The 56,459-nt window shown below is 51.3% G+C and overlaps 7 protein-coding genes across 7 annotated transcripts; 3 read left to right on the forward strand and 4 right to left on the reverse strand.

Annotated features, from left to right (window-relative positions):
• Positions 1 to 411: 411 nt before the first annotated feature.
• On the reverse strand, positions 412 to 3,136 carry TGME49_249240 (calmodulin, putative). The gene is made up of 3 exons (XM_002367217.1): positions 2,356 to 3,136; positions 1,387 to 1,491; positions 412 to 1,053 (listed from the first exon to the last, which is right to left on the reverse strand). Exons 1-3 carry the CDS (start codon positions 2,432 to 2,434, stop codon positions 788 to 790), a joined length of 450 nt encoding a protein of 149 aa, XP_002367258.1. The 5' UTR covers positions 2,435 to 3,136; the 3' UTR covers positions 412 to 787.
• Positions 3,137 to 5,478: 2,342 nt separating this feature from the next.
• RPL35A (ribosomal protein RPL35A) lies at positions 5,479 to 7,644 on the forward strand. Its single transcript, XM_002367218.2, has 3 exons — positions 5,479 to 5,661; positions 6,674 to 6,815; positions 7,192 to 7,644. Exons 1-3 carry the CDS (start codon positions 5,594 to 5,596, stop codon positions 7,318 to 7,320), a joined length of 339 nt encoding a protein of 112 aa, XP_002367259.1. The 5' UTR covers positions 5,479 to 5,593; the 3' UTR covers positions 7,321 to 7,644.
• A 1,401-nt stretch (positions 7,645 to 9,045) lies between these two features.
• TGME49_249260 (cell-cycle-associated protein kinase CDK, putative) lies at positions 9,046 to 22,995 on the reverse strand. Its single transcript, XM_018780888.1, has 14 exons — positions 20,995 to 22,995; positions 20,538 to 20,885; positions 19,942 to 19,986; positions 19,094 to 19,227; positions 18,846 to 18,942; positions 17,841 to 18,310; positions 17,079 to 17,248; positions 16,502 to 16,554; positions 15,995 to 16,061; positions 15,433 to 15,585; positions 14,884 to 14,957; positions 13,803 to 14,288; positions 10,675 to 13,081; positions 9,046 to 10,217 (listed from the first exon to the last, which is right to left on the reverse strand). Exons 1-14 carry the CDS (start codon positions 22,190 to 22,192, stop codon positions 10,193 to 10,195), a joined length of 5,727 nt encoding a protein of 1,908 aa, XP_018635026.1. The 5' UTR covers positions 22,193 to 22,995; the 3' UTR covers positions 9,046 to 10,192.
• Positions 22,996 to 25,437: 2,442 nt separating this feature from the next.
• Positions 25,438 to 31,648, forward strand: TGME49_249270 (protein disulfide isomerase-related protein (provisional), putative; the record flags this gene model as incomplete). Its single annotated transcript, XM_002367220.2, has 9 exons — positions 25,438 to 25,973; positions 26,585 to 26,736; positions 27,568 to 27,675; positions 28,043 to 28,175; positions 28,585 to 28,735; positions 29,025 to 29,140; positions 29,493 to 29,686; positions 30,037 to 30,152; positions 30,701 to 31,648. 9 exons carry the CDS (start codon positions 25,438 to 25,440, stop codon positions 30,836 to 30,838), a joined length of 1,644 nt encoding a protein of 547 aa, XP_002367261.2. The 3' UTR covers positions 30,839 to 31,648.
• Positions 31,649 to 31,853: 205 nt separating this feature from the next.
• On the reverse strand, positions 31,854 to 33,529 carry TGME49_249280 (hypothetical protein). The gene has a single exon (XM_002367221.2). The coding sequence runs from the start codon at positions 33,231 to 33,233 to the stop codon at positions 32,418 to 32,420; it is 816 nt and encodes a 271-aa protein (XP_002367262.1). The 5' UTR covers positions 33,234 to 33,529; the 3' UTR covers positions 31,854 to 32,417.
• A 2,008-nt stretch (positions 33,530 to 35,537) lies between these two features.
• On the reverse strand, positions 35,538 to 42,116 carry TGME49_249290 (hypothetical protein). Its single transcript, XM_018780889.1, has 6 exons — positions 41,143 to 42,116; positions 40,344 to 40,505; positions 39,250 to 39,548; positions 38,642 to 38,704; positions 37,997 to 38,080; positions 35,538 to 37,147 (listed from the first exon to the last, which is right to left on the reverse strand). Exons 2-6 carry the CDS (start codon positions 40,483 to 40,485, stop codon positions 35,657 to 35,659), a joined length of 2,079 nt encoding a protein of 692 aa, XP_018635027.1. The 5' UTR covers positions 40,486 to 40,505; positions 41,143 to 42,116; the 3' UTR covers positions 35,538 to 35,656.
• A 3,341-nt stretch (positions 42,117 to 45,457) lies between these two features.
• TGME49_249300 (hypothetical protein) lies at positions 45,458 to 51,377 on the forward strand. Its single transcript, XM_002367223.2, has 7 exons — positions 45,458 to 46,357; positions 46,730 to 46,885; positions 47,228 to 47,282; positions 47,764 to 47,940; positions 48,314 to 48,497; positions 48,782 to 48,824; positions 49,199 to 51,377. Exons 1-7 carry the CDS (start codon positions 46,308 to 46,310, stop codon positions 49,467 to 49,469), a joined length of 936 nt encoding a protein of 311 aa, XP_002367264.1. The 5' UTR covers positions 45,458 to 46,307; the 3' UTR covers positions 49,470 to 51,377.
• The last annotated feature ends 5,082 nt before the right edge of the window (positions 51,378 to 56,459 follow it).

Here is a 56,459-nt window from a genome sequence, read left to right on the forward strand (position 1 = left end):
GAGATGCGGCGGAACAGCATGTTTTCCATTCACGTGGAGAGCAGTTGTGAGAAGCGTATCCACCAGCGTTGTGTGATGTCTTAGTCATTCAGTTACATCTTCGACGTTTGATGGCATTAACCGGGAAGTCAGCTCGTTTTTTCTAGGCAGCGACCGCCAATGCCTCGATCGCTGGAGGCTATGTAGAGGGTCAAGTAAAATTCCCTGTGATGTGGTCCGGGGAACCATGTTACGACACTGCCGAAGTGGAGCAAACTGCACTCATCCGAAGGGGACCCCTACGGAATTTGCAATATCTTTGTGGCTGGCAACATATATCTCTTCTTAGCAACGCCACACTGTCTGTGTTTGCTAAGACGAAGCGGTACATCCTGGCAGTAACGCGCACGGAAGATTCGCGGCTCTTCCTCCTATCTTCAGGTGTTGTCGTTTGATGGAAGCTGTGCTTGAGAAGTCTCCTATGCGCCCAGCACATCTGGACACTTGTTCCCCAAAAAAAGTCGCGCAGTCGCTCCGAAAAATCAAATGTTCAAACCATTGTGATCTCTTAAGAACAGAGGAGATTAAAAATGAACAGTTAAGGTCTAATCAGTATCTCGAAGAAACTGGGGAATCCGATTCTGGCGGGGCCAGAGCTGTGTGGGAAACAGAAATTCTGGGGGACAGAAACAAAACCGAGCGGCATATCAGTCGGCTGTCCAGCTTCTCATCAACAATCAAGAACATAGTTTCGTGATTGCACACAGCGCAAAGACAGGAAAAAATCAAAACGAAGAAAAGTATCCTTTTACTTTGCCATCATCATTTTAACGAACTCCTCGTAGTTGATCTGGCCATCCCCATCCACATCTGCTTCGCGGATCATCTCGTCCACTTCTTCATCTGTAAGCTTTTCTCCCAAGTTTGTCATAACGTGTCGCAGCTCGGCCGCGCTAATGAAGCCGTTACCATCTCGATCGAAGACCTTGAATGCTTCAATCAACTCTTCTTCCGTGTCAGTGTCCTTCATCTTCCGGGCCATAAGAGTAAGGAACTCCGGGAAGTCGATTGTGCCTGTAGATTTTGCGAACAGAATGCATAAGCGACAATGAAACTGTCGCAGAACTGCAGCTGCACCCGATTCATGCTACTGTGTGCTTTTCGTAAGTAAAAAAGGTTCTTGTTTTAACAGGACTGCCGACTGCGTTACACATCACATGGCTCCCACATGAATACACACTTTAGACGACTGAAATGCGCTGAAAATAACGAGCTACAAAAAGACTCACAGAGGTCATACATGGCGTAAGACAACGCACAATCTCCAGAGCAGTTGCAGAGGCGCCGCACCGTTGGTATACGCGGTGGAAAATTACTTGCAGATTTTTATTGCCGTGAAAAACTTACCATTTCCATCAGCATCGACCTCATTGATCATATCCTGAAGTTCTGCCTCTGTCGGGTTTTGGCCCAAGGACCGCATGACGGTGCCGAGTTCCTTAGTGGTAATGGCTGCATCACATCACAACACCCCACACAGTTATTAAACAAAGCCAAGCTTTTGCGGTTGTTTCATTGTAAATTTTAATAGCCCTACTGTGGCCAGAAAATGCATTTCTCATGCGCTGTCCTTTGGCATCCTCGTTGCCACTGTGGCTGCACAACGTGTCTGATGTGTTGGGTGAATGAACCCGGAGTACACCGTTTTCCCCTTCGGCGGAAGCTGTGATGTCCTTCCTGGCAAAGCGATAGCACAAACTCCACTGTTCGGCATTGGACCAGAAACACACAAAACACTTAACTTTCCACTTTCCAAAAGTCGGGAGCGCTAGAACAAGAGTGGTTCTGTGGCGCCAACGGACACCCTTGCCTCTGTGAAAAGTAGAGGCATGGCTCTTCTCACGGCCTTTAAAGCTTTGCTAACAAGCTGCCTACGTCTATGTTGTCTTCAGTTAAACTTCCAATGACTTCACAGACGTTCCCACGAAAGGTGCTGCACCTCTACTCTCGGAGGAGCCTAAAATCTGCAGAAATCGGTAACCCCAAGGAGAGAAGTCAAATACATCGCCAAAATAAATGTGTGAGCCACGCACGACGCACAATGACAAATACTCCAGGTGATTCAGAAGATTTTCCGCCGGAGTCCACTGTATTATCTGAGTTCACCGTCGCAGCGCAGAGCCACACATTCCCAAATTTAAAAATGAAAACGACCTCCACCGTCCCGTCTTCGAAGAACAGGCAAACTTCTTCATGAGTGTGAGTAGCGTGAAGCAAAGATGAAACACACTGGTCGGCAAGTGTTCGGAGTGGCAGAAGAAGAGATAGATGTGCCAAGTTTACACGAGTCTTCTAGGAAAGAGAGCCTGTACTCACTCCCATCGCCGTCTTTGTCGAACAGGCTGAAAGCCTCCTTGAACTCGGCAATTTGTTCCTCCGTCAGCTGGTCTGCCATTTTGTTTGTAAAAAAAGAGGAGTTTTCTGGAACGGAAATGTGAGAAGTGTATGTGTACGCTAACCACCACCACTATCGGGGCCAGGAGAACACCCCCGGACAAGAAACACCGAATGTGAAAATCCGAAAGCTTTCCGAGCCCAGAATCCGCGCGCGCTCACAGAAAAAGGGATTTCCAGTTCATGTGAATTTTTCAGAAAAGAGCCGCACGCACGCACAGTGGGTATACCGCTGCACTCCGGGGTGGACAGAGAAGAGCGGATTTTGAATGAGCCGTCACCAAAACCACCACAGTTTTCGCGAGCAGCGTAGCTGACAGCAGCAGCCTGTATGTAACGCCACATTCTCGACGCGCCCTCCCTCTGGCGCGCAGCTTACCACCGGCAAGCACTAGCGGTTTGTGTGTTACAACAATAAACGAGCGCGGGAAATGGCAAGAACCCGGTCAACGCGGGGACTGAGGAGAGCAATTTAACTTCATTTACCCTGAAGCCCAAAGCATGCTCATGTGCGCGTTAGACAGGAACAGCCTTTCTATTCTAGCGATAAATAAACGCCATCATTAATCAAGCCGCCAATAGCACAGGTTGGGATCAAAACCAAGTTGTCTGCCATCGCAGCAACGACGGACTAGGTGCCGTAACAAATAAACACGTTTTCCAGTGTCCGAGATCTTTGGTATCCGACACAGATGGCAGAAATGGAGTCCATGAATTGACATTTCTCCCACTCACCAAGCCAAATGCTCCAGAATTTGCACTTTGAACCGGCCAGGCCGGCTGCTGTGTTGTGGCTTGCCTCGCCGGATCTACAAAGTTTTCCGGGCGAGTGGCGCAGTTTCTTTCGTCGGCATCAACAAAGACTTACCCATAATTGACTATGAAACGGAGAAACAGGGACACGCTTTATTGCTCACCTTGTAGCTCACAAGTATATGCGGCTTTCTAGTGGGCGTGCTCGTATGCGACGGTGCTGGCTGCCCGTCGGACGAAGAGACCCTACGGACACACACTGTACTGTTTCGTTTCACCCACATGATTTTTTTGTATGGTAGATGGCATTTAGAAATGGGTGCACAAATAACCGATCTTGTCATGCTTGTAGGACAGACTGTTGGCTATTTGACTCTGCATACGGGGGACCGGAGGTGAGGGATTGAGAGCGGACGGTCACACGACCCGTTGCCGGTAAACAAAACTGCAAGACGAAATGAGGTGCAGCTCGCTCTCTGTGAGACGACTGTTGCTTTGGCTGAGGCGAGAAACTGGTCGAGTGGGCAACTTCTGTCCGTATCCCCGTCGTGGGAACGCACTTGCCAGCACTACAGGATCTGTACCTTCACTCACTGGGAGATACCCACAGATGAGAGGGAAGACTACGAACCATCTGGAGTTGATCCATGCAGATAGAGTGACTTTGTAGACATCGGCAGCCCCCTTTATCTGGAATGGCACATACTGTGAACTTTCTGAAGTGGGGAGAACGACATCCTAGGCGACCCGACTCAGCAGGCCACTTCATAATGTGAACAGGTTACGGGGCGGATAGTACCAGCACAGGGGCACTCCCGTAAGTCGTACAGGGGGTCGAGAGTGCTTGCCAACCTGTAAAATATCTGTCTTGAGAAGCAAGACCTTGCAGCCATTACCGGAACGAGTGTCGGAAGGCTGATTCAGTGGTATCCGATGCGCAGTGCCCTTTTGTTTTTCGCTGCGAGAAGCGTCCGATCCTTCCAAAGAAAATCAAGTTGTTACATGATTTTTGAGGATGGACAGTCGGTAAGCACAATAACCCGAGGGTTTCACGACGGAGTCCGAGATACCCCGTAGAATGTTACAGGCAAGGCGCTGAGTGGGTATGCTCCCGAATCAGGCCACACTCGTACGAGTACTGACGCGTATGGCAAACCGATAGGCAGCACAAGTCTATCGACGTTACGAGCGGACACAGCAGCATATCTTTCACTCTGGCTGCTATTCGCGCCGGCAACAAATCTAGAGACACAAACCAATGGGCAGACGCTGAGGTTGCCTCTCACAACAATACGTGCGACCGAATGTTGAATGACGCATCGTCGCCACGGCTTGTTCCGATGTCGCGCACTTTATGCACTGCGCCATAATTGTGAAGAGACTCGCGCTCGCCGTAAGCCTCTTGACTGATGGCGCAGAGTAATTCACGAACTGAGCTCAGTTCGTGTTTAGAGGTTTCGGTGTGCGTGAATCGACGCGTGCGTTTTCGTTCCTGTTAAGCCGGCGACTCGCTCCCTTGAGCACGAGATCTGCCACCAGTACGCGGAATCCAGATAAAGGGGGCTACCAATGCCTACAGAGTCAAATCTCGTCATGAAGCAACTCCAGCTCTTGCAGACTCTTCCCGCTCATCTGTGGGTAACTCCCAGTTAGTGAAGGTATAGATCCCGGAGTGTCGGCAACTGAAGCTTAGAGCCCGCCCGCCCATGTCTGCTTTCAACGTTCCCTCAGGCTCGATTTTCCTGCGGTTCCCTAGGTGAGAGGATCAAATATACCACCGTTCCCACGGAAATAGCGAAATTACCGGAGGATTCCCCGGGAATTGGCTGATGGGCCGGTTCGAGGAACTATGATTAAGCCGACAGGGAATGTCTCGGCAATGTCCCGTTAGCAACCCTGGTCGCAGCTTCACCGTCCCTACACTTCCATACAAGCAATTCTTTGGAAGAAAGATCAAAATCAAGTGGCCTAAACAGTGGGGGAACAGGGGCTTTGTAAGATGTGGAAGCAGCTGGTGGACGTCTCTCGCTTTGTCCCACACAAATGCGATGCTCATTTTTTCTCGTTTTTCGGATGTGCAGTGCGAGGCTGACTTCTGCGAAACTCGCACGCACCCGGGCTGCACGTTTTCTCCAATTTTGTTCAATTACGCCACTTTCTGTTCGGACGAAGACATGCGCCCGTCGATAAGGCGATCCAGTGGGATGACTGTGGCGGCCTCTCAGGGGGGGGGGACTCGTCTGTTGCAGCGGAGCGAAGTAGACCCGTTTTCGATCGACACGTGGCATTTGCTGAAGCGGAGACTGGTCTGGCCTGCGAGGAGACGGGAAGTCCCGCGATTCAGGCTCTTGTTACATTTTTCCTTCTTTTTTCCTTGTGGTTAAGTGTGCCATCTCTTGTCGCGAGGATGAAGAAGTCAGGAACGAAGCAGCCCGTGCGGCTGTATGTGCGGGGGATTGTGCTCGGATACAAAAGGTACGTTTTTCTTGCTCCACAAGTTTTTACGGTGAACGCGGCATGCGAATTTGCTTGTTGACACGGACGAAGGTCCTCGTTTTCTCTTCTCTGACATGTGGGAGGCCACAAACTCGTCTGTCGGACCTGCTTTGTGGGCCTGCGGCAACGCGGTCGGATAGTGAATTTCCTTGATTTTCTTGAGGCTGTGGGGGCGAGCGGCTGACTTGCCCAGAGCGCAGTCTCCTGCAGAAACGAACTACGAGTGTCTTTCGACTTTTTCTTGTAATGCGGGGGACGGAGGTTTCTGTCCATGTTCCCTCGGAAAACAGCAGGCGACGTCAATGGCCGTTCGAACCTGGAATCTATACATGCCATACCTTCAGGGTCCACGAACCTAGCATATCTGTCTGTGCCTGACTGCCCTCTCTCCTCGTGTACCTTCGTCTCTGTTTCCTGAGTATCCACCCGTCAGAAGGCTGACTGCAGCTCCCGCCCTGTATGCTTTTCAAGCTACCTGCCGCAATCGCGGTGGAATAATGTCCTGGCCTGACAAAGTAGTGGTAGCCTATACACTCGCGTCGCGGGGTGTCAGGACCTCCACAGTAATCTGTGTTCACCCCATTCAAGATCCACTGTCAAAGAAAAGTTCAACGCTGACGAATCTCTCTAGTTTGGAAGTTGGCGGACCTGCAGGTGTATTGGGGCATCATGGCGTGTGACGCGCTTCGATGTGTCTCAAGCGAGGCGGCAACAAGTCCCGTCGTTCACGTGACTCATTTTCGTCGACAGCGACGCCTTTCCTGGTCAAATAGGAAACAGCCTAAGGATCCAAGCACTAGAGACTTTGCATCACTTGAAGCCGTCTGCTGGAGAGCACTGGCCTCTGGGCCGCTGTCGACATGCGGCGGCCGATGACGTTGTGTCGAGGGAACACCCTCACTTTGTTCTGAGCTGTGAATTTCCATCCGAGACTCAGAGATGCTTGCAGCCGTCTCAGGTGGTGTGGTCCCGCTGTGTGGTGTCTCTGCAGATCCAAGGTCAACCAGTACCCGTCCTGCTCTTTGCTGCAGTTGGAGGGCGTGAACGACCGCAAAGACACCCAGTTTTACCTTGGCAAGCGTGTTGCCTACGTGTACAAGGCCAAGACTGAGAAGCAGGGCTCCAAGTACAGAGTGAGTTGCGCTGTGTCTGGCCGCCAGCTCACAGTGTGGATGTCCCTTTGTTGCGTTGTGGGGAGAGGCAGTCACCCGTGAGAAACGTTGTGACCGCAGCTGAATATGCATGCTAATTCTTTGTCTTCGCTTATGGAAGTTTGAAGGTGGACTACGTTACCCGAGAGTTGCCCTCGTTTCCTGTCAGATCACAAGTGCCAAGTCGTCTGGGACAGCCGAGGGCGTAGCTCTCGCTGGGGTTATCTTTTGCAGGCTCCTCGAGCTGGTTCGAGACCGCCTCCGGTGTTCATCTCTTCATCACCATGTGAAGACGCAAAAAACGTTTCCGTTTGAATGTGCCAAACACGCTCTTGTTGCGCTGTGTCTTTCTCTGTAGGTCATTTGGGGCCGCATTCGCCGCCCTCACGGAAACGGCGGCATTGTGCGCGCGAAGTTCCGCAGTAACCTGCCTCCCAGCTCGATTGCCGGCCGCGTGCGCGTGTTCCTGTACCCCTCGAACATCTAAGGGAGAGCTGAAGGCCTTTTCTCACTGTATTGTTGAAAGACGAAGGAAGGTGTTGTGTCCTCGTGGGTGTTCCAGCGTGTCTCGAAATAGTCGCGTAGGCTGTGGAACGTTTGCCGTGGTCGACCTTCCGTCATGTCCTCTACCTCTTCTGTGTTCAAAACAGAAGTTGCGTCTCACCATGGACTAGCCGTAAACTTCTAATTCACGTTTCCCCTCCTTTCTGGGTGCGTTGGCGACCCACAACCTTTGACGGAAAACCCCAAAGTCCACGGGACGCCGTCGGGTTGCTAGCGAAGAAGTAATTCCGGACCTCCAGTCAGTTGTGGCTAGCTGCGATACAGTGCAGTAGTTCGCAGTGGCCCTTGTTCAGCGGTAAACTGCAGGGTGCGATGGCGATGTTTGATCGAGTTGGTGCAGCACCTAAGACCCTGTCACACAAGAAGAGATGTCGTGTGTCCATGGGTATGCAGCGTGCTGGTGCGAGTAGGACCATTGCTTCGACGTTTCCGCATGTCCACTAGAGCTTCTGTGTCCGTTTTTTACGTGGTGTGTCGTTTGTGGGTGAGACAGTCCCGTGTACTCTGCAGCTCAACAGACGGATGCCACGATGATGAAACAAACATAACCATGGATCAACCATCGGATAGCAGTGCTCTGGCGAGACCTAAGAAATCTGATCCCAAGTGGCAATCGTTGAGCTCGGTGGACTCGTGCTGTGCTGTGCAGACGTCCCATGGCTGTGTGCAACCCCTCGATTCGTGCTGTCCTTTGCGTGTTTAGTCGTGTCGCAGTCCACGGGCTTGGGAGGATGAAAAACACGTCGACATGGATCAACCATCGGACATCGCTTCTGGCGAGACTTGGAAGAGCCTGACAGCCCGAGTTCCAGTGGACTGCGCTTCGTTTCTCCATCTGTGTTGGTGTTTGTTACAAGACTGAAACAGTGGCTGTGACCGTATTGTTCGCAGAAGCTTCAGTGTGTCCATGTAACTAGCGTATTCTTCGTAGAAGTTCCTAGTACGTTTCCGGGGAGAAGCTGGGCCATCGATTTCGTCTGCGCTGAGCACTGTCGGGGTTGAAATCACAACGGCTCCACATCGCCACCTGGTTCACTGTTGACGATCCACCGAGGAAATGCTTTTTCTACCCTCAAGAGCAGTAGTCGGGGCGCGATGGACACCCTCGCTGCCAGGATCCGGGAAGTACCTTTTCCCCTCTTGTAGTTTGCCCGAAGGCACATTGACCACCTTTACTACCGTTCCAGAAGATTCAGCAGAGCGCATCTCTTCCGGCATGCAGAACCTCTCGTGCTGCCTGCCTTTTCTGCGCTCGTGCTATACTTCACTTTCAGGTGGTGGCTTCACTCACCAGAGGACGACAAAGGACTGAATGGCGTCTTACTGGCCTCTCAGAGCCGCAGATCTTCCTGGGGTTCCAGGCTTCTCTTGTGATGGTGCTGCAGTGCTATCTAGTCAGATTCGTCGAGACGCTGGACTTGATGCACGCCCTATTCGCTATAAATACCGTAAAATAGTCACTGTATGGGGTCACTGTACCGTTATCTACTGATTGGGACGACTGAATGCCACTTCACCCGAGCCCATGATATGCACTTGCTGAGTTGGAGCACCACGACAAATGTACATTCATAGGTAAGACAACCGCTACGCACCGTTTCACGAAATAACATCCCCTTTTCCCCGTCAGTTTCCTGTGTCCGGGAGAGTGAACGAGTAAAGAAAAATGTGTTTTGTTATGGAAACAGGCGGCGGATACCCAGTGCTGGTCGTTTCGAATGAGCAGTCACTGCCGGTGACGGAACTTTCACGGAGTTGTCTCCTTTCTGAAAAAGTGTAGGAAAACGCGGTTATTGCCAGCGGGAGACTGTCGTGCCGCTATAGTCTACTCGGCGTTTGCGTGAAAGAACTTTTCCTCCAGTGTGCGTTGTCTACAGTTCCCTAGCCACATGAACACATCGCGGTTTATGTGAAGACATCTTAGCTTGATCGTTGAACGCAGCTTCCGTCGTCACAAAGACAAGAGCAGACAAAGGAACGCCTACGTCGGTTTCGGCAAAAAGGCCGTTTGGAGTTCCTGACTCGTCAACGAGACACTTGACTTCATGTCAGGTGTTTCTGTTTTCCTTTCAACAGCCAACCACCACCGAGAACGAAGTATCCGTCTCACTGCAGCCTTCAGCGAGACGATTCGTCGTCCCATCCCCTAAAATTTGCACCTGCTGGACTTTTTGTGGGACTTTGCTCTTTTCCTCCTTTCCTCTGTGCGTCGGTTGTTTCTTCCTTTTCCCTCCGCCGCGCCCCCACTCACTTTGGTGCCACAGCGTCTCGATATGTTCTTTTGAAATCGAGAGGAGAAAATCTGTCCGCGCACTGGAATGACCCTACACGTGAGGGGCGCTATCGGTGTCGGTCCTGTTTATGCGCTCCCTCCAATGCTTCTTTCTTCTCTCTTCCTGCTTGCTCTGACGTTAGAAAAAAGATTCCGGCGGTGGAACGCCGGGTCTCTCGCAGCTGGTAAAGACTCTTCTCGACGCGCGACAACGACACGGTGCTTTCGCTTTCTTTCCTGTTGTCTTTCCGGCTTCGCCGTGGCCACACGTTGTGGCATCCGTCTTACTTTTAGACTCTTTGTTCTCTTTTCTCACGAGAATGCTACCCCCGAACCTGTTCCTGCTGCTTCTGTTTCCCCTCGGCCGCGGCTGACCAGGCAAACGCTGTCTTTCAGACAGAGCGGACTTCACTCTCTGCCGCATGTTTTCGATTTCCAGATCTCTTCTTTGACCGCAGCTGGGGGCTTGCAGGCGCTTCCCAGTTGCTCCTTACCGGAGGAAGACTACAAAGATGGAAGAGACTCACGAGCGCCGGGAGACTGGCCTGCTGCACACACAGGAGAGGAGACCGGAGACAAGCAGTGGACGTTCTTTTTCGTGTGACCTCTTCGAGCACTCTACGTACTGACACTTGAGTTTCTCCACGTGAAACTCTGTCTCAAAATTAGATAACGCTCGGAGCAAACGCAGACGCTAAAGATGGAAACGAGACGTTTGAACAAACAACTCGACGCTGACACATCTTCGGTGTATTCGTCGTCTCTTCTCCAGTTATACCATCCTCGAGACATTGAAGTGAAATACACAACACTACGAAAGAGGCAGGTTGAAAAAATCTCCAGATCACTCGTTTCTAGAGAAGACCACTCCACATCTAGTTGCGGAGATTCCTTCAAGAAACGTGCATCCGTGTTGCCTCCCGTCTGCTTGTGCGAAAGACTGCCTGGCAAATTTGCAGCGCGCGTCGCGGCTCTCGCCTTTGAAAACTTCTCTTTTTCACACACCTGTCTCCACCTTTGTCATCGGATACGCGTCTGCGCTTCCCGTCGCGCGCCTTCCTTCTCCCCTTCTCGTCGTCGCCTCTGCGCCTGTGCGTGTCGACGTTGTACGTGCTCCGCACAGAGGTTCGCTCTCGAAACTGGTCGCAGGACTCTCTCCCTTCGCCACCTTCTTCGTGTCTCCTCCGCTGGCCTTCCCCGTCTCGTCTCCGATCCTTCGGTCGATGCGCAGCGCGGTCTTCCCGGCCTAGACTGGCTCTCTCTGACCTGCACAAGTCACTCGCCCTCTCACATCCGCGCGGTTCCTTCTCACCGGGGTACCAGGTCCGAGCCTTGCCGTTGCCTCGGCTCTCCACTGCACTTGTTGTCTCTCCTCGGTCTCCCCGTCTGCGTCGCTCTGCTTCGTCCTGGAGAGCGAGGCGACTTTGAGGCTCGGAGCGCGAGAAGACGGGTGACGGGGAGGACATCGCGCGACTCTCGCCGAGGACTGGAGAACCCAAAGATACGCCGAAGAGCAAGGAGCGCCCTTCCTTCGAGAGACAAGGAGCCCCCAGGGACGGGTACCTCCGCTTGCGGTCGCGGCCGCGGATGTCGTCGTCGTGGCGAGGCGAGAACGGCGACACTGAGTGAGATGAATGCGCGCTCGACCGGTTTAAAAACAACGGCTCTTCTTTTCGCTCGCGTTCGTGGCGCGAGCTCAGACTCGCCTCCTGGGGCCGACGCCTTCGTCTCTCCCCGCTCTCGGCGTCTCTCTCCCGGGTGTACAGACCGCTGCCGCGGTCTCGCCTGCGATACGCATTCGAGCCGAGCATCCCGCGTTCGCCCTCCTCGACAGTGTCGCATCCCCGGTGTCTCCTCGCTTCTTCCTCTCGACGGCCGACGCCAGGAGTGCCTCCGTCGGGACTAGACAGCTGACTGTCGACAGACGGCAGCGACAAACGCTTCGGATCTTCCTGGTTGACCGGAGATCGGTGCTCCACACAAGGATCTCTGAGGAGACAGGAGAAAGGTTTTTCTTCCTCGACATCGCGTTCCTCCATTCTCTCTCTGTCAAGCTCCTCTGCGTCTCGCCACCCCGCTCGGCGGCGCCCGTGGCGATACCCAACTTGACTCTCCATTTCTTCCCCCGGCGGTGTCTCCTCCGTCTCCCTGTCTCTTGCGTCTCTTGTCTCCTCGCGAGTTCCCTTCAAACTGCTGCTCCTCTTCTCGCCACGGACCCGGCCGTCGTCCGACCCCCCAAGGACCTCCCCCGCGTCGTCGTGGTTTCTCCCTTTTGCAAGTTTTTCTTTTTCGGCACTCCCTGCATGCGTCGACTCGCCTCGAGAGGCGGCACCCGACTTGCTTTCAGCTGCGCGCTTGAAGAGGTCGAACGCCTTTCGTCTTCGCTCTTCTTGTTTCTTCGCGACTGCAGACGAGTTTGCCTCCGCCTCGCCGGTCTTCTCGCTTCTCTTCTTGTCTTCACATCCTTCCGCGTGCGTCGGAAAAAACAACGCCAGCGACACCGGCGACAGCGCTTCGACGCCGAACTCGCAGGCCTCTCTTCCCACCGCGCCTTGCTTCTCCTTGCCGCCGTCCTTGCCGCTCAAACTCTGCGCGCCGCATCTCTCTGTCTCTTCGCTGGCGCGCTTCCTCATTCGCCGAGAGTCTCCGACGCCCGCGTCCTCTCCGCGTCGGTAGTCCCCACAGCTCCCCGGGGGGTCTGGAGACACCGAGAAGGACGGCGACTGGCTCTTCTCTTCTGCCCAGTGCCGCTCTGCATGCACGCTCTCGCCTTGGCAGCGTGCGTAGTCGCGCTCTGCAGCCCGGTCGCGGATCTTCGCCTTCTTATCCCACTCGGGCCATCTCGCGTGCCGCCACTTGCCCGAGTCCCCTTCGCTCTTCTCGCCGCCATGGATAGCCTGATAACTCTCTGCACCTGCCCGCGCAGAATCGGGACCCCTCCGTCTCTTTGTCTCCTCGTCGCTGCTGTTCGTCATGTCGCTCACAGAGCCGCCAGGCGACGCATGCACCGGCGAGGCCTCGAGACTCGCCCGGCCGTCTTCTTTCAGAGCGCCCCCAGAAGCGAAGGCCGAATGGAGAGAGAGACGTTCGCGTCCCCGGCGCCGGCTCTCGTCGAACGCCGGACGCTCTGGACTGAACGCCGGTCTATTTTCCCCTCTCCTCCCTTCTTCTCTTCTTCCGCGGTTGCTTCTCTCTGTCTCTCTTCCTCGCTTCTTGTCGCCTGAACGACTCGCAGGGTGACTCTCGCGCTCCTCAGAGTCCAGGGATCTGCGCCGGCCACTGGACCCCCGCAGCTGCTCTCTCCGCTTCTCTTCCTCGCGGAGACACCGACCATAAACACCCTCTTTGGTTGCATGCAGACTGTCGAAGGCGCCCTCGCGACCCCGACGCCCTTCTCTGTCTTCGCGGCCGTCTACACACACACAGACACAAAACGCCCCCACACACGCACACAGACAGACCCAGACATCCAGTGAGATACAAACAAGGAAACAGAGACACAGACAGGGACACCACCGGATTCAACTCGGAGAGACAGACATAACCTGACTGAGGTCGAAACAGAGACAGATGGCAACGGACTTCGACAGAAACGGGTCAAGAGAGAGAGAAAAAAAGAGACACCGAGGTCGCAACAGACAGTGATAGAAACGAAACAGATAGAGATCGAAGCAGAGATATAGACGAATAGAAAAAGAGGCACAGATCGAGACAGAATCACAGAGAGGTAGAAGGTGAGAAAAACGGCGACAGACAGAAGGCCGAGAAGACAACAAGTGCATCCTAATTGCGAAGCAGACTCTCTCGCGCACACTCATCTCAGTGCACCCACCGCGCCCCGCGCAGACACTACTTTTTCATGTAGATTTCAGCGCATGCGTTTTTAGAAGAAACAAGAGACATAAAGGTACGGAGCGGGATTGCAGTGCATGACGCCTGTGAGTTTCCTCGACTGTTGTGTGTCCCCCTTCCGCTTCGACATGCTGTCTCCTGTCTCCTCACACACATCCTAGTCTCTGCATCCACGCGGGCGTTTGATCTTTCCACCGCAACCCTCCTCGATTATGTGTATGCCAACGAGGCGAGTAACGCGAAGTCGGCTCCTCCTCAAGAGTTTTCTGTTGCCCGCTTACAGTGTCTCCTGTCAGACCTCCCGTCGGTCTGCTCTGCGTGGTCGTTCCAGCTTCCCGGAGAAAAGTGAGTGGAGACAGGAGGCGGCGAGACGAGAGAAGCCGGCAGGGAATCGTGTTTCTCTTCTTCTCGCCGCACTTCACCCTTCTCTCGCTCTTCGCCGCGGTCGTCGGCTGTCTGCCAAGGAAGATCCTTCAGATCGGAGCCGCTCTCGCGAGGCAGCTGCACGAAGGCTTCTCGTTTTTTCCTCGGAAAGAGGTCGGCGGAGACGAAGGAAGCCTGAGAGCCCCCTCCAGAGACCTGTGAAAGCGAAGGTCTCCCAGGAATGGGGTGGACCAGCGACGAGGAGAGCGACGGCAGAATCGACTCCGAAGACTCGCGCTCGTGCGTGGACACACCCGAGACCGTCGACGCGGGGAGAGAGTGAGGGAGAGACCTCCGGGAACTCTCGTCCTGTTTCTGTCGCTCGGAGTAAAGTTGACGAAGAGCTAAGCACAACAGAGAAGACGCACACAGGTGGACACAGCCAAGCCTTGTGCGGTTCGTACACACCTGCCCCCTCAGTTTTTTTTTGAGTGCTGGGGCGTCCTTTGTCAAGAGCTTCTGCCGTTCCATTCAGGAGAGGCCATGCAGTCAGCCAAAGACAAAAGGACGTTTACAGGTGACCACGGAAAAAGGCCATGAAACGCGAATCTGAGATCCTTCCTCCCGGAAAGGGAGCAAAGAGTTCTGCGGTCAGAACGTCTGCCCTCCCGCGCCTCCTGTGTCGGTCCAGGGACATCACGAGAGTGCTGACAACTGGTAAAAAAAGAACATTAGGGTCTGTCAAAAATGTTGCTGAGTCCACGTTTTTCTCCTGAACCCACCGTCGGAAGCACAGACATGTTTGGAGAGACGCTACAGCTCTTGCCTTTTCCCAGCTGGGGCCTGTACATCACCTGTAGAACGGCTTTGCAGGTCGATCTACTACGTCAAAGCATCCAACTCATGTCATACGAACACTGAGTTCAGACAACACACACAGTCCTTCCAAGACGTTTCATGTGGGGAATCTGGCTGGAAAATCGAAGAAAAAATCCTCACCTTCAAGTCGCGCTGCCTTCCTCTCCACACTTCGAGCCCAAGCAGCGAGGCGAACTTCGCCCACCGAGACGCGCCTGTTAAAAGAGAAAAACGCATGCAAGAGTTTTTGCGCTGGCAGGCTTCGCACAAAATCGCCTTGGTCTATCCATTGCTTCTCCACTCGAAAGAGAAGTCGAGCTGAACAAAAGGTTCCGCTCGATCTTCGAAGAACAAGATTTATCCACCGACCAGAGAAGCCGTGCTCCTCAGACCGCATCCACACTCTCTCTCCTCGCTTCGAAAACTCTCGGGGCCGACCCACACACACACACACACACAGAGAAACAAGAGGTACATTTAAATCTCCCTCATACTTCCACGTTCACCCCATACATCCACATCCACATATATATATCTAGGTAGATGGATAGAGACTTTCATACTGTTTCTGCAGATGCGTCTACACAAACTGCAGCTGTACACGCATCACGGTGTCTCTGTTGACACCAGAGAGCGGCTTCGGAGATCGACGTTTCCGTGGCGCTGAATATTTGTCGGACTCAGCCTTACTCGGACCGCGTTTCGTCTGCTGAACCCTCCCTTCCAGGTCCTTTCCTTGCATGCGAAGTTCCTCCCATCTGACGCTGGTCGCGTCCACCGCGTCGCTGTGCATGCTTGGAGACGTAGCTGTGGGCCGCATGGAGATTTGCTCGTTTTTCGACTCTGAAAAGGGATCGCACGAACGAGACACACGAAGCAGGCTCGAGAGAGTCGAGGATGCGTCAGCCGCGCCGGGACTCCGCGACCCAGCAGGAGCAGACGGAAGCTTTTTTCCAAACAAACGACTCCAACAAAAGCGAGAAACTGCTCAGACGAGACACCAGAGAGAAGGAGCCAGAAGAAGGGCAGCCAACGGAAGACCCACCGGTCCGCTACACACAAGAGACGAAAAGGAAAAGGCGTGGAGAGGCGACAAACACCCACATAGAGCGCAAACGACGAAGAGGACGTTGCACGCACCGATGGACGCAACAGAAACCGGGGAAGAGACTCCTGGTAAGGAGGAAGAGAAGAAAGGAACACGAGTCGCCTGGGCGTCAGACAGAGTCACAGAAGCGCCGATATGTCTCACCTCTTTGGAAGAGGATGTGTGGAGAACCACCGATGTTGGAGAGCAGCTCTGGCTGTAATTCGCGTAGCTGCAAAGTGTGGAGGCACATGCAGTGAATACGGTCCTTAGACGCTGAGACCGGGATCGAAAGACACCTCAACGGTCACTCCTTTTCCTGTGGTGGAAGTTATCCTGTTCTTGGAATCATCTGCTGCACCACTAAACCCTCTCTCGCCTTCATCGTGAGCAGACAGCTCGAAACATTTAGTGCATCGTCCCGGAAAAAAAAATCTCCACGACACACGCACGGCCTCCGCGTGTCTCGCTCCAGTCCACCCTCCTGCGCGGAGATCAAAGGTCCCCTATATCTACGAATTGGAGAAAGTCTGTGAAGAGACGTCCGCAGCTCTCGATACGTGGATCGACACCAAAAAATGAGGTAAACGAGGCTGCAGAAACATCCGCGAACGCGTCTGTGCGCTTCCTCATTCTCCTCGTTCAAAGGGCACAGTCCGGGAAGCCTCCTACCAGGATTCCACGCGAGGAGCTGTCTCAGGAGGTCCCAGCCTTCGTCGCCGATTCTGCCGAAGGAGACAAGCAGAGAGAAACAAACGCCGACGCATTTGCCGAAGAAGCCGGAAGACGCTCGCTGGCTTCGGCGCCACACGAAAAAACAAGAAAGACAAAAGAAACCCAGTGCGTCTCACACGTAACGCTCCACATGTCCCCACAAGACATCGACGCGCCACCAAGAAACACTCGATGCTCAAACGCAACAAAGTCTCCACATGCATATAGCTGCCTACGTGTGCAGATACATACACGCATATCTACACAAATATATATATATATATATATACAGATACATATGTATTTGCGTGTCTTATCTATTTGTTTGTATCTACAAACATGCGTTCAGTATATCTACGCACGCACAGATATAAATACGTAACTATCTACCTATTTAGATGTAACTGTTTAGACGTGGCTATGCCTCGTCTACAAGGCCGAAGTGCATGTTTTGCTTCGCGTTTTTTCCATGTTGTTTCGCGCGAGGAAGACATGAGGGCCAACGACGCGGGACCAGAGAGAGCCCAGCGCTTACTGGTTACGGTACTTGAAGAGTCTCTGGATTTCCAGCGACCTGTCCACTCCGCTTCCATCGAAAACCGGGTCTCGCGCAAAGCCGTCGCCTCGTCCTGACAGATTTCGAAAGTGCTGCGGACAGAGGGCTCTCAGACTCGCCAGGTCGCTTTCCGACGGAGGGCCGATTTTCTGAAAAAACAAACGCATTTCTCTTCGTCACACCTCCGTCGGTGGGTTCAGCGGTTCCGAACGGATCAAAAACTTTTCCTCGTCTCTTGCGACACACGCAGCGGCCACACATCTCCTCCCAAAGTGCTCATGTACACAAACATCTACTCGCCGTACAAAAAACACACATTCATACATTTATACATACATATACATATATATATATATACGTATATATATATATACATATATATATATATATCCCTAGACGCACTCAGGTCACACCCACACGCATACACATACGTGTAAACACACATATATATGCATATATATATACATATATATATATATATATATATACATCAGTCTGCAGGCAGACAGAAACAAAGGGATGAACACACATGTGGCCACCAAGTCTAACATGCATAAAACGTGTGTGTATCGATTTTAGACAGACCAGACGAGGAGCACACACAGATACAGACACATACTTGCGTACATATATATACATATATATATATATACATATATATATATATATATATGTATATAAATACGTATGTATCTATGCATGCGAACGCAAAACCACTTGTCTATTTGCGCATGTGGGTACCTCGACGATTTGTCGGAGAAGAGCGGCTTCTTTGTCGGCGGCGAAGAGCGGCATTCCACACACGAGTTCTGCCATGATGCATCCCGCACTCCACATGTCGACGCTGCCGTCGTAGGCCTCGGAGCCGAGAAGAAGCTCTGGAGGTCGGTACCACAGCGTGATGACTCGATTTGTCAAGGCAGGCTTCTCGCTTGCTGCCAGCGCCTCCCCGCGAAGAAATCCTGGAAGAGAAGAAGAGGAAGACGCGTCGGCGAATTGGGTGGAGGAGATGCTGCGTTCGCGGCTGGCGGCTGAGTCTGCGTCTTCATCGACGGAGCAGGGGAGGACAACGCGAATGGCTTCCCCGCCCTTCGCCTCCATGGCGCGTGTGACGCGCTCTGGCTCGCGCGTCACGAACTTTGTGAATTTTCGAGCTAGGCCAAAGTCTGCCAGCTTCACAGTTCCGTCTGTATCCATCAAGAGGTTTGCACCTGAACGCACAAAAGATCGGCGCAGCGCAACTGCTTCCTGTTGCTTCATGCGGTCCTTCACCGGGTCCCACCCCCCTGGCCGCGGCACTTTTCCGGAAACAGCGAAACCCAAAAGTCTCCGCTTCTCTTTCTCTCGTAGTCTATCCTCTGCTCGCATCAGTCTTCGTTTGTAAAGTTCCTGCCTCCACCCGCTCTCACTCAACTCCACACTGCGCTGCCTTCCTCACTTCCATTTCCAACTTGGTCGTTTCCTCCCTGCTTTGACGTCTTGTTTCTGCCTCTCTTCTCTCTTCTTCGCTCTCTTCTCCTTCTTGTTCTCTCTCTTTTCTTCTCCATGTATTCGCAGTTGCTCTCCCGCTTCTCGGTTTCATGTGCTCTCTCTCTTATTCTCCTCCCGGTTTCATTTGTTCTCTGCCTGAGGTGATTATCGTTGCCTCTTGTTCGCTTTCTGCTATCGTGCTCCGCCCTTTGCGTCCGTGTTCTGTCTCTGTGGTGTCTCGGAAGCTTTTTGTCCTCTGCGGTGCAGGCGACACACTCTTTAGGTCTCGGTGGACGACGTTTTTGCGGTGGCAGTGGTGCAGCGCCGTAAAGAGTTGCAGGAGGATCCCCTTGATCTCGCCGATGGACAGCCACTGAAAGAAAGCGAAAAACAGACGGCAGATACACGCTTCCCGCTACACGCGACACAGCAAGCAGGCCTTCCCAGCACAGCCAGAAAGAGAAACCTGAAAGCCTCCATGCACTCGAGTGTCGACTGCTCTCACGCTTCGTCTCTCTGCTCACCGTTTGCGGACGCGTGTACTTTTCTCTTTTCTCCTTCGAGTCTCGGATGGCGTCCAGGAAGCCGAGGAGGTCGAAGGGCAAATACTCAAACACCATCCACACTGCGCCTCTGTGGTGTCGGTCCTTCAGGCGCGCTGACGACACGAAAGCACGAGAGAGCGACGGGGAAAAAGTCACATGAAACAGAGACAACAAACTCAGAAACTCTCCACTTCGCCGGCGCGTCTCGGACTGTGCGTGCGAGTCCTCCCCTCCTCTTCCCCTCCAACCAGAAGTCACAGACTGGACACACCGCGCTCGGTCCACACCACTCGGTAGGCAAGCAGAGAGGCCTCCTGCAGAGAAAACTTGGAAGTGCACTGTCTCTACACAGATAGAACGTCACCGCGCGAAGCGAACGAAAAAGTCTACTTCCCGCAAGGCCTCTCGAGAAACGAAAACGGTGGACAAAACGAAACTCGCGCCTCGGAGAAATGCGCTCGCGCCGCTGTACAGACACACAAACGGCAGCCTGGAGCTGGGCGCCGGCGTCTCTCTGGATGAACAACTAAAGCAGGTCCCTTTAAAACACAACGCATCAGGAAATGATCCACCTCCTCACCGAGGCACAAAGCCCACCCAGAAGAAACAATGTTCCAGTTCACAGATGCAATCCCAGACGAAAACACATACAAGACTCCCACACGTGTACATACCTACATACCTACATACATACATACATATGAATAAATAAATAAATATATACATATATATATATGAATAATAAAATATATAAATAATGCATAAATAATATAATATACACATAATATATATATATGTATGAACATTGTTGTTCTGAGAGATCTTACGTTTGGAGTGGACGACAGCGAGGAGCTCGACGGTGTGTTTGCACTCTGGAGAGAAGGGCAGACGACAGCATCGGCACTGGGCGAGGAGATAAAGGTCGGACGCGTCTCAAGCGCCTCACGAATGCGAGTGTACGTCCAGAAGGCCGTCCAGAGGGATTCTCTGTCTATTTGCAGTGCCGGGAAGATATCAAGCAAAAGCTGGTCCACCATCTACGTTGCCTGTCTAGACTCTGAATCTGCGTTTCTGTTTCTGAGTCTGCATTTCTGTTTCTCTGAGCCTGCGTTTCTGTTTCTCTGTGTCTGCATGTGTCTCCTACGGTGCGACGTCCGCTTTTCTCTCCCGTTCTCTCTCCCTTCTGCTGCTTCTCTCCTTCTCGACCCTGCCTTTCCCACTATCTCGTTCCTGCGTTCTCCTTTCGGCCTTTTCTTTTCTCCGAGAGCCAACACACCAAGGGGGAAAGCGCAACGCTGTAATGTGCATCGTGTCTACTCGCTGTCTGCTCCTGAGTACATCTCTCTCCCTCGCTGACCTCGCGCTCCTGTCCCCATTTTTGTTTTCCTTTCCTGTTTCCGAAGTGTGCTTTCTCAGCGCTGACTTGAGAGCTCGTTGAGCAGACAGATTTCCCGAATCGCCGTACGGGGAAAGCCTTCCCGTTCCTCGCCTGCGTTGTTCATTTGTTGACAGGCGGCGGCCACCGCCGCAGCGCCGCCCTTCTCCGTTGGCTTCTCCTCTCTCGTTTTTTCTTCTCTCTCGACTTTCCTCGACTTGGCATGCTCTTCCTGGCGAGGCGCGAGCGCGTGCGGCGGATTGTTTGCAGGAAGAGCGCCTGGAGGCGGCGCCATGATTTTCATCTTCTTCATCGCGACCCAGCGACGGTTCTTCACATCCTCGGCCAGCCATACGTCGCCGTACGCGCCCTGACCGACTTGCTGCACCTTGACGACTGCAGACGAGAGAGCGAGACACACAAACACACAGCCGAGATCTGGAAACAGCGAGCGAGACGCGAAAGAGAGAACGCGAGATATCGACGGAGAGACAACTGCACTCACAGTTGTTGAGAGTCAAACTCGAGGAAGGATAACTGCCGGCGTCGCTCATCGGCATGACGTAGAACGTCCTCGCCTTCTTCGATCTCCTCGTCTCCTTGCGATTCTCCTCTCCCGCTCCCCTGCTTTCACTCGAGACTCGTTCTCTCTTCTTGTTCGACTCCTCTGGACTCTGCGCTCCTCCTCCCCACTCCCAGTCTCCCCTCGCGTCTCCCCGCTCTGCCTCTCCCTTGCTCCTCACACAAACCGCAGACGAAGAGGAGGAAGAGGAAGATGGCGAAGAGGAAGATGGCGAAGAGGAAGACGGACAGGAAGGAGCAGAGACATGGTCTTGGCTTGTGGAGAGGTGCGAGGCTGTGTTTTCAGTCTGTTCCCATTTTCTTTTTTCTCGGTCGACGAATCGCCTGAGGCGTTTGCGGTCAGAGGGCGAGAACGCGTGCGTAGCAACACGCCAAAGGCCCACCCATTGGAGACATCGGCGTCTGAGGAGAAGTAGAGAAGCTTCGTCGCGAAGTAACTCTTCTTCGGAGTCGGAAAACGGACCTGCAGAGACAGACACTCCTTCCGCGCTTGCGCCTCTTTCGTGAGCTGCTTCTTTTCCTTCTGCCGTTCTCTCGCTCTGTGCGAGAGTCGTTTGAATCTCGCGTAACTGACTGTCGAACACAGAGAGGAGGATCTGCACAGAAGGAGGGATGCCTCTGTGGCTGAGAGAAGAAGATGTCTCCTCCTCTGTCTCTTCACTGTCTTCTCCCTTTGCCGCAAGGAAGAAAGGCTGGAGGAAACGCACCCCACAGGCTTCTTCTGATCCACTCGCAGGCACAATGAGGACAGGAGGCTGCTCGCAGCGTCTCTGCAGTTCCTCCAGAATCCGCCTTCTTCTCTCCTCCGTCAAGAAAGGCACCGAGAGAGAAGAAGTCGGAAGTGCAGTGGCAGGAGAGACAGCCGAAGAAGAGGAAGGAGACGGAAGAGAGGATGCGAGCTGTCGTCCCGAATCTGGGATGCATGCAGAAGAAGAACGAGGGCGCAGAGCATCGGAAGACGAGGAATGAGAATCGAGCGGACCAGGAACAGGCGACTGAGGAGAAAAAGGAGAGTTGGGAGCACAAGACGAGAAAAGCGGGTGGAGGAGGCGGCGGAGGACAGAGGAAAGGAGACTGGATGCGGTCGACGGAGTGTCTGGAGAGGCGGAGGCGTCCATCATGGAAAGAGAGGAGGAAAGGAGACAGACGGAACAGTGGAGAAAGATCAAGGAGTCGGGGACAAATCGGAGCACGACAACGCCCCAGACACACGACGAACCTTCGCCGCAGCAGCGGGTGCTTCTTGAGTGAGGAGAGTGAAGAGGAGCGGTGCGAGGCAGGAGAGACCCAAGGCGACTGGCGAAAAGAAAGACGCGGGATAGACGGAGAAGAAAAAGGCGATGAAGCGAAAGTAAAGTTGGAGACGAAACCCCCGTTTCTCCCCCAAAGAAGAAGAGACGAGGGCGAAGAACGGCTGCTGTGTTTTGTGTAGCACCGTCATTGACTCAGACGAAAGGGGAGAAAGACCGCCAAAACGACAGAGAGAGAGCGTCTCCGAGTCGACCAGCGGTGACCCTGAGAGGGCCAAGGCCGACAGACGAAGGACAGAAAAATCTCGAAACTACTCTGGAACATGCCAGACAGAGGAAGCGAGAAACGAGGGGATCAAGCCTGCTTTTTCCCTGCCTCGAAGAGACAGCAGAGAGAGGACTCTTCCGACTCCTGCGACAGTGGGGAGAGAACAGAGTCTGACAAATGCGGAGTCTCCCGTCGACCGTTCCAGCACCCACGGATCAGCGTCTCTCTCTTCGTCTCTCGCTCGAACTCCCAGCGAAAAGAGAGAGGAAGGGGGGAGAGGCAGAGACGTCCGCTCTTCTCAAAAAGTGAACCACCGCCGCCTTCCTGTGTGCATGCTAAACACGCGTTGCAGACAGACTCCAACAGATACGAGACAACGACTCGCTCTACTTCCTTGAAAAATCGAGAATGCTGAGAGTCTTCTGTCTCCAGATCTCTCTTCAAACGCAGACAACCACCGAGAAACTTTTTCCGCTGCATGCAAGCGCCTCGCGCCGTCTACACGCGCTGCACGCGAGACCCAGCATGTACGCCTTGCATGTGAGAGAAAAACGGAGTTTGGACAAGTCTGTGACTTTTTCTCTTTTTCTCGTTCTTGCAGTTTTCGGAAACACTGAGGAACTCGGAATTTCCAAGCGTCTCGACTCGGGTGTCCAGAGTAGACAGAGGCGAGACATACTGCTGAATCAGTCAGAAAGATGTGTATCGGAAGGAAAAACGATCGTTGTTCAAAGGATCTGGGTTTATCTCTGTTATTCGACGCTTGCGTCCACGTTTCTGCATAGAGAGCTCTCTTTCCTCTCACTGGCATCTTTTTTCTCTTTGTCGATCCAGTCCTCTCTTTGTGTCTGTCCATCTCAGTGTATCTCTTCCTCTCTATCGATCTCTGACTCGGTTTCTCCCTCTTGATCTCCGTCTCCACGTCTCCTCGGCTCTCTTTCCCTCTGTCGCTTCTGAGACTTCGTCACCCCTGTTGTCTCTCCGCAGGCTGCACTTTGAAGGAACAACGGAATTCTCAGCATCCTCTTTCAAGAAAAAAATGCATTTTGACAGAGAGATACAGATTGCGTGCGAGAAGATGGTATGGGGGTTTTCGTTGACGTCAAATAAGCAATTTCCCCTTGTTTCAAAGACTATATTCAAATCAGAATAGAGGCGGAGAGTGTCTCCCCTCACTTGAAAAGGGAACTCGAAAGCCTTCTGCCTCTAGCAGAGGTTCAGACAGAATACTTTTCTTTCTTCATAGGAAATACACTGACGATCTTGTAGTCGAAACCTCTCCCAATTTAAGGCTCTTTTTCTTTCTAGAGAGATCTGAAGGAGAAACACCAGAAAGCAGACCAGCGGAGGGAGATACACAGGAGAACTTAGGCAGAACGTCTTGTGCCGCGTTCCACTATACAAAGCAGTGTCGAGGAAAGCCACAGAAAAGAAGTCGTAGGGAGAAACGACTGGATTTCCGAACTAGGAAGCCTGAGAATCGGCGAGTTCGAGCAAGAAAGTCCTCGAGAAAGAACGCGTGTTCACCTTTTTGTCCCTCCATAAAACAAACAGAAGATGCAAATATTTCCATTTCTCTTAGCTACGCGTCTTTTTTAAAGAAAAAAGGCGCGCAGTCTAACACCTTCAGACAGGAAGAAAGTCTGCTTTTCAAACGCCTCCTCTCTGTCGTCTTCATGGAACTTCTCTCCTCACAAAATAACAGAGAAAACGAGGACGAACTCCTCTCGTAGTCTCTATCTTCATGTCCTTATTTTCTTTGTTGAAAGTTGATACTAACACCTGTGTATGTTCGACGCAGCACTACACACAGGACTCCTTGCCCATCACTGAGGAGCCAAGTCCATACAAACAGTTTTGACGACGAATACATACATATATGTATATATATGTATATATGCTCTGTTTTTCTGTGCATGTACGTTGCGTGTGACCGTTTATGTTTGTGAGACGCTGACTTGCCCGGGTCGCATCCGTGTTTTCTTAAACTTTCCTTCGCGCCGTTAGCATAGTCGCAGAAACGTATCAGAAGGCATGAAGTTTACAGAGTGTGCTCTTGCATTCGACCGAACCTGCGATAGATAAGGGGGCTTCCACACTCTCTGTGTTTTCCTGGAGACACGAGAGAGAGAAGGGACATCCTCTGTGAAGCGACCGAGCGAGGGACAAGCGAGGGAGGAGGAACGACAGAGATGCAAGAAGCACGACGAAGCACAGAGGGAAGGGGAAACCTAGAACTGGGGGAAGATGCAGAAGGAAGGGGAAACCACCGAGGCGGAAGATCGAGACAACAAAGAAAAGACGCTTCATAAGGCTGAGGCAACAGAAGAGCTGGAGACAAATACGGAGGAAACAAACGAGTGTATCTGAGGAGATCTCTGCTGTCGCTCTTGTCTTGCGACAGAATGCGAGAAAAACTGCTGTTTTCTCTTTGTTTTTTCAAAACCCTCTGTTAACAGATAGATGGCTACTCACTGGATTTCTCTCGCTCTTCCCTGTTTCCTCATAGAGACCCTGTCCGCAGATCAAAAACAGCCTGCGTCTCGTAGCACCCTCTCTCCAATCTCGTCCTCACCCTTCCTACCTTCTGCATTTCCCACTGGTTCTCCTACCCGAAACTTTCTCGGCAGACACTTTCCTTCTTTATCCTTCCAAACCAGGAGAAAACTGTGCAAACAATCCTGCCGGCTGTCGACTCTTTCTTCGCTGCTGACGAGCACACCGCGTTCCCCCTTCTCCCGCGCCTCGAAAAATTCTGGCGTCGATACACCCGAACTTGTGCCTCTCTCTCCGCACGCTGAAGCGAGAAAGCCACGAAAACGCAAAAGCAAAAGACAAACGCGGCTGCATGGCGTTCACAGGCGCGCGCATGCGGCGCGGTGCACCTCTCTCGTCTCTTCTCTGCCTAGCCCCTGGGTGTACGTACACCGGAAAGAACAGCGCGTGCAGGTGGACTGTGGACGTTTGTTGGGCACTTTTGGTGGATTTTCGGAAGCAGGTTGACGACGCGGCCTTTGCTCTCCCCAGAGGCAACGACGCCCTCTCTGCGCGGTTCTTTCTTCCCTCCCTGGCTTGTCTCTCTTGTCTTGTGCACACTGTCGACGCCGAGACAAAAACGCATGTTTTCCTCGGCTGTTCCCCTTGTCTCTTTTCGGCTCTCGAATTTAAACCTCCCTGCGGATCTCGCTTCCTCAAAGTCTTCAAAATGGCACTTGCACAGACGCAGCACCTCGCGCTTCTCCTCGCTGTCCTCTCGGTCCTCACTGGCGCTCAGGCTGGACTCTACGCGCCCAACGGACCTGTAAAGGTTCTCTCTGGTCAACAGTTCAAGGAACAAGTCGTCGGCTCCAACGACCTCTTCATCGTCGAGTTCTATGCCGACTGGTCAGACACAGCTCCTTTCTGCAGCTGCTCTTTGCCCACACGAGCCCCGCAGACACACTGGATAGACACGTAGCACTACAGCGGTTCTTTGAATTGCCTGCCATCCTGCCTTACGTAAATTGTCGAGTACTTCCTTCACATACCATCTGGCTTGAACGGGTCTCCATTTTCATCTGGTCGTGACAAGATACACACGCGCGTACCCGTGCTTGCACCTCCTCACATTTCTCTACGCAGATGTCATTCTGGATTCTGGGAGCAGCGAAGAAATCTTATTGCTGGCGGCGGAGATTATTGAGACGCAGACACCTCTTGCCGAGCTCTCCCTTCACATACAAATAAATGCTTCACACGCTTCTGTCAACGGCGTTATGTCTCTATGCATACATACACACACACATATATATATATATATATATATATATATCACTTTGCCTCTCTGCGCATGTACCTTTAAATGTACATGTTGTATGCATTTATACGTGTATATGTGGATGTGTGTCTCTCTGTCGTGCTCTGTTTTACCTGCATGTGTGTAGAACTCTGTTGTCTGCAGATGTCTTCTCTGAGTGGAGTGTTTCTCTTTTTTCTGCGTGAGTTGCGCTTTTCAGGTGCGGACACTGCCAGCGCTTTGCGCCTGAATTCGAGAAGGCAGCGAAGGCTCTTCGGGGCATTGTCACTCTCGTTGCGGTCTCAGACCAATCTGCAATGGGAGAGTATGGCGTCCAAGGCTTCCCCACTGTCAAGGCCTTCGTTGGACGAGGTGCGGCAAAACACAGTTGAAGCAGGCAGCGAGTTCTAGCTGTCTGTGCCCACTTTCCCTGTCAATGACGAATTTTGGTCTGTCTCTTTATATCTATCTAGGCTTCGGTCTGTGTAACCTATGTCTGCCTCTCCTTCCATCTCTGGCTCATTCTACCTATCTCCCATTCGAGCTTCCTACAGACAGATGCCTACATACATGCAGGGATTTACTTGTGTGCTGGCCTCATGCCGCCGAGAGCTTTCCTTCGATGTGGTGCGGCAAGACACGAGACTCCTGCATGCGTCGATTTTTAGCTTTCTGTGCACCGTAAAAACGTAGGCTTTCATCCATCTCATCTACACATAAATACATATTTGCAGCTCTACGTTTTAGTGCATGTACAGATGTGTACGCTTTCTAAACGAACTTCGTCGAGACATTTGTGAATCGAGATTTGTTTAAGGCTTTTGCTTCTCTTTCTCTGGAGGCAGCTCAGCTAAAGAAAGAATTGGAACCGAATGAAGGGGGACATACGTGTATGCCGCTTGGGTGTATGTACACCTGAAGGCGCGCGTTTCCGGTCGTTGGCTCTCTTTCGGAGAACGCGGCTTGGATTGTTGTCATGTGCGATTCCGCGCGTGGCTGTCTTCTTTGATACACCTTTCTTCGTCAGTTTCGATGTTCTGTTTGTTCTGTGTCGTCTCCAATTTTTGTGCATTCTCTTCTTCCTGCGATCGTGTCTCCTGTGTCTTTGTGCGTTCTCGGACATCCGTGCACTGCTGGTCGCTTCTTCGCGCTGCTCCTTCACTCCATGCCCCCTTCTTAGGTTGTGCGTTATTCGGCTTATAGGTGGAAAACCCCCAAAGACGTTCGACTACAACCAAGGAAGAGACGCGGCGTCTCTCATCGAATTCGCGGTGATGCATGCAGGGAAACTCGCGAGAGCTCGCCTAGCAGGTAAAACCGGATTTGGAGACCTTCCCGATTTATTTGCTTCTCTTTCTGTTCACTTGCTCGTTTGTGCATATAAAACAGTATGTAGACATCTAGACATACATATTCGATAGATACATGTGAAGCTGTGCCCGTAGATGAACTTGTATACATACTTGTATACGGGGTTAAATACATATATATATATATATATGCATATATATATATATGCATGTGCGTGTACATATATATATGTATATACGTACGCACATCACCGAGTGCATATGTAACTGTTTTTTTCGAGGAGTTGGGCCGCAGGACTGTGCGTGTGGGTGTCCATGGGACTTGTTTGCTGCGCGGATGGTTTCTGACAAACGAACGTTTTTTTCAGGGAAAATCGACGCTGGCACCGACGCGAAACCCTCTGAAAAAGCCGGCTCACCGGAGAAGGAGACCTCAGACGTCATCGAGTTGACAGATGGCAACTTCAACCAGTTGGTCATGAAGGACGACAAAAGCGTCTGGTGCGACAAGAAATCCGACACCCCGTTCGATCCACGCATTTCTGTCTCTGTGTCTCTCTGTCTCTGTGTCTCTCTGTCTCTGTGTCTCTCTGTCTCTGTCTGTGTACACAGGTCCAGCGTACTGGAAGTTGCATGTGTGGGTGGTTCGGTCCCCCCCCGTCCCCCTCCATCTGCTTGTCGCGCTGTGCAAGTGAACGTCCGCTGTCGCCTGGCTTGCTCTCTGCGTTTCTCTCTACGTCTGCATGTTCAGTGATACGGCGACGTTAGTCTGCGTATCCAGACACACGGAGCTGCTGAGTTTTTCGAATCCCTCTGGAGCTGCTCGTCTCTGTGCGCAGTGGCGGATGTGACGCTCTCTACATGCCTTCCCGCGCATGCGTCTGTGCCTGTGAACGCCGCTTTGCTTCAGGTTCGTCGAGTTCTACGCGCCCTGGTGTGGTCACTGCAAGGCCCTCGCGCCGACATGGGAGGAAGTTGCGACAGCGCTGAAAGGCAAAGTGAAAGTTGGCAAGGTAGATGCTACGGTGGAAAAAGTCCTCGCGAGCACCTACGGCATTCGGGTGAGTTGCCTCTCTCTTCGAAGCGTCTCGGAAAGGGTGTCAAACGCGACAGAGGCGTTCGAAGACGTCGCGAAACTCGATTTGGAGACAGCGAACGCTTCCAACAGCTCCAGAGGCAGAGCGAGTCGCTTGAGAGAAAAGTCAAAGAGAGCTCAAGGAGCCGCCAAGGGATGCCTCGGCCTGAAGTTTCAACACCCCTGTGCAGTGCTGAAGCCGTTTTTCTCCTCTCCATTCCAGTTCCCTTACCAGCTGTCTGTCCATAGCTTGCCTGGTGTCTTTTGTTTTGCAGGGATTTCCGACTTTGAAACTCTTCCCGGCAGGCGAGAAGAGCGTCGGCCTCGTCAAGGACTACGAAGGCGCTCGGACGACGGAGGCGCTTCTCAAATACGCCATGGAGTTCTTCAGGTAGCGAAGAGCAGAGAAACGAAGGGGAGCTAGAAGGGAAGCAACGAGTTTTTTTCGAGAAGAAGACGAAGAACGAGGAAACGAAAAGAACGAGAGCCGCCCTCAAGAGAAGAAAGGGATCCACGAAGAGGAGAGGGTTGTCCTTTCGTTGCGAAACGTCTTTTTTCTCTCTCCTTCGCGAAGCGACCTCTGCGTCGTCGTTTTCTACCGCCTCCCAAGGAGTGTCTCTTCGAGGGAAACTGAGCTGGTCAGCGTCTCCCTCGTCCCGAAGACTCGCCTCGTCGTTTCCTGGATCCCCCATCCGCTTCTTCACGCTTTTGTGCCTTTCTGTGTCTTCCTGTCTGTGTGTTAGTGTGAATGTGACTACAGAGCAGCTGTTGAACGAGAGTCAGTTTCGCAAAGCCTGCGGAGACCAGCTCTGCGTCCTCGCCTTTCTGCCGCACATCCTCGACAGCAAAACGGAGAAGAGAAACGAGTACCTCGCGACCTTGAACCGAGTCGTCAGAGCGTCCTTCCACATGCCGATCGCCTTCTTTTGGTCTCAAGGTGCGAAACGAGATCCGCGCGGGAAGCCGAAACGCCTTGCGGAGCAGACGAAACAGAAGAAGGCAACTTGGGGGGGGGTGGGGAGAGACAGCGGAGGGAGTGAGGAGATGGACGAGCAAACATGTAGAGTACATAGGGGAAAGGAGAACGAAAAAGCAAGAGAAAGAAGAGAAAGAAGAGAGAGAAGAGAAAGAAGAGAGAGAAAAGAAAGAAGAGAAAGAAGAGAGAGAAGAGAGAGAGAAGACTCGCCTGTGGACTCTGTCGACCCGCGTGTTTTTGAAGAAGTCCACTTTGCTTTCTCACCGAGCGCAGAATTAGAAAGTCGAGATGTCTGGTCTCTGCGTTTTCAGGAGGAGACCAGTATGAATTTGAAGAGCAACTGAACCTCGCCTTCGGCTACCCCGCCGTCGTGGCTGTCCATCTGTCGAAGGGGAAATACGCGATCCACCGTGGAGATTTCAGCCAGGTGCGGGAGAAGTGAAAGCACCTAGAGAAGACTAAAAACGTTGAATCCGTGCGAACGAAGGCATCGCTAAAGAGACGCGAACGAGACGCTGATTGGTAGTTGTCACGTTAAAAGAAAAAACAGTCTCTGTACAGGTGACCCCCCGCGTTTGAGAGCTGCAAGTTCAAGTCGCGGAGACACTTTTGGTTCATCTGTCTTCGTTTCCCTCCCTGCGTTGTCTTTCCGCCGTCATTCCTGTCCTCCCTTGTTTCTCTTCGTCTTTCTCCTTTCTCGTCTCTGTCTGCACTGTCTCTGTGTGATTCGGCTGTCGCCCTGCCTTTCAAAAGGCCTTTCGCGGTTAACGTCCGCAAGCATTTGCGAAGTCGCCTCGGCGAACGCGTGAAGACAACGCATTTGTGTGCTCCACCCGTGCCTTTGTCGAGACGGTCTGACACCGTGGAGACGTTTGCGGATCGAACAGTCTTCGACGGGAGAGCTAGGCTCAGGCTTGCCGTTCACACCGGGAGTGAAACCATGTGGTTTCGAATCGCTTGTTCGTGGATTTTCAGGAAAGCATTAACACCTTCTTGACTCAACTCCTGGCGGGGAAGGCGCCGATCTCGGAGCTCCCCAAGAACCTGAAGAAGCTGGAGGAGTCGCGTGCGTGGGATGGCAAAGATGAAGAACTTCCGAAAGATGAACTTTGAGAAGAAGTGACAAATCCAAAAGAGAAAAGAGAGAGAAAAAGACAAAAGGAGAAAGAGGTGACGGAGAACAAGGAGACCTCATCGACGCGTCACGCAAGATCTGGGTGTCCTGCAGACAGCCTCCGACAGAGAGATGGGGGGGGGGGGAGCCGCCAACCAAGAGGAAGAAGTGGGGAGCGCGTTGTTACCGATTTTTATGAAATTTCTTCTCTGACCCCTTTCAAGAAGTCTTCTTGTTTTTCAGCTTCACTCTCACCTTTCTGGCGATGACTTTTTGTCTCTTTCGGGGCTGTCTGTCGCGATGTTCTTTTTTTCAAGAGGCACCAAGTGTTGCAGAAAGACGAGGAGACTGCACAGAGAGCGGAGACGATGCAGCGCCTTCTTAGACTCAGAGGTCCTCTTCTTGGATCTCTTCCTCTCTTCAGTGTCCTTTGGATTCATTTGTCTTTGTCATCCTCGCGCCTCTTCCGTGACTTCTCCTCTCCCGTATCGGCAACCGTTTCAGAGGAGAGGAGGCTGAGAGTGCTCTCATGGTCCTGCTTCTTCGTTCAGTGCTCTCTCTCTAGAGCGGGAGCGGACGAAACGAGTTGTTTCTCCGTTTCCCTCGTTTTCGGTGATTCTCTTCTGAAAAAACGTCATCTCCAAAGATGCATGTCTGCGCAACTGCAACACAAATCAACTTGTCTCCTTTTCTGTGCACTTAGAGTCTCTGCTGCCTCCTCCGGCCCCAACCTGTCCTCTCGTTTTCCCTCTTGAAGCTTCTCTCCTTTTCTTGATCGCGACAGGAGGCGCAGCAGCCGGAGAAGAGGAGAATGAAAGAAAGCAAACGAGAGAAACGAGACGGGTCGTCAGGCCGATTCAGCTAGGCATTCTTGCACTAGTGGCCAGACGCCAGGTCGAACTCGAGGAGCGGACACGCAGAAAGTTCCCCAGATTTGGAAGTTCAAGGAAACTGAACCTCTGTATCGAAGTGTAAATATTTGTAGCTCTCAAACTCTACGTGCAAAGATATCTATCTCTCCATACATCTTTCTGCACAGCGATCCATATTTACATTCTCCGGCTTCTCAACATCTATCCCTGTCTATCTGCCAACGTTCATCGAGCTCTCTATATCCGTCTGCATTATCTATCCTGCTGTATCTCTCCGATCCTCTCTACCATGTGGGCGTAGACGAAGGAAACTTCGGAAGGTCCGAGCCGGGTACCTTGGAAGAACCAGAAACAAGGCCAAGAAGAATCTCGCACTCAGCCCCGCGAACAAGTGTGAGGAAATACGGTTGTCGATATTCAAACCCAGACGATAAACAGGCGCAGGTTTTCCACGTGAACACTGAAAGTGGAACTGCAACAGAATCGGAGGTGCTCCATGTACTCATATCTCTCTCTATACAAAAGTAGACGTGTATACATATGTTACATGCATTTAGACATGCACATAGATATCAACAAATACGAATAAATATATATATATATATATATATATATAAGTAGTATACGTCAAAACATGTGTCTCTGCATGCGTTTCTTTGCCCTCGCTTGGAATGCGGTTCTGTGGCTGCTGCAAGGGGAAAGAAAGTCAGACGATTTCTAGCCAGAGACGACTGTGGAGAAGGAGAAGCCGCCCTACAGTGCAGGCGTCGCGTTGTGGGTCTTCGTCTTCGTCGAAATCGACAAAGAGACTTTGAAGAATGGCTTCCTTTTCTTTCTCGTCCAGTGTGTGCGTTTCAACTGCCTCCTTCTCCGTCGTCTCTTCATCCCCGTTCTTTTTTCGTTCTTCGTTCTCTTTTTCCTCCTGTTCTTCTTCTCGGGGATCTCTGATCTCTCTCCGAACGTCTGCGGCGCGTGTCTGAGTGTCCGCACTGGCGTCGGACGCTTCTTCGCGTCGCTCGGCGAGCAGCGCTTCGTCTTCGTCTGTTCCCGACACTCCAGGACTCTGATCGGAGAGTGCGTGGAGGCCGCCAGGGCTCATTTCCAGCGCTCTGTCCTCGGCGCTGCTTCTCTCGCACCTCTCTCCTGCTGCCGTGATTTGTCCGGCTCTGTCTGGGCCAACATCCTCTGCCGTCGCTTCGTCGTCAGAGTCCACCGCAATCTCGATAGCTCGCTTTTCCTTCCGTTCTGCGTCTGCTCCTTCTACCGGGCTCTGGTGTTGCAGCAGGCCTTCTGTCGTGCACCTCTCCCCGGAAGCGGAGGACGAGACGTCCACGCTCTGAAGAGCCTCTGCTTCACTGTCCTCGTCGGCGAAAAACAGAGAGCACCTTGAGCGACTCCCTTCTTCCCCTAGCAATAAAGCGAAGGCCAGCACGAGACGCAGCGGACCCACAGAAAACGCGGACAGAGTCTCTTTCGCTCTCCTCACCCGAACGATCTGCGGCTCCACAGACACCCCGCGCATCTGTAGACAAGCTGCGAGAAATCGGTGCTCCTTCAGATGTCATCTCACATACATCTGTACATCTGTGTCTACGAAATCACGGCAACACAGAAAACTCGGCAGTTCTGTATAGACACCAGCACCTGTCTATTGTTTTAGAGGTGAAAGTATGGATCAAGTCTATATTAGCGTATGTCTCCATGCATATGGATATATGTATATATATATATATATATATATGCTTAGCAGTGTCCACTGGGTTCTGGCAAGAGAAGAGAATACCACTGTTAGTGCCACAGGAAAGTCCGTTTTCTCACCGGTGTTTCTCCACCTTTCTCGTCGTTTTTTTCGGAGAACGACGTGAGCGACGCAGGTGGCGAGTCTTGCAGGTTTATCTGTTGTCTCGAAAACGTCTTTCACTCCGGAAGCGTGCAAGCAGAGGGGTGAAGAATTCTCTCCCTCAGGTTGCGTTTCTGTCTGCGTCTCGGAGATTCGAGTCCCCTTTTCTCCTTCCTTGCAACAGTCCACTGCCGGAGCTTTTACACCCTCTTTCACCTCAACCGACTTTGTCGCGTTCGAGTTCTCTTCTTCTTTGGAAAGCAGCAGTTGCCAATCAATCTCGCGTTCTTCCTCTTCGCCTTCTCGCTTGACAAGAGAAACCTCGTGACTCTGTCGGAAGTACAGACGATGCTGCGCGCCGTCTAGGTCTTCAACTGCACGCGCCTCCCAGTAGAATAAGTGAACGCGGCCTGCATTGCAGAATGCGTTCGCGGAAAATCAAGAACAAAAAGGGGAATGATTTTCAATTCGCGAAGCGTAGTCTTGATACTCCTCTCCACAGGCACCCAAGAACAGCATGCGAGAGCAAAAACACCAAGGAACTTCCCAACCAAAGGAAAGAGAGGCAGAGGCAAAAGATACTCAGAGAAAAAAGTGTAAAGGCGGATCTTCACAACGAGCGATGAACCACAATCTGGCGTTCTTCAATAAACATGTTTCGCAAAATCCGTCAACACATCAACACAAGGCTCCAGAAACGCCTGCATTTTTGTAGACGCGAGTGTATTCACCTTTTATTCACCCATATATTTATGTAAATATATGCATATATATGTAGGAGATAGAATGATACAAATATGTAAATATAATATGTAGACACTTGTTCGTATATATATATATATATATATATTTGTGAGCAATCATGTGGTAAGAGGCATTTGGAATTCATAGTTTTTCTCACGAAGAATTCTGACTGGCACCTATGTGGATCGGTTTCTTTTAGTTGTTTTCGCTTTCAGGAATGACGACAGGAAAGTGTACCAGGATGTGCGTCCTGTGGATTTTACGCCTGGCAGACAGTCGCAGAAATTCCACGTGGAACAGTTTTGAGAGTCAGGGGCAGTGAAGAAGCAGGGTGAGTCATCAGTGAGGAATCCCTTCGTTTTTCCTTTACGTGATGGTCTCTACAGCGAAACAGGACTTGGATGAGGAAAGCAAAGACCGTCAAGGTGTGAACGAGGCGTCCACCGCGTGTCGGCTGCCTACGAAGTTTTTCCGTAGAAGTGGAAGAAGGTTTTTCTTGGGAAGTCGGCGCGCTTTCGCATGCCCGTCGAGCGTGGAAACAAACGTAAAGCTGGGGCGAGCGTGCAGAGAGAAAGCAGCAAAGAAAATCACTTCAGCTGAGGTTGAGCTTCAAACACCCGAATTGCTTTTGGGATCACAAGTCTTGGCTCGAAACCAAGTCGGGAGGTCGGCGAGTCTTCTGATGTGTTTTCGTCTGATTTTTCGACTGTTTTGCGTGCTGCCATTCACACGCAACAGATATCTTACAAGGTCGTGTTTGCTTTCTATCGTCTTTCATACCTCGCTACTGGATTCGTTCGACGCTTAGACGAAAACGCGCGCCTATGACTCTCGGCAGAATCGACAGTTTGGAGGTCGACAACCTCTTCACGATGCCTTTGGCTACTTTCACATCACTAGAAATGAAAAAACACGACTGAAGACCTGCGGCAGTCGCGACCTTCGTGATGCGGGCGACCAGCTCTGAGGAGAGTGAAGCCCAATGCGGTTTTTTTGTGTCTCATAACTGGAGTCCTGTTCAGCAACTTGGGTGCTCTGGTCTCTCTGGGTGTATTCCATGTGATTTTATAGCAGTTCTATGTCGCGGAGCATCTGAACAAAGACACGGTTTGCTCATCATTTGACAGCTGCCACAGACAGGGTCAGCCTGCGACCTTCCTGTCCTGCATGGCGGCTTGCCGGAAGGTGTCAGACACAGGGGCGAAGCGACGCTTGCGAGCAAGGAAAGTGAGAGAGCAAGGCGTCAGACTGTTGTGTGCTGCAGACTTTCGTGACGTGCATGCGCTTGCGAAGGGACGCAAAAGAAACGACGATGTTTGGCTCTGTCTCCCGCACCGCATCCCTTCTGCCCCAGAGGCACTTCAGCTCGAAAAGAAAGCTGAGGACTGACACATCGTCAAGACTTGGGAACCTCGAACTCGAGATAAAGACTGAGTTCTTTCTAGGACTCCGCTTTTGTGTGGCTTCGGTCTGCGTTTGTGGAGCAAGGCTAGATGGTGGACGCAAAGAAGAAAACTCACTTTTCGAGAGTCTGTCACTTCGACTTTGCTGGTCCTGTGCGCGTAAGGCATGAATCCGGGAGGGAGACGAAACCGCAGAAGCAGGTTTTGCCTCGCTTCAACGACCTCAGGGTCCTCCAGTTTCTGCTTCTCGCAGTCGTGCGTTTCCTCGATTCGTTCCTGCTCTGCAGAATTCGCGTTCACCTCTTGCGCCTTGTTCCTACTGGGTGAACCGGGGAGACCCAGTGTTTTCTCATTTTCTTCTCGGTCTTCCTCAGAAGGAGCAACAAACACATGCCCACAGTCGACGAACGAGATTCGCTCGGATTCGCCTTCGTCAGCGCGTTCTTCTGCCTCGCGACTCTCCGCCCCAATGAGAAGTGGACTTCTGATCTCGAGTTTCTCCAGAGAAACTGCATGCGTCTGTTCTTGTGGGAAGCCCGATGCTCCCTCTGAGGTGAGAACCGTCTCCTCCAGATCGGGGCATCCCTCAGCGTCGAGGAGACACTCTGCGTCTTCGACGTTGTGCTGTTCTTCAGAGTCTGAGGGAGAACGTGCAGAGTCCCTTCGAGCAATCCGGCAAAACTCAGGCTCTACCACCTCCAAAAATTCACCGTCAGTCTTCCTCCTCTCTTCTTCAGATGTAGTTCCCGTCTCTTCACTGCACACATGGTTTGTCTCTTCTTCGCAGGCGTTTGCTCCGGTCTCTCTCGTCTCGAAGTCGCTGAGCCTCTCTCTGTCTGAACTCTTCTCACACAAGAGGGCCGTCTCCGCTCCGCGCTGGCCTCCAGGAAAAGCTGCCGAGGAAAGTTCGTCGCCATCGAAAGCGCGATTGCATGCATCAGACGCACGTTCAGATTCCAGAGACCCACACCTCTTCTGCGCGGCTTCGCAGCCTCCCCATCCTTCCTTTTCTCGACAGTGCTGAGGCTTCGGGGAGGAAGACGAAAGAAGAGCTTCTTCTTCGTTTGCGTTTTCTCTCGGAGTGTCTAAAGTCTGATCAACCGCGTGCTTGTCTTCGCCGTCAAGACATCCTCCCGCGTCGGGACTTTCTGTTGAAGCACCGCAAAGGGCACCTCCACCCTGAATGCGTTCCTGGTTCTTCCCAGGCTTTGTCTTTTCCTCGGCCCAAAACAAGGACTGTGCGTTTTCACGATGTTCGCTCTCCACAGGGGCGCCGGCCTCTCCAGAGGACTCTGTCTTTTCGCCTTTGCTTTCCCGATTGTTTTTTGCGAAAACCGGGAGGAACGCAGACTTCCAAACTGGCAAAACAAGGTGCAGGTGATGCTTTTCGCGGAAGAACTGAGCCCGACCTTTGGAGACATCAACTGCGTGCGGCAGAGGCACAACATGCTGAAAAAAAACAAAGCACAGGCGCGGTGAAGTGGAGAGAAAATCCCAACAAGCTCGACCGCTGCGGTCTCTATACGGAAAAAAGAAAACGTCCTTCGAGCCTTTTGCGATGGACGTGTGGCAATGCCCGTGTTGGAACATGCTGAAACGACACCATACACGCGTCTCCATCCTTGTTTCTCCCCAATGTACACTTAGATATGTAGATAACTAATATATATATATATAAATATATATATATATATATATGAACATATACGAAAACGTGTTGGGTTTCGGACTGAACGCGGGAGGAAACTGCCGTGTTTCTTCCAGAGTTTATAACGAAAACGCTTTTTGCCTAGCATTATGGTTGTGAAATTTTCATACACTTCTGCTGATGACGGTTCAAGTATATCCGAGCCATCATCGATATAAATAGGCCTGCTTGTTAATCGGTATACAGTTTCACAACAGAACAGAGTCCGGCTTTGCCAGTTTTCCAACTTCCATTAGGGAGTTTATTTTACATTCGATCTTGCATAGAGACAGCCGCGGTACGTCCTTGATCGACGTGAAGACTCGCGTTCTAACCGTAAACTCTAGACAGCGGTTTGGGCGAGACACTGTTGATGAACAGAGCAAGGAGAACGGCCAGTATTGGGGAAGGACTAGAAAGGGAGAAGCACGGGAAGGTCGGCTCTTGGAGGAAAGCGTCACTGCATCTGAGGGGAAGCTGAGGAGAGGAGAGATCGGCAAGAGAAGATCAAGAACGATAGAGAGAGTTTGAAACAAACGTCGAAATGTGGCGGAGCAAGACAGAGAAGGGAACGATGTTCGGGGTCTTGAAAGCGAGAATCGCGGTCTTACAACGGCAGATGGGTCGCTTTTCTGACCAACGGTCAAGGTCTTATTATCGTCGGAAATAGAAACGTCGATGTCTGAGCTTGAAGTCTGAAGGACATTCACACGAAAGCAGAGACGAGGACCCCTGAGACACAAAGATCTTTGTTCTAGGCATCGATGCTCTTCAAGAAGCAAAACATTTCGTGTATCTTCCTGCCACACCACGAGCTTTGCCGACACTCTCCGGGAATATGCGGCTACACAGAAACGCAGGAATCAACACGTACACGCGCAAATATACGTCTACATGGATATAGTGTAACATGCTGATTCATGCCCCAATACGTAAATTCCATTCATCTAGATATATAAAGACATAACTATATATATATATATATTTACCTTCATGTCGCTAGATGGATACAGTTAAACGCGTTTGTTCATGTGACATTTGTAACTGGTATAGTCACACATGAATGCATCGATGTATATACACGCGACTCTACTTGATGTTCTGCGAACGCAAATGCGTTCGTATACAGAGCAGCTCGGCAACAGTACTTATAATGAAGCGACGTCGATTTGGGCGATTCGCCCTCTCCACCGGCGGCACTCTGTTTGCATGCATTTCAACATGTACCCTGTGTGGCGATTTCGAACTGCACTTACCACAGTAGAGCCTAGGTGTATCTCCACGCGGAGGTTCTCCGGAACGGCTTTTTCCATGGGAAGCTGGATTCAGGAAAGAGAAAAATAGGCAAATGTTGTGGCCTTTGTTTTTTCTTCAACATCGAAAGTCCACACACCAGGGTGGCAGACGCCCACTAAAAAGAAAAGCTTTCTCTGGAGAGTATTGTGCTCTACGAGTTCGACTGCTAGTCTAGGTCTCGAAGGTCTCGGTTTATCGGATCCCAGTTCTGTTGTGTTTTCCATGACCAACATGTTAACTGCATTGAATATAGTGGTATTCATCATGTACTCGTGAAATCAACATTCATGTAGAAGGAAAAAGTAATGTGCGTGCGCGTCATATGCGTCTTCTGTTTCCGCTTCAGTTTTTCTTGGAGGTGGAACTTTGCATGCGATTCAAAACGTTGACCTTCTCGAAGGTGTACCAGCGTTTCTTATAGAGTCTGCATAACGACAGAGTTGACTTATCCTTCTTCAGTAAAACTGGATACAGACACTCGGCAAACGGAGATTGAACGAGGGGCTGTATTACAAGAATGGACTGTTTCCAACAAGACAAAAGCGAAGACGACTCGCTCGAGTCGTACCGTTGAGTTCTGTCCGAAGAGTTCCGACAAGTCGACCTTTCCTTGGTGGATAATTCGAAACTCGCCCGGCTGTAAGTCTGTCGTTCTCCGACGGTTTAAGTCTCTTTCGTCTTGAAGAAATTCTCCATCTTTGTCGACTTTCTGGGCTCCTTGACCATCTAACGCCTCACGTCCAGACGCCTCCGACACTGCCGCTGAACTCTCTGGAGCGGCGCTTTCATTCCGCCGCCCTTGGGCTCTGATTCGACTCTTTGCTTTCGCTTGTTTCGTGAGCTTCTTCAGATCTTTCCGCGTTAGAACTGATAACATGAGTTCCACCCGACAAAGCAACTGACAGTTTAGAACGTTCTAGACTCCTGCGAAACCAAAAACACGCTTTTTCTCCCGATGCGAGATGGCATGAGGTTTCACGAGGGCGAACGCTGTAGAATCGGAACCACATAGAAGCCACGTATCAATGTAACAAAGATAATCGGGGGAGTGTCGGATCCTCCTTGTAAGCCGTTGAATCCAAGAGAGTGCAAAAGAACATCCACTTAGTCGTAGCAAAGAACACAAGAAATCCGTGAAACTCGCACTCAACGTCGCCGATGCGAACATCGGCTCTTCAAGTATGAGGTAGTCGGAACGCAGACGAAAACAGGAAACTCGGGAAGTCTGAGCAGCGTTTGTAGGTGTTAGATGCTTTTTATTCAAGTGACTTAAACCGACATTCTCACTTTTACATTATCACAAAATTTAACACAGACAACTCTGCCGCTGCTGCAGCTTGAGAGAACGAGTTTTTCCAGTCGAAGCACGCGGGTCATCTGCAGCCTTCTTAGCATAACGGTTCCGTAGCCACCGACGCTACTAAGTATACGAACGGCATGATCTTGAGCTAGTGGCGCGGGTCTTTACACTGTCGTAGTACCACCCATCTTACATTCTCCGCTGAGCTGATCTTTTGTCACTACCAACCGGCTTCCGTTTTGTGAGTGGAGAAGTGCGAAGATATCAGTTTTTTCTCAACAGGGGAAGCATATTCTCTGGGCTCTACAAGCCACTGGCGGGTATGTTCCGACTCTCAAAAAAGGCGTCTCGCGTCGACTTACCTTCTTCACCTGCGCCGTCACTCTGCTTCTGTAGTCTCCTGCTTTCCAGCTCTTTCTCTCGCTGATCCCAGAACTTCTCTTTGTTCTTGATGAGGTCCTCTCGAATCGACATCAACCCAGGCAAGTCGCCCTTGCACTTCATCTTCGGAAGAACCTGGAAGTCTAGAAAAGCGAAACACGAGACGCTAGCCAAGTCCAGCCATGTGGAATGCCACTAGCGATCCGACACTCAAGCCCCATGCACATTACGGTAGCTCCAGCTGTGCAGTTTTCCAACCAGGTGAACTAAAGGTAACGAAAGTAGGGAAAAGTGTGAAATGACAGAAGGCTAATGGGGTGCTGAAGTTCAGCGGCTTCGGAAACACCCACTGAGACACATTATGACATTTAAAAGAAGGGCAGAGAAAGCCAAGAACACGCCAGAGTTCTGATCTCAGTGATGCCGCGAGAAGGGATTTCATGCATGCCCACAAAAGCACGGCAAGCACATGCGCCTCTGCATTACAGTGGTGTAAAACACACCGCACCAGGCAATGCCCATCTCTATTTCAAAAAAGGGATAGGTGACACATGGTGAGCGTTCAGCGCCAAATGCATCCACAATTCATCTAAGACTCGAAAGCGATTCGTCTACTATACGCGAGGTCAACAATTTCAGAGGCGTGGAGTCTTGGAAAGTGATGCCTCTATGACGTCTGTGTGAGCATTCAAACGGCTTTTCTCTCCTGTATCTCGTCGAGGAAGCGAGGGTAGCTCGCTCTGTTGCATGGCAACACACGATTCACATGCAGCGGTTTACCGGGATGAATTCGCTCGCGTCCTTTCAGGTAGCATGTGTTGACTTTTTCGGTGCAGCTTTCAATAAGAACCCGCAGAAGCGTCGGCTGTCCTGCGATCAGAGAGATCGCACGTTGTCAGCATGTGCCAGACCGAGGAAGAAAAACAATGATGAAGAGTCGCTGCAGACTCTCGTCGCTTCTGCAAATAGACAGACGGCTGTCTCTATTGGTACGGCTTGAACTGCTTACAACATGCATGGAAAAAGGAAGAGACCGGAACAGCATGTGCCTACGGAAACGTGGCTCATCTGTCGTTCTCAAACCCTGTGTACAACGGGTGTCTTGAGGGGACGCTGTGACACGAAAATATATTTTCCGCTTTCCGTCTCCTAGCTCTCACCCGATCTGAAACTTACTGTGGCATTGTCCAAAGGTATTGGTGCTAACGCAGACGTCAAACGTGAGACATGCGCTGCCGTCTGCCCACAGGAAATCAAACAGTTTTCCGCAGAACCCAATAGACGTCTGTCTGGTTTCGAACCCGGTAGGGCTGATGTACCTTCGCACCCGGTTACACGGCAGTACCCCAGAGTTAAGTGCGTGCATACCGCAAAAACCTACGAACTTAACGTTCAAACCAAGGAACAGACTTCCGCACGCTGTTGCTGGTACGTGAGAGCAATGCCTGCTGAGACGTTAAATGCCCGTGCAGAAGGAGCTCCGTAATCCGTCTTCCGCCTCAAGATAATTCGTGGCTGCTATTTACACGGATAAAGAAATGAGGCACCCAGACGCAGCAACAAGCACCACTTCAATGGATGAGGTAGCGCACCTTTATTGCTCTGGAGACCCCTTCTTCTCACACGACACTTACGCTTGTCTTTGTCGGGGCGCGGGGCGCCAATGCTGTACGGGAGATCCACCGCAGATCCGCCGTCACGTGGCTCGACTGTGAAGTCTTGAATCCATGGCGAATGGCAGACGTTAATGAAGCACTTTTGGTAAACACCGTTTGGGTAGACCACATCGCTCTTGACGCAACAACCTGAGATGCAGAACTCAGACTGGAGACTGTTTGCGAGAACCGAACCACAATCGTGCTCTTGCTCCGATACGAAAGGTTTCGCTTCTGTCTCTGTCCCCTGCTGGTACACACAGCTACGGAGAGCCGAGTGCAAATTACCCCGCGGCTACATCAACCTAGAAGTGAAGAAGTACGACTGAAGCGTACTTTCGAGACTGTACTGAATGTGCTGCCGCATGCCCGTCAGAACAGGGTGTTAAAAACTGGAACGGTGGTTGGCCACAGAGGACGGCAGTGACACGCGTAGGCCAAGAGCAGCAAATGCTGGAGCAGTCTATACTGTTAGATGCATCTGCAGGACTCGTAGACAATTATAGGTGTCTCTTCCTGTGACTAGGTCAGGTCACCGAATTGTTTCCGGGAGACGACTGTGGTTGTCAGCACAGACTTACCGATTTCTGGCCTCAGCAGTACGCATCCCTTTGGCATATCTCCCTGCTCCTCCAGTTGAAGAATGTAGTCCTCTTGTTCCTGTAAGGAATGCGCAGGACACTCCGGTACACTGTCCCTGAAAAACTTTTTCGCTTCAACGGAAATCTGACGCTTTTAGCTGTTTTGAGCGACTCAGTGCGGCGGTGTTTTACTGCCACCATAAAGAATTTGGTATCCAAAAGAGGTAAGAAGCATTGCGCTGGAATGCCATAACATCATATCCTTCTTAGATAGCTCAGGTCAGGTGTTGCGACTACCGGTTCTGTCGCCCGCGAAGGAGGGTTGGAGGGCTGGTTTGCTCTTGTAGCGATCGAACAGAGTTCTGGACCTCAGACTCAGAATTAACCGTACGCTTCACCGAGTCACACTGTAAGGTGGAGGATACGTCCTAGGGACGGCTCCGCAACAGGATCTACGCTAAGCCAAGTTACCTTTTTATGTTTGGGATCTGAAATTTCATCTACGTAGTTGTGTAGGAGTCCTCGGAAATCTCTAGATCGCATTGCCTTGCTCAGCTTCTCCAGTTCCTGCCACCAGATGTAGTTGCACCCACGTCACCAATCAAAGAAGATGCTTTCTTTGTCGTACTGCCACAACACTTTTCACTGACAGTTGGTGTTTCGCAGTGCATGGTACTAACACTGAAGATGCGTATGCCTGTCACCACCGTGGCGGAATGAGTAGCATTCTGTTGCAGACCATCAATGAAGCTCAGACGCTAAATAAGCAGAGATACGAACTTAGACGCCGAGAAATGGTCTGGCACCTCGTCTACAACTGAACATACGTGTCGCCCTGTGGTTGTTGACGGATACGAGAGGGAAGTGAAGTGACTACAAACGGAAACTCAGGGCGATATACTTCGTTTTCATTCGTCAATTGAAAAGGTGTCTTGGCACTTCACCTAGGGCCCCTCTTCTTCCAGGATACCGGCTAATTCATGTTTTTACGGTAGGGAAAGAAGTGACCGAATGCTGATCTAGTGTGCAGGTGCTCAGGGTCTGCAGCGGCCACCGAACTTGAATTTCTCAACTGGAGTTTCTGGACACAATATTTTCACATGCCTCGTTGTTGACTTTCAGCATGCGGTCCAAACACAAATATTTCCAATCTCGAGGAGAGGGTGGTATTTTTGCGAACCGGACAGACTGTAGGTGGATGTCCTTTTGGCTGCACCTTTTTCGTATACTTGCCTCACAAGTAATGCCAGGGTCGTTTTTATTGGGTGCCTTTGAGGTATCCATGGTGCCGGAGAATGTGAGAGGCGGGCGATGACAGTATTTCACAGATCATTCACTTTGAAAAGTGTCGCCGTCCGCCACCGCAGACTAGGACAAAAACATCAGAAAAAGGAAAGGCAGGCGGAGACACGGACTACACTAGCAATGAACAGCGCGCTGCCGTGTGGATGGCGTCCGCAGAGATTTCTGGTGGTCTTCAGAACACCTTTCGGGGAACTGGCCGTCATGACCACCAACTGGGACGTGGTAAGAAAGTATGCCTTTAAACGCTTTCCTGTTGACCACAAACAACGGAGACGCGGGAACATTCGCGCGAGCAGGCAAAAATAGTTGTTTTGCACACTTAAGGGAATTCCATGGCACATGCGACGAATTCCGGGGGAGTGATATCTAATGGGAAAAGGTCTCCTACGGGAAACACTCGATGACTTTTATTCCGACAGTTCCTTCCTGCCCCAGACAGAGTACTGGGACAGGTGCTACGAATCATAGCTGGTAGAGATCAGTTCCAGCGTACCATGCCGGCAAGATGTTTTCCTCCTGAAACCAACGGAATTTCCGGAAATGCACCATTGTATACAGCTTGCACTGGCAATTGACCCTCGCTGTTTGTTGAAAAAGCAAAGCATAGCTGTGCTGATGCACTACCTCACCGCACACCCACCTTTTCAGCTTTGCCCAGCGTCGATTTTCGGTCACCTGTGACGGCTGAGCCTGCTCAACTTCTAAGCCCCATACGTCAGCGAAAAGTGCAGAACGACTTGATTGGGAAAATGCCAGTTCGAATTCAGTCTCTCGACATGTGCTCATGTTATGGTTTTGTAACTACCTCGTGCGAGCTATCCACAAACGGTAGGGAAGTGTTTTGGACTCAACGCGAACACACGACTTTGGACGCGGTCTCATCTATTCTTTGACGTCGTTAAATTTCCCTCCCCCCACCGATTTGTTGTCAGAGACTCTGCACACCTGTGTCACTTTATTAAAACTGTGAAATATACCTCTTGCTTATTACCAGGTACCTGCGCACCGCATCAACCACGTGAGTAGGCTCGCCCGAGTCATGCACTGTGTAGGATTTTGTGAGGGCGTCATCACTCTGTGCGTTGCAAAATGACGGCCACGTTCCTGATACCTAGTCTTCGAGCAAGACGAAAGGTTGACGCTGATTCCCAAAGCAGGGACGCGGAAACGGTAGAATTTTTGGACAGCATGAGAACTGGCGTGGGCAGCTCAAGCTAGGGGAGCATCGCGTGTGCGTCAAACTTAGCAGGCAGCCAGCGTTTCAAGGCAGCATATTTTAAGACGGACAGCTCATATTTTGTCCCTCTGCTGCTTGAGAGTGTGTCCATGGAAATGCAACATATGGAGAAACGACGAATCTTGCTATGTCGCAATTTCGTTTGCTAGACTTTATACACCCGGGCAACTGCGAACTGAGACGGAAGGCGCAGCTGACTAGGCTAACCAGCAGGCGCGGCCTTACTGGGAAAGCTGTGCGCCGTGCTACAGACAAGCGGCCCACATCTCCGGACAAGCCAACAAAAAATAGTCACTTTTTGTCTTCCATTCTCTCACACAACTTTGACACCGTAGGAATTTGCTGTGTCGCCGACAGTTTTCCGTCGCTGTCAGTAGTCCCACCTGGAGTAAGCTATTACATTCTTGGGGGTACTCCCGATGATCTGTTCGCTGTTGCAACAGTTCGTATCGATAGTCTCGCCAGAACAGGACTAGGTATTCGCATCTCGATGCATGCTCGGCAAGGCAACACCTCTGAGCGTCTTTTCCAGGACGAGGACCCCCCTTTGGTATTCGTCCTGACTTGGTACCTGCTCTATTGTTTATTTAATTGTCGGGCACGATAGCGTGAGTGCACTGCAATTTATTGTTGGATGTGACCGTTTCCACATGTAACAAATGCGACGTGATCACCCTTTCTTCTGCGGTTGAGGATCTGTGGCCGGTCAACAGAAGCACCAGAGACGACGCCGGCCGCTGTCTACACTAACCAGAGTTACTTCTGTGGGGATGCCGGACGTGCTGTCTACCAGCGCGTACACTGGTGGAAATTCGAGGAGTATGATTCTCTTGAGTCCGCACCGCTGGTATACCTTCGCAGACTGTTATCTGTCCCCGTTTCTCGCCTCCTGCGGGTTTGTTCGATTGCGATATTGTGGACAGTCAATCGACAGGTGGTGCAGTGTTGTCTAGATGTCACATCGACATCATGACTTCAAGAGTTATATAACCAAGAAACAATACAGTGAGCACGCGGCGAACCCTCAAGTTCGACGTTGCCCGCGTCCTTTTTGGATTATTCCGAGTGGCAATTGCCTGTGCTGCGAACCGGCCAGCAAGCATTCTGTCAACCGCGTCGCAGCTGCTGCTGTGGCAGATACTAGTCGATGCTGTTTGCGGTGATACAATGAGCAGCGCGGCAGATGATGAACTACCTCGGATTCTTTTCCTTCACGGGTGAGAATATTTTGGTCAACTACCCTTTTCCTGACACCAACCTCTTCATAGCCGCGAATTCCCAGATTTGCACTGCAGTTGGGGACGGTGAACAGAAGATGTTTATCGACGGGGGGTAGTGTGAGGTGTGGCATACGGATAACATGCCGAATAACTCAGCGAGAAAAGTCTGCTGCTCAGAGAACACTCGAGGAGTCCGGCCTTGCGTCTGTAGAGTTGGCATCGTAGGAAGCGGTTGTATTGTCTTCCTCACATTCGGGTAAGATTTGCAGCCTGAATGATCACGGGGTGCATTCTGTTGTCCCTGCATGTCTCCAATTCGTTACATTCAACACTTCCTGATTTGGCTTTTTTCGGCATTGTTGGGTGCAGGATGGATGGAGGCCCTGCCGGTAACAAACAACGGCTTCTGCAACGCGCCGTGGGGAGAAGCAACTTCCTGGCGCCTGATCTGAAGAGCCGTAAAATCGTCCTGCTGTACACGATCGCCTTTGGTGGCTTCGTGACTCTGATTCTCGGTTGCGTCGTGTAAGCTTGTTGCTTCTCACGAATTGTCCTTGCTATGCCGCAGTTGCAGGGGAAGGCTACGCAGATGATTACCCCGTGACGACGCAGTATCGGTTATTTCCTACGATATATCATATGGCCATTTGTCTCCATGTTTTTTTTTCGTAGTACTGCGTTTTCTTCAGTCTGCCAAGTGGCATTGTCCACTTAATTTATAAGGTCCCTACAACATCGTCAAAGGATCGCGCAAACACTGGTCATTTGCTTCGACACGTTTTTAGGCAGTCCTGGCAGTAATTGTCAACTATGACCTGTTCCTTAAAATCGTACGCCGTGTGGTTTTTGTTGATCTGAATTCTTCAGGCTCTTCTGGATATTCACTGCTCACATCCATGCTATCCTTTTCACCATGGCTGCGGTAAGGCTCAATTCGAGCGGGCGCACGTGGGAGGGGGGGACAGTATTGTATAAACGAGTCCATTGTGGTAATTCTGCTTCTCTCAAGTGAAAATGAAACGGATAATCGCGCTCTAAGTGTCGGGTCTAGCATTGTGACGCTGATCTGCTGGGGCTCCTACGCGGCTACTTCTGTGACCTCTTCTCGCCGCGCGCACCGTTCCTGTTATCGTGCTTGTTTTGCAGTAGGAAGCGTTCGTTGTTGTCGACTACAGCTTGATTGGAGTTGGGATTTATGACTATGTGTAGCATTGATGTGGGAGACAACATGTAGACAGTTTTATTGCCGCCTGCGTTCCGCCCAGACTAAAACATGGACCTACTCAGACTAGTTCATTGGGTGAGTGTTACTTGCGGATCGTGTCCGGTTTCGCGAATTGGTCTAGGTCCGTGGATCATTGTGTGAATTGAACAAACGAACATTATTTTTTCTGTGTCCGCAGGTCCCCGTCTGCTTTCTCGCGTATTACTTGACTGGTCGGTGGTTGTCATCACTTATACTGACCACAGGTGTTCGCGAGGCATCTGCGGCTTTCCACAGATACAGGCCACAAGTTATTGTAGCATCTTCATTTGGTGCGGTTGTAGCGTTCCACATGGATATTCCGAAGATGCCGCTGGTGAGTACCTACCGAGCCACAGTTCGGTCTTGGTGCACAAGCTTGAGAATGTGTATTTTGCGGAGCCGTTGCCGATAAACTCGTCTCCTGGGATTCTCTCAGTGGCATCTCGTCTGGTTGGTGTGTTTCGCAACAGAGGAAGCTGAATGACTGCTGCAGCCTCAACTCTCCTCAAATGAAGTGCGAACAGTGCGTTATTTGGGAACGCAGCTGACCGCTAGCATCGTTCTGTAACACGGCCTCCTGTAGTTCATTCGAACCGGAGAACTCTAGCGAAGATGAGTTTTAGCTTTTTACTCACTCGTTGCGTTGGAAGCAGTGACCATGTGTGAGTACTTTGAAATCAACGTGTCCTGCCTGGCTTCAAATACAGCTGCTGTTCACTCCGGCCCAAGAAATGTACAGGCGATACCTAAGGATACCGGATCAGATGTCTCTGCGCAACTATCCATATACGCTGATCGTGCATGGGAGTCGTGACACGGTTGTGTCACTTCAAGACTCAATTCGCCTCGTTGAGACATCAGAGCTCGGTCGGTGTAGACTCGAGGTGGTCGGTGAGTCTCAGCTTCCGAGTGCCCATGAAAGTGAAAGTCGGAACAATCTACACACTTCACCCGAACAAACAGCACTGCCGTTCAGCAACAGAACCGTCGCAGCTTCTGCCATACTTTAATGTCGAAAGCTGAATGTGCAGTGGTAGCCCCCAGAACATCGCCTGGACATCCCCTGCGCTGGCGATTCATTCGGGTCACTTTCAGACGTCTTTTGATGAGCTTCGCTTGACCATATGAAGACGTATAAACAGTGATTGCTGCGCTTCCGAATGGATTTTTCTCAGATGACGACCACAGGTTGCGTTCTCTTACTCAGCAGGAGATAAGGTGAGTGTTGTAGCAATCCCGGACTCAAGGCAGTGAGGCGCATACGAGGAGTCGGATTTTTCTGTTTTTCCGGCGCACGGGCATGCACGGTGGATGCTGCATCACAACGTGACCCATTATTTGGAGCATCGATGACTGATGTTCACCCTGCACCTCTCTGTGGTGCTGTCGTGGAGGTTACGTTGAGTTCAGTTTGCCTTTCCCGCACTGCGTGTGCTGAGTTGCGCCGCGTGTACTTTTTTTTCGGGATACGTTGACCGGAATGGTTTTTTGGTTTGACAGTCACCGTTTGAGTCATTGCTGTGGAACGGGAAGACCAGAAGCAACAACGTAAAGGCGTCCTGCTTTTGTGCTATGTCACCTGCCTGCTGCAGCGCCTGGATTGAGGAGGTTTTCAGACGAGGAAGGGCGAATGTGTTACTGCTGGCTCAACAGGGCGACAAGTCAGTAGATCCGTCACTGTATGAAACTCGCAACTTGGAAGCAGGGGATCAGCAAGAAGAGGACGAAGAAACAACAGAAGCTACAAACACAGAACATGGAGACGCAGCGTCTGCTTTTGAGGGTGAGGTTGGAAAAGGTGACGACGTAGTCAGACGGTCACAAATGTCCACCTCAACAGAGGCTGATTCCCTTCTGGCTTAAACGGATCGCGGAATATCGGCCCATACAGAGGAAACGGGCCGGTAGAGGCGATCGGATGTGTTTTAACATGCCGTTTTTGAAAACAAGGGGCGAGACCTTAGGTGGTCGTCCTTCTCCGAGTGCAGCGGATCTGGCGACTCAGTGAACGGAAGGTTGGTTTCGCTGAAAGGGTTCGACGCGCACGCGGTTGAGAGTAAAATGTGCTCGATATCTTGTAGAGAGCATAAGCAAGGCCTCAGATGTGAAGGTTCATATAAACTGAAATTGGGGGCTTTGGAAGCCTATGCATCATTTGTGTCTAGGAGTAATGAAATTGTGGTGACGCCAAAAGAAGCAAGTTACGGCAGAGGACCGATTTTGTCGGAAATGAGGCCATCGCCGATCGCCCTTACCCCTGAATCCCGTTCGCACACTAAGCCGGCAGCTACGAGATGTGTTTTTATCTCGCTTGTCGTCGTGGCGACTCTTTTTGGGAAGAACTGACAACAACGAAGTTCAAGAAAACGCAGTGGTGCAACGTAGCCAAAATGGATACTTTGTTCAGCGAAGAGTTGTCATATTCACCGGTGCTGCTGTTGTGCCCTCTTTTGCCGTTGACAGTCGGGAGAAACAGATAACTGATGCGGCTGTCCACCTGTGTGTATCAAAGTCATGCTGTTCTGATGGACGCACGCTTTTGTCGGCTTTGTGTATGTGCCAGCAAATCGTTTGTAGCTGTGTGTCTGCATCGAACAACAGAGAGAACATAGTACCCCAAAGGGGTGATTAGATCTGTAGGTTCGTTCTTCTGGTGTGGTGGGATTATCAGCGCTTTAAATTGTGCGTCTTCCGCGTTGTTTTTTTCTTGTCTCCTGCCACCGCATCCTGCGTTTCATGGCTGGGATGGAATGACAGAAAACACCCGAGCAGGAGATTGTATCAAACATATCGAAATGCCAAGAATAAAGGCTTTAGCACGGACGTCAAGAAGAGGCAGCAAGGGGGGCGGCGATTCTCGGTATCGAGTTCGGGAAGTCCCGACGTAGCAGGACCACGGCTGCTCAGTCATCTCGGGAGCGTCTGAAGCGAGCAATTCAGGCCCCATGTCCCAGTGAACACTACTGCCATATTCAGTGTACTTCGCACTGTAGCGAACTGCATATCTCTTGTTCTGAGTGAGAAAGTGCGTGTGGCGTTATCTTCCTGCATAACCACAGCCACCTACGTAACTAAGAAAGTATGCGCTTCGGTACAGAAAGACACATACGGAACAGCAGTCGTTTCATCTGCATTAGATGTGTCGAGCGTTGTTCAGGGTCCATCACGTTTCACCTACAAAAGCCATTACACGATGAAACGCTTGACTAACTGCACAAGCTGGACGGCGTGACGAAGCTCGCACTAGTTTTCAGAAACAATACTTTCAGCTTGCGGTTCCCCTCCGGTAATATGATAGTTCCCTTGCACAGTCGCTTCATTAGTTGAGCTTGACCGTGGACACATTTGTGAGGTTTTGTCGTGTCGCCACAAACTGCATTCAAGCCTAGAGAGGATGTGGGACTACCGGCGGTGACGCAGTGCCAACAAATGTTGGATTGGCTCCTTTGGGGATATACTAGTGCAACGTTTTACAAGGAAAAAATTCCACACATTTGTGTCAAACGCAACACCGAGCATGCTCTAACCGCTACGAGATAGACTTCTCGATCGACACAACGCAGTAACGCACTTTTGTGAGCACGCTTTCTCTCGACAGATGCTGTGGAGTCACAGTGATCAAGCTCATTGGCGTACAGCTAAAGGGAAAAATTAGTCAAGTCGTATTTTGTGATGGACATGGCAGCGAAGCATCTGGCGGAACATGCAAAGAAACACAACCTTTTGGGATGCGATTGTCATAGTTTAGAAACACTTAAATCAAGCTGTTATGCCTGTTTCCCCGCTGCGTGCCAACTGCCAAGGCAGCTGAGTCAATTACTGCTGTATAGTCGAAACCCCCAAAGAGGTCTTTCACCTTATATCTCTTTAGTCGAAACCGTGCTGATGCTGTAAGTAGTAACGTATCTTCCCGCAAAAAGGAAACTCTTGAGGAACTTCATAATCTTGCTGTACGGACAAAATCAGAGGAGACGGCAGAACAATATTAGCTAGACAAGGTGCCGTTGACATCGTGTCTGCGGCCGAATCGTGGCAGGACATCCTGGTTAAGAAAGTGTGTTCCACTCTTAGTGCAGGTTCAGTTAAGCCCGTTCAGGTTTTAGATCCTAGAGCAACGATGTGTCGAAGAAACGCGTGACTCGAAGACGTGTTGGACGCGGTTACCCCTATGGGACGGTATGGCAGACCTCATTCCTCAATAGCAATTCAGAAATGGGGCAGAGCAGCTGATCTTATCGAAAACGAAAGTAGAGACCCTCCTCCGTAGACGCACACCACGGCTCCAGTTGCTTTTCTTGCAGATGCAAAGCGAAATTGTGTTGTCTCTGCGAGGTGGTTATGTATGTGTGTAGGGCCGCGAACGTTGGATTCAACCATTTCACAGTGAGTGGGAGCTTGTTTCCCCCAAAGTTTTCCACATCTCCAACACTTCTTCTCAAGGCTCGACATACAAGGCCTCCTGGTGCCTCATCTGAATGCCTGAGGGTCTCAGCTACGGCGTTCGTAAGTCACCAAGTCTTCTGGAGTCTCTTACACGCAAGGAAACGCCAAGACAAAGTATCTGACCCAAGCGGTAACTCCAACCTCGAAGACAGTTGGTTTTCGTGCCACCGTCAGTGTCAACACCGTCAGGCTAAGACTCGCTTCAAATTGTTCCCTGTCTGTTCGCGGCGGCTCAGAATTCCACTGTATCCTCTTCGTCGACGCTAGGAGCCTGGCTGGAGGAGACAGAAAATACAGCGGGAGACAGAAAAGAAAAAACCGGCGCTCTGTCTAGAAAACACTCGTCCCCAAGCACGTACGAACTTTTCAAACTCAAGAAGGTGCTTTCAAAAAGGAGGCATGCAATGAAAACCTGTCCTGCCAACGTCCTGAACTAATCTGCCGTTGCGCTCGAGAGAGACGTACGAGATTGATCTTCGAGTCTAGTTGCTTCTTTTTCGTCCGAAGCATCCGGCGCAGGGTACTGTGACAAAAAGCCTTCCTGAAAACTGGAAGCCAGCACAAGACACGACTGTCTTGTTCACTGTTACTGTGCTGTCTGCCCTTTTGTGGCTCCTCACTGGGACGGTTCAGTGCACGGTGGTATCCAGCGTACATTTGTCATGTTAGTGTCGGCTCTGTCGTGGGAGTTAATAATCAGGATATGTTTTTCTTCAGCAGTCGAACGTGAGCCCGCCTTTAACTTTGAGGCTGCTCTCCAACTATGAGGACCACTCGACGTTCTGTCTGTCCATACTCCCATCCAGGGGGAAGGCGCGACTGTCTTTCGACCAAACCTATTTTCTGGTCGCAACTATCTCTGGAAAGGTCTTGACATCGCGGTAACGATGTTCTGCTCAGTCCTCAGGCGCGCGACACAAAACTGTTCGCCAGCTTGATGCGTGATGGTCGCTCGTCTGTGCACGTCTGATTTTCTCTTTGTTATTGGTACCGTCAGAGTTTCTTTCGACGTTTTTCGTTCTTGCTCTAACCCGGTAGATCAGACACACACAAACCCTTGGAAAGGCGTGCTTATACAAGCATCAGATTCAGGTACGATATAAATTAATAGCTGTGATGCCAAGGCGCCCTAGGAAGTGCTACACACCTCGCTTCCACATGCTAAATTCGCTGAAGTACCTCTGTGTGAAACTGAACCAGCAGACGCACTGCCACACTTGTGGGTGATCCCCTGTCGCCTGGTGGAAGCTACGTGACCGAGACACAATCCCAAACAGTATTACGAACACCGCTTACTTTTGCGATTTCGCGGTCGTGATGTCCGCAGGTGTATGTTGCTGGAGGACAAGAGTCGCTTCCAAAGCCATGCCTGACGCAGGTGAATTCGAACTCTCCGAAACGACGGCGGTGGACTGGAATTGTTCTCCTGGGAACGACTGCAACGAAGTAACCAATGAACATACGCACAGATGTGTTCTTCCCTTCCAACAGGTTTGCTCTCAGGCCCAGTGTAGGGGTTTCCTGTTTTCCCACGGTGTCGTCGCCGAGGCACATCGCGCGCCACAGAAACAAAAACCTCGCTCGGGGCGGCAGACGCTTCTACGGAGAGCTCACATTCAAACGATCCGACGACGCACAAGGGTTTCCAGAACTGCGCCTTTTGCACCGAACGCTTATCTACACTGTTCGTTGACCCTACTCGACAGAACATCATTGCCTGTATTCGGAATTTTCCGAAGGAGTTGCACATGGCTGCTAATTTCGGAGTTTACTTCACAGCGTAACGTATGATGCTCCTCACAGACGTCTCTTGATCTCTGCTACGCATTTGAACGTGGACCGACCTGGAGCGCATAAACAACCTCTAGGCCGATCCTGCAGTGCGTCACTCGCGTAATAAGTCGAGAATTGCCATGAGGGTGCAGAGACGGCCCAGGTAACGTCTTCCCAGCTGCTGTGTGGAGTTCCCAGGACATCCCAAAGTCTATCACATCGCCTTCAGTGCCGCCTAGCGACGCCTGAAACGAATGAGGAGCGGCGTTGCACACGAACGGCGAGAAATACAGGAGACGAAATGGCGAGACAGGTTTTCATCGGGAAGCAAACCTGACAGATTTCTTTAGACTACACAAGGAATTTTGCCGCCACAGTTCAGGACAGGCGATACAGATACCTTCTGTGCAGCTCTCTGATTCGATGCACTAGAGGATTCTGTTTGGATTAGAGCCACAGAACGTGAATGACTCTACTCCCGAAAGTTTTTCGTTTGCGTTTTGCTGTCCTGGAAACTTCACAGACTGTGTGCGACGCAGTCACGGGCATTCCTGTGTTTGTGCAAATGCCGGGTATTCTGTATGTTGATCGCAGCGGTCGGATGCTCGACAAGTTCCGTGTACCTATCTAGCTCACTGCGTGCTTGGGGACTGGCAAATAGAGTTCACTAATGGTAGTTGGGAAAAAGAGACCGCGTTAGCTCTTTCGCAGCAGTGCTTCAATGCTTCTAGCCGGTGTAGGCTGGCAGGAGCAGAACGCGTGTCTATACAGTACCACACCCGTGACGCAGTCATTGGATGGGAGATTATTTGCACGTATATTAGGATGCGGTTTACCACTATAGATAGTGCATTTCAGTGTTCTTACTGTCACTTGTGGCGCATGCAATTCCACCTTGTCGATGGGCACTTCAGTCCATTCGTGGCCAACCAGAAAAAGCTGCTTGGGTCGGTGGCCTCGCGTCCACACCAGACGTCTCGAGTCTACTGGGTACGCTCTGTTTTTCATGTAAAGTCCCGACTGGTTCTGCTCTGGTTGCAGGGTCAATGACGCAAATGCGGGTTTGACCGCGAGGATTTGTGGCTTCTCTGTCACCAAAACCCTCTGGTTAAATTGGTTGAACCACCACCCTGACCGCAAAGACCCAGAGGTAAGAAACATCATCCGATTCTACTTAGATGCGTTTGCTGTCGCGGTCGTACGTGATTTCCAGTACAAAGGGCGCATTTCCGCTTTACGTTGTCTCTTGGAACTATCTTCTATAGTAAACACGCATTCGGAGGTGGGGCTTGATGAGACAACCATAGCATCCAGTCCCGGTAGTAGTGAAACCGACAGGGTGGCCCTCACTCTAGGACAGGATGCGCGCCTTTGGAGTCTTTGCTTACCGAGTCCAAGTTCTGGCGTGTTCGCAGCCACGTACTAATGTAACAAATATACTTTTTATATACCAGTTCCTGTCCTTCCTGTCGTCTTTTTTGGACATGCCGCGGGGGTGGGTGCCACCTTGTGCGGGGGAACAAACGGGCAAGATATGTGTGTGTTTTCCTTGCTGTCCACGATCGAATGCCCAGGCAATTCACAGCGGGCTGCTTGAAAAAGTGTGCTTCATACCGTTGTAGCAGAAGGCAACTATGAATGGCACAATTAGTGCCGCGAGCCAGAGAAGCATCGAAATACACCAAGCACACGAACACCGCCGCGCTGCAAACAGCTGCAAGTGCGGGATGCTGTGAACCACAACACTTCTACGGCAGTTCACCATTTTTCGATGGTTTTTTGCGACGCGAAGCCTCGACTCTTTGGACCTGAGTTGGGTGATGTTTGTTTTGGAGAACTTCTGGTCGCTGCTGCAGACTGATCCCCCAGCTTCCTAGCCCCGACGCAAAGTTCCTTCGTGGCCGACTGTCGAAAAACACTTTGAGCGTATGGCTGCAGAATGGGGGCGACTTCGCTAGTTTCCAGTATATGAAAGACGTTCTAAAGGGATTTCCTGCTGGGGAGAACCAGATCTATGTTGTCTTTTGCTTTCGAAGCCGTGTGCGTGCGAATGTTCCTCTCGACGTTGCCGTTCTATCCAGCTATTCACCTTTCTCTCGCCCTCTGCAGTTACACAAGCAAGCTGTAACAGAACTCTTGCACACGCTTCCACCGCACTTCCTCATTCGTTTAACCGTACGCGCTTCTTGTGCAAACTGGCAAAGAGAGGCAGACTGGTAGTGTGACGGCGCCAACGACGTTCGTCGACAGGTGCCGCAAAAATCTGTTGCGCCTTCTTCTCACGAGCACAGGAAGAAAGAAACATTTGAAACCGAGGTGTTCAGATGGTGTTTAACAAATTTTCACGTTTTCCTTCTTTCCTCGCTGCCGGCTCTGGGACCGCCACCGATGAACAACGCGGGGCGTCCGCACTCTTCGACAAGGTGCTTTGCTTCCAGAGTCGAAAAGACATCCCCGTTTGCACGGTTTCTTTGAAGGAGAACAACACAATGTTCCTCAAGCCAAACCCTCGTTCGAGTGTGCGTCAACTTCAGAGACAAACGCGCTGCCAAGTCTCTCCCTTTCGGTTGGGCCGGAGGTCAAGCGGAAAACAAGAAAGACGAGAGAAAACACTGGTCCTCGGCAGGATATCAGTTC

This window comes from Toxoplasma gondii, chromosome XII, assembly GCF_000006565.2.
Source record: "Toxoplasma gondii ME49 chromosome XII, whole genome shotgun sequence".
Taxonomy (NCBI): domain Eukaryota; phylum Apicomplexa; class Conoidasida; order Eucoccidiorida; family Sarcocystidae; genus Toxoplasma; species Toxoplasma gondii.

Excerpts from the sequence above, each read along its gene's own strand:
- RPL35A (XM_002367218.2), top strand. The coding sequence starts at position 5,594 with ATGAAGAAGTCAGGAACGAAGCAGCCCGTGCGGCTGTATGTGCGGGGG. Across the intron at positions 5,662-6,673 it reads ATTGTGCTCGGATACAAAAG|ATCCAAGGTCAACCAGTACC; the intron begins GTACGTTTTTCT and ends GTGTCTCTGCAG. Across the intron at positions 6,816-7,191 it reads AGCAGGGCTCCAAGTACAGA|GTCATTTGGGGCCGCATTCG; the intron begins GTGAGTTGCGCT and ends CTTTCTCTGTAG.
- TGME49_249280 (XM_002367221.2), bottom strand. The coding sequence starts at position 33,233 with ATGCGCGGGGTGTCTGTGGAGCCGCAGATCGTTCGGGTGAGGAGAGCG.
- TGME49_249240 (XM_002367217.1), bottom strand. The coding sequence starts at position 2,434 with ATGGCAGACCAGCTGACGGAGGAACAAATTGCCGAGTTCAAGGAGGCT. Across the intron at positions 1,492-2,355 it reads CGACAAAGACGGCGATGGGA|CCATTACCACTAAGGAACTC; the intron begins GTGAGTACAGGC and ends GATGTGATGCAG. Across the intron at positions 1,054-1,386 it reads GGTCGATGCTGATGGAAATG|GCACAATCGACTTCCCGGAG; the intron begins GTAAGTTTTTCA and ends CAAAATCTACAG.
- TGME49_249300 (XM_002367223.2), top strand. The coding sequence starts at position 46,308 with ATGAGCAGCGCGGCAGATGATGAACTACCTCGGATTCTTTTCCTTCAC. Across the intron at positions 46,886-47,227 it reads CTGATTCTCGGTTGCGTCGT|GCTCTTCTGGATATTCACTG; the intron begins GTAAGCTTGTTG and ends TGAATTCTTCAG. Across the intron at positions 47,941-48,313 it reads ATATTCCGAAGATGCCGCTG|CTGCTGTTCACTCCGGCCCA; the intron begins GTGAGTACCTAC and ends CTTCAAATACAG.
- TGME49_249260 (XM_018780888.1), bottom strand. The coding sequence starts at position 22,192 with ATGATGGACGCCTCCGCCTCTCCAGACACTCCGTCGACCGCATCCAGT. Across the intron at positions 18,311-18,845 it reads CGTCCACCGAGACCTAAAGA|GTGCAAACCTCTTGATGGAT; the intron begins GTGTGTCGCCTG and ends TTGTGCGTTCAG. Across the intron at positions 16,555-17,078 it reads CTCTTCAAGTACCGTAACCA|AATCGGCGACGAAGGCTGGG; the intron begins GTAAGCGCTGGG and ends CTCCTTCGGCAG.
- TGME49_249290 (XM_018780889.1), bottom strand. The coding sequence starts at position 40,485 with ATGAAGTGCAAGGGCGACTTGCCTGGGTTGATGTCGATTCGAGAGGAC. Across the intron at positions 38,081-38,641 it reads TACACCTAGGCTCTACTGTG|ACTTCAAGCTCAGACATCGA; the intron begins GTAAGTGCAGTT and ends AATGTCCTTCAG. Across the intron at positions 37,148-37,996 it reads AAAGCGACCCATCTGCCGTT|CATGTTGTGCCTCTGCCGCA; the intron begins GTAAGACCGCGA and ends GTTTTTTTTCAG.